This window comes from Coffea arabica, chromosome 8e (assembly GCF_036785885.1).
Source record: "Coffea arabica cultivar ET-39 chromosome 8e, Coffea Arabica ET-39 HiFi, whole genome shotgun sequence".
NCBI classification, from domain to species: Eukaryota; Viridiplantae; Streptophyta; class Magnoliopsida; order Gentianales; family Rubiaceae; genus Coffea; species Coffea arabica.
This window is the reverse complement of record NC_092324.1, coordinates 33483462-33555550: the sequence shown is the minus strand read 5'-3', so window position 1 is coordinate 33555550 and position 72089 is coordinate 33483462. Positions and strand designations below refer to the sequence as shown.

The window sequence follows — 72089 nt, the reverse complement described above, 5'->3', positions numbered from 1 at the left end:
GAAAGTCAATTAAATCTTCTTCCGTTTGCAATTTTACGTTTCCTGGTTATGAGCGTCCTAAAAGCAATGTTTTGAAACTCGGACCGTTAATTGAACTGATGAGGTGTTCGGGTCGAGATTTAATCGATCGGACCGGTTCAACTCTAGTTCAATAAATTTTTTTAAAAATAATTTATATAAATATAAATGCACAAAATAAAACATGCATTGGCTAATTTAAGACTTTATATGATGAAAAAAAGTTAATATTTTCAAAGAACTTGAATTTTCACAAATAAATTTTTTAAATTATAAGTTGAAATAAATAAATTTTATCTCAATCTTAATTGAATTTACCAAAAAATTAATCTTAAATCCAACTCAAAAATACCATAATATTTCGAAATTATACAAAATTCACATCTATGAGAATTAGACATTGTGAGTTTAAATTTTAATTCAAGTTTTTGATATTTAGATATTGCAACTTAAAAAAAAAGTTTAGAATTTGGAGAAAGTCAAGAAAATAGAAAATAAAAATACAAACTTGATAAGAGACAATAAATGAGAAGAAAGTGAGTGAATGTGACATTTAATAATTAGTCTTTAGAATTAAAGAAAATATATTCTGTTTTTTAAAAAAAAATTTCAATTTAATAGACAAAAACAAAAAATCGTAGGTTCAATCCGGTTCACATGGTTCGAACGATTCAATCCGGTTTTTAAGTATAATCAACCCAAAGCATGAATCGGACCGGAGCTAAGGCCGGTCCGGTCCGATTTTTAAAACACCGTCTAAAAGCGGTCGCTTCTAACCTTTTCTTGTTTTTGCTGCATTTTTTAGTCTTTCTTGATGTGAGGGGAGGGACTAAAGTGACCTATCAACTTTTGCCAACACGGATACCTCTACTTGTCAAAGGACGGAGGAGAGAAGTGGGGAAGAAGATGGGGTAAAAGCCATCAAACTCCTTTCAATCTCTTCGCGTTTACTTTCCTCTTTTTTTATTGGAGAAATTTTGAACTTGCAGTAATTACTTGCTTATTCATGATGGTGAGATTCTTGATTCAATCATCAAACTCTGCTTTTGATTCAAAATTTTATATCACTTGCCATAGTATTTCCTTGAATCTTTGTATTTTATAACCAATTTTTCCATGAGATAATTAGAAACTTTTCTTAGAAGTGTGTCCCAATACCTACCAAATAGATTGAAAATACAACCCTCTTAACTCACATTGCGCAACATATCAAAAGGATAAGGGAGGAGCTGTGCTAAAAATGTACAGATTGCCAATTAGATCCTTTATGTTTGCACTCTTGTTCCAAATAGCAATTAATTGTTGAGAGGTATTTTTGTCTTTGGCACTGCTAGATTCGTATTTAGCCCTTAAGGGTTAATAAAAGGTCCAAATAATTCCTTACTTTTTTTTTTCATTACAACGATAACGTTTTTATAACTTAATCTATCTTATTATAGGGAGAAGAGTTTAAAGAGCCTTTATAAGGGATTAATAGATCTACATATTCGACTAAAATAAAAGAGTACTCTAAGACTTTTTTATTTGAATTTTTTTCACTGTATGGTTCAAACTTCCAATCTACAACCAAAGTGGTTAAATAGTTCCTTACTCATGAGGGGTATTTTGTTTTGACGGTTGAATTGTTTTAGGTTCTATTTGATAAAACTGGATCTAAATTCTGAAGTATGAATTCCGAAATGTGAATACTGAAATAATTAATTTACTGAATTTTAAGCACTGAAAAGAAATATATGAATGTTTGAATTTTAATGCTAAACCTAGTTATACTGTTTGATAAATATTTATAACTGAATGCTTAATAAGTTTAATTTGACAATCAATTTTGCCTTTATATCATTTCATTCAAAAAAGAAATAGAACTTATGATTTAATTAGTTTAAAATTATTAGGTATGAAAGCGATAATATTTATTTTTAAATCAAATTAATATAATAGATACAATATATTAGATGAGAAGTATGGAGAAGATGTGAAAGTCATTAAAAATGGAGAAAAAAAAACATAAAACTGTTAGATCGAAAACATCAAATTGTTTAATTAGATAAGAATTTTGAATATAATTAACAAATAATAGTAGTTTTGATAGATAAGATAAGATAGTTGAAGTAATTCTATTGATTCTTATCAGAATTAAATATTTAGTTAGGATTCTTATGCTGAAAAAATACATACAAATTCAGTACTACTTAACATGTTCAGTAGATGAATTTTTATTTATCAAACAATCAAAACATCTAAATGACTGAAAAAGTTCAATTTCAGCACTTTTTTATGTTACCAATAGATTCTTAGTACGGATGGAGTGTGTGTGTCACATTTTTTGTCCTTGGATCTTCGGTGAACTTAGGACCAATTACTCTAGACAGAAGGATTTTTTTAGATTATAACTATAACTAAATGCTTGGATCTTTGGTTAATTTAGGCCGAAGGATCTTTTTAGATTATAACTATAACTAAATGTGTTTCTAAATTGCACAAAACTCATCTGATGATTCATTATGTGGGTTTGAGATGATTTTAGATAAAATAATTTGCTTCACAAATTCCAATCACCTTTTTATCTTTTCAATCACCTTTTTTCCTTACATATATCACATCACAAAAGTGTTACAATAATTATTTCAAATAAACTCCTATCCAAACAAAATGATAGAAAATGCTATTATCTTATGTCAAGATTTCATGTGATGGGAAGTTTCATATTAAGTATGTTGTTAATCTTTTCGATTCTTGCATACGAAAGAACTTTCCTCTATGTAGGAATTAAATCAAGATCATTATTTGTTAGTTTCTTAATTGGAGTTCGTTAGAATTAGTATAGTTGGGGTCTACGTCTAGCTAGTTGGGTTCCAGTCTAACAATGATGCTTGATGTCCTATTCCAATGTGGTCTTTGATTTATTAGATGGTGCGGATCCCTGAGCAATATGGAGACTTGGTACCTATATATATATGTGTAGTACTAGTCTGCCGGTTGTCTAAGCATGTGTAAAAGCTGAGTTCTTATAAATAAATATTGGCATTGCCTCCTGGAGCTTCTTATGCTTCTGTCTCTATTTCGTTTCTGGTACCGTTGCTTTATTCATTGGTTACACTATTCCGCTGCAAGTTCATTGAGAAATTCATTTATTTGTTGTTATCCTGTGGGTTATATTTCTACAAAGTGGCATCAGAGCTTTGTTTGAGATCCTGAGAAATTAAAATATGGATCCAAATTATTTGCACAATTGTCACGTTTTTATCTTCGATGGTAAAAACGATTTTGAGGTTTGGAGGTCGATGATGAAGAATTTTTTCCAAAATATTGGAGTTTGGAATATTGTCGAAACAGGATATACGGAGCCGATAGAAGGTATCGAATTATCAAGCGATGCAGTTAAAGAATTAGAGAGAAATAGACAGTTGGATTGCAAGGCAATGTACTATCTCAACACTCAAGTCCAGTTGCATGTTGCCAAAAAATTTATACATGCAAAGTCGGCAAAAGAGGCTTGGACAATTTTGGTGAACTCAAATCGAGGTGCTGCTAACGTGAGAAAAATCAGATTGCAGGAACTTAGGAGACAATTTGAGTTGGCCCAAATGAAATCCACGGAGTCAGTTAAAGATTTTATTGGCACAATTAAAGAAATTGTCAATGATATGGAGTCCAATGGTGAGAATTTGGAAGAGGTTAGAGTTGTTAAAAAAGTTCTAAGATCTCTAACTACCAAATTTCACACTAAGAAGACGGTCCTTGAAGCCACAAAGGACCTTGACAATTTGTCACTTGCTGAATTGCTGACGTATGAGATGTCCCTGAATCAGCAGCCATCGGATACAGTAGAGGAGGTGTTACAAGCCAAGGTAGATCACCCAAAAGGAAAAGAGGGGGTGAATCGTATGGACACAAATCAAAGGGGCCAGAATTTCAGAGGTAGAGAACGTGGAGGTAGAGGTAACTTTCGTGGTCGTGGAAGAGGTAATTATTCTTACCAACCTAGAAATAATTTTAATGGGGATCAGGAAAATAGTCAACAACAAAGTCAAAGAAATAATTTTCAAAGGCGTGATAGATCTAATGTCCAATGTTATAATTGTGGTAAAATTGGTCATTATCAGAATGAATGTTGGTCCAATGAAGAGGTGTATGCTAAAGTGGCTGAAAATAGTAGTGATAGAGAGGAGACCTTGTTGTTTTCTAGTTCTACATCCGAAGAGTCTATGAAGAATGATTGGTTTATTGATTCTGGTTGTAGTAATCATATGTGTGGTAAAAAGGAGATGTTTTCTGACTTGGATGAATCTTTTCATGCATCTGTGAGATTTGGAAACAATGAAAAAGTGCCTGTTCTTGGCAAAGGAAAAATCAGAATTATCTTGCAAGATGGGTCTTCAAATTATATTTCTGATGTTTTCTATGTGCCAAGTTTATATCATAACTTGTTGAGTTTGGGACAACTGTCTGAGAAAGGTTATGATCTGCATTTTAAATATGGTGATGGCACCATAAGTGATGAGAAATTGGGATTAATTGCCAAGGTAAAAATGAACCGTAGTCGTTTGTGGCCTCTTTCTCTTAACTGTGGTGATTTACCTTGCTTTAATTCTGTGACTTGTGATGATTCTTGGTTATGGCATATGCGGTTTGGGCATTTGAATTTTGGGAGTTTGAAATTTCTTGCAAGGAAAAAATTAGTTGTTGGGTTGCCTTCTGTTGAGTTTCCTGACAAGAAGTGTGAGTCTTGTATTTTGGGAAAGAAACACAGGGATCCTTTTCCAAAAAGCAAGGCTTGGAGGGCTAATCGACCGCTTGAACTGATTCATTCAGATTTATGCTCAGTTGAAGTTCCTTCCAATGGTGGTAGTAAGTATTTTATTACCTTCATTGATGATTTCAGTAGGAAGACATGGGTGTATTTTTTAAAAAATAAATCTGATGCATGTGATGTGTTTAAAAAGTTCAAATATTATGTAGAAAAGCAGAGTGACTACTTTATTAAAATTTTGAGAACTGACAGAGGCACTGAGTATCTTGTTTGTGATGACTATTTGGTGGAAAGTGGTATAAAACATCAAATGACAGCTAGATATACACCTCAGCAAAATGGTGTGGCAGAAAGAAAGAATAGGACTGTGATGAACATGGTGAGATCTATGATGCACTCCAAAGGTATTCCTAAATCCCTTTGGACAGAAGCAGTATCTTGCGCTATTTATGTTTTGAACAGGTGTCCTACTAGATGCAATTTTGGGAAGACCCCACAAGAGGTTTGGACTGGCATGAAACCGGATATCTCTCACTTCAAGGTATTTGCCTGTCTTGCGTATGCACATGTTCCAGATCAGTTGAGAAAGAAATTGGATGACAAAGCAGAGAAGTGTATTTTTATTGGATATAGTCATGAGACAAAGGGGTATAAGTTATTCAATCCAAACACAGGAAATGTGATTGTTAGCAGAGATGTGATTTTTGATGAACATGGAGCTTGGAATTGGTCCAAACAAGATCCCGAGACATCACCAAAGCACCCATCCATTTCTCCCATTATGGGACCAAGTGCTGATAAGCAAGCAGTGGAGCAAGTTGTGCAGCCTCTTGGTGATCCTTCATCTTCCGCTATTTAGGTTGAGACATCCAATCGACCACAGAGAGAACGACGCATGCCAACCCGATTTGATGATTTTGTTGTTGGCAGAGATGATGATTTAACTGATGAAGCAATTGTAAATTTTGCTCTTTTTGCAGATTGTGATCCTGTCTCATTTAAAGAAGCTGTCAAGGATGATCGTTGGGTTCGTGCAATGGATGAAGAAATTCATGCCATTGAGAAAAATAATACATGGGAGTTGACCACTATCCCACCTGAAAAGAAGCCAATTGGAGTGAAATGGGTATATAAGACCAAGTATAAGCCAACAGGAGAGGTGGATCGCTTCAAAGCGAGATTGGTTGTCAAAGGCTATAAGCAGAAGGCAGGTATTGATTATTTTGAAATTTTTGCACCAGTTGCCAGACTTGATACGGTTCGTATGATTGTATCACTTGCTACAAATAATTGCTGGAAAATTCATCAAATGGATGTGAAATCTGCATTTTTAAATGGTTTTCTTGAAGAAGAGGTATATGTTGAGCAGCCTGCAGGTTATGTCAGAAAGGGTCAAGAAGGCAAAGTATATAGATTGAAAAAGGCATTATACGGGTTGAAACAAGCTCCTAGAGCTTGGTATACTCGCATCGATACTTATTTTATTGAGCATGGTTTTCTGAGATGTCCATATGAGCATACTCTGTACATCAAATTCAATCCTGGAGGAGATGTCCTTATTGTATGCTTGTATGTGGATGACTTGATATTTACAGGCAACAATCCCAAACTAATTTCTGAATTTAGGGAGGCCATGATTAGTCAATTTGAGATGACAGATTTGGGATTGATGTCTTATTTTCTTGGTATTGAGGTTCATCAGTTGGATGATGGAATTTTTATCTCACAAAGGAAGTATGCAAGTGATATTCTGAAGAAATTTAAGATGGATGTGGCTAAACCAATGATGACGCCGGTTGAAGAAAAATTGAAAATAACCAAAGATGGTACCGGTGATTTTGTTGATGCTACTTATTTTAGGAGGCTGGTGGGGAGTCTCAGGTATTTAACTTCTACGAGACCTGACATCACTTATGGAGTTGGTTCAAGAGCAAGAAATTGTCATTGACTATTGCAGAAGTGAAGATCAAGTAGCTGATATTTTGACAAAGCCACTCAAGTTGGAGATGTTCATGAAATTGAAGAAGATGCTTGGCATAGTGAAATTTGAAGATCTTGATTTAAGGGAGGCAATGTAGGAATTAAATCAAGATCATTATTTGTTAGTTTCTTAATTGGAGTTGGTTAGAATTAGTATAGTTGGGGTCTACGTCTAGCTAGTTGGGTTCCAGTCTAACAAGGATGCTTGATGTCCTATTCCAATGTGGTCTTTGATTTATTAGATGGTGCGGATCCCTGAGCAATATGGAGACTTGGTACCTATATATATATGTGTAGTACTAGTCTGCCGGTTGTCTAAGCATGTGTAAAAGCTGAGTTCTTATAAATAAATATTGGCATTGCCTCCTGGAGCTTCTTATGCTTCTGTCTTTATTTCGTTTCTGGTACCGTTGCTTTATTCATTGGTTACACTATTCCGCTGCAAGTTCATTGAGAAATTCATTTATTTGTTGTTATCCTGTGGGTTATATTTCTACACTCTATCTTTTATTAGTTCTGCACTTGTTGCAAATAATTTGATCTCATGATTAATAAAATTATTCTATTTTATTATCAAAAGAAAATTGCACAAAACTCTGAGTAGACATTTTTGTGGATGTGGTTAGCTTTTCTTTTCTCTCTCCTATACGAAGAAATGAAAAGAGGCAGAGGGGTCTTCCTCATTTTTGGCTGACAGTCCGAGAAATTTGCTTCTCATTTCTACTTTAGAATTCTTGCATTACTTGGGCCCTGTTTGGTTCTATAAAAGGAACCACAAATGAAAGCCATTCCGGGTAAGTAGCGAGGAAATTGCAGTTCATCATGGCTCAATTACAGCACATTTCGTTGCGAAAATACGAGGAAATGGAAGAAATCATTAATTTGGTTTGTTTGGATAGAGGATTATTTGTCAAAATTTATTTGCTTACATCATCATTACAATTTTCAACACACCTTTTTATCTTCTCAATTACCTTTTTATCTCACATACATCACATTACAAAAAGTGCTACAGTAAAAATATCTCAAATAATTTACAATCCAAACAGATTGAAAACGGGTCAACACAGCGGACTTTATTTGGGTAAAAGTATCAAAGGTTCGGACCAAATATGGATCCTAACTGGGTTATAAGAGAAATCGGGTCAAATTAAATTTTCTCCAACATGGTTTCCAGCAGTCTTCATTGCCAATTTTAGAGCAAGGGTGATGAAAGGCTCTGGGGAAGTGCAAAATCGACATGAATTTCTCTTTTTGGCATAGGTTTGCTCCTTGGAGATTTTCAGCCCTTTTTCCTTTTAATTCTGTTGCTTTTCTTCTGTTTCGATTCGCATAGAAACTGTTTTTTCTATTCATTCAGGAGATTTTATACCTATTATATGTTTGTATTAAGGTTAACTGATTTTTATTTTTTCACATTGGTGTTGCGAGTAGACTATATGTTAGTACCATTCCAAACTATTCAATCCCTCAAACCGTTTGACGATGATGATTTTCATGGCAATACCCGTAATGTAGGTTGGTATGTATAGTATTCCTGATTCATGGCATTAGGACTTTGTATATGGGTCTGCATAAATTTTTATGTATGATACATGCATTGGTTGGATCAAGAAATGACCTTTAACTTGTTCTGTATCTGTTCAAACTAACTTAAGTTACCTACAAATAAGCACTAAAGTCACAGCTAATCTTGATCTTACCAACATTTAATTGATATATTCTTTGAATTTTCTGAATTACAACCTTGCAGGCAAGTTAGAGATTCTTAATAATACATGGCCATCAGGAGTAAAACGGGGATGATCAGAATCCTTTTAGAATATTATTAAATTAGCAGTTTAACCTTAGGAAAATATTTGTCATTATCACTATGATACAGAAAAGAATTGAACTTCATCAGTTTAGCCCAGAAATAGGAACCAACCATATGTGACATGTCATCATATTGTGTAATCTACAAGGAATGATATGTGAAATTCTTGAAACCTCTAACTAACTCATGACATCTATAAAGTTAAGATATTTGTGATGTTAAATAACCAAACTGACAATTATTTACCGTTTATAAGGGTATTGCAGGTTGGATTTTTATAAGTTATTCACGGTTGAATTCTGTCTAGTGGACTCCTGAATTTGCCTTGACTCAATCTCATTTTATGTAATTTCGACCATGGCAAGTGTAAGATATTTGGGTTTCGACAAAAATTCAGCAATGTTACTGCAAAATGAGATTTCTTTCTTAAAATGTGGTTGTACATGCTATTGTTGATCAGATGCCAATGATGAGTTTGTAGAGCATGTGCAAAAAATTGAAAGTGGATGCAGTGTTCCAAGAAGATAGGTACGTGACAGAATCATAATGGAAGACATGGTTCTCTTTCCTTAGTAGAATCTTCTATCCTAAGATAATCGAATGTGCTAAGAAGATGTACTAATCGCAGATGGAGGCTCTGAAGTGTGTACTCCCATGCCATAATGACAAAATGTATCTGTTTAAATGTTGGAGGCATAATTGAGCAGCCAATGTATTAATAAAATGTCTTTTGTGGCCTTGCTGCTTCAGACTAGGATATGGTTATAGATCTGCAATAGCAAATGACTCAGTAATAAAAAGCATTACTATTATGCATAGAAAAGTTGTACCCTTTATCTTTTTTCAACCTTTTAACTTTGAAATAGTTCATATAAACTGCCTTATATGCAGTAATTGCAACTACAAAGTTTACTTTTCATTCTTTTGTTTCTCCAAAAAGCAAATAGACCATTATTCGGTTGATATTTTACCATAAATATATGAGGTAGTGGATTTTGATGTAATTTTAGATTATTAGGCCTTTTTTTGGGAATAAAGAGAGCGATTTTTTTAGGTGAATTTTACAATTTTTTTTATTTCTTTTGAATTCTTTGCATTAAAATATTGTTTATATTTCAGTTTTATGAATACATTACTAGTTTCAATTTTATGGAGTTTGGGGGATTCAAGCTTGCTTTTGAACTTAGTTTCGTAACAATGCAATTCTCTTACTATCTTAGTCACAATAGAATTGTTTATAGAATCAAATGAATTCTGAATGTTGTCCACCATTTAGAACTTAACCATGGTTGTCCACTTTAATTAAAGTAAATTAAAGTACGATACAATTGTTAGGCAAGTTTAAGAGTGAGAATCATCATTCATCCAAGTGCAGGTTCAACAAAATTGATTATGATTGATTTAAGATGAATTTTCTTTTCTTTTCATGTTTTCCAATCCCATTTCTTTCACAAAATCCATGATTCAAAGAAAAGAATTTCTGTGGAATTTTTTCCATTTCCCTACTACTTTATTTTGTTTCCCAAACAAGAGAAAGGATTAGGTTTTCACAAGGAATTTACCTTCCATTTGCTCACTTTACTTTCCTCACTGGTTTCCTAGAACCAAATAGGGCCTTAGTGATTGTACTTGCCGGGATGAAACCCACATTATTGTACAGAGATTAGGTATTACCCCAAACTCAGGGATTTTTTTACCCAAAAAAATGTTTGGCCGTTTGACTTATTGGAGTTGTAACCATCAGATTTTTGCAGAAAACCCATCATTGAAAATTTTGGCTTGCAGTATTTGATTTGATGAGCAGTTCTTTCACTCTTCCTTTCCTCCTGTTTGTTGAGAAATTCTCACCATCTTTTCTTTTTTTCATTTTGTCCAGTATATCTGTAAAAATAGAGGTTCACAATGACCAAACAAAAGAGGAGAAACATAGATACAGAGCTTCTTACCGAAGGAGAAAAGGTTTAAGAAAGGATTTTGCCTGGAGATTAGTTTTTCTTGCTCTGGATCATTAATGTGCTAGATCTTTGGTATTATGTATTAGAGGAGATTCAAAATTTCCGTTTCTTAGCCTCATGTGTCTATAATTTTCTCTACTTTTTATGATAAACTATTGGTGATGTTTCTTAGTATTAACTGCAACTTTCGTTGGTGGTCTCCAGTGTTCTAAGGCATCCAGATGTCAATAAGGCCATTTTTCTAGTTATTATTTTGTTTTCTGCCAACTAAGTGATTTTGGGATGGGTTTAAACTTGGTATGTATGTGAACTTCTTGCTTGCTATTTTATTTACTAATTATCGCGAACGTGATTTGGGGATGAAGATTGGAGTTGATCATCATTTCTTAATGAATTTTTCCCTTAACGAATAATTTTAAGGATAAGAGATCCAGGGAGGAAACATATAGATTCCTCCCACCCTGTTGTCTGGTTTCTCTAGAAAAACAAAACACAAGTAGAGGCTTTCTCTCTATTTTCAGCTACTTTGTTAAGAATTTAGTTTTCAAATTTTTTACATTTTCTATTCCTTTTCCTTCTGCAGAACCATTCTCTGACAAAGATAGCTATTTCTTGTTTGTCTACATGGCTTTATAGGGTTGGAGAATCAACTGAAAAGGAAAAGTAGTTCAAGCATCTCTGTGTTAAGGTCACCCATTAATTTTTGCAAAAGTTGCTTGCTTTCTGCTTGATCATTTGCCTGTGAATACATCTTAACCTTGAAATTAGATTATAGTTGTGTGTCAGTGGCAAGCGGATAATTATACTTGCAAAATTTCTCTACCACTTGATTCATTTACAAAAGAATGATTTTATTAGATTAGAGAAAAATGATGGGACTTGATGGCAGCTTTTGTATGTTTATTTTCTCTTTTTTTTTTTGTTTTAAATAAGAATGAGAAAGTAGTTGTCTCCTCCTTCCCCTATCCTACCTCTTTCTATGGCTTCCTAGCTTCCTTTCAAAAAGGAAAAGGAAGGCTTCTCTCTATGATAAGTCTTTTTGGTAAGTATTTGCTTTTCAATTTTTCCTCTCAGTTTTCCATTCTTTTTCAGAATCATCTTTTAACAATATTTGTTTTTTTTTGTGGGTTTTGATGCTCAAATGTTGGAAATGTCAGCAAAAAGCAAAGTAAGCATCTCTTGTTTCAGGTGTGAGATCATCTTTTTCCAGTGAATTTTTGCTTTGTATTGAGTGGATTGCTTCTAAAAATATCTTTAGCATTATCTTAGTTTTCTTATCTATATCTTTACTCATGGACCATTTGAAGTAATGTAGACTGAAAAAGTTTATCCACATGATATAATGTAGATTTCGTCAGGAATATTGCTTGGCTTGCCTTTTAGCATAAACAATAGGAAAAAGAACTTTGGGTTTTGTCTTTCTCTTCTCTGCTCACTGCTCAGTAGTTGTTGCATATTAGTGCTGTGACTTTATATTTTCATGACTTCTCTTTCAGTTACTCTGGTGTTTTGAGTATGGCTTAGTGTTAGACAGCAGTTGGGCGAAGATAAAAAGAAAAAATGGAGTATAATGCTAAAACTAATATCTATGATCAATTATTTCATGAGGTTATGGTGGTGGTTAACTAATAGATTATTCTTTTGTCCCTCACAGAAATAGTGTTGTTGCAATTTCTTTCTTATGCGCCGTCTGAATATGTTGAAAATCAGGAAAGAAGGAAAGTTTATTCTTATATGTAGTGCATCGGAGAATTATTGTCCAATATGGTTCCTCTATTAATGAGCAATTCCTCAGAGAATTTTGATTTAAGATATCAAATTGGGGGCAACTACTTTGTTGCTATTTAGAGGGAAAACAAAAATTTTTGCTCTCTTATGCAAACTGTTGGAGTACTTGCATCTACTATATTGCCTCTGCATACTAGAGGGAAGTGCCCGCGCATCGCGCGGGTGTTTAGTGCCTGTGATTAAAGAGAATTTTTTAGTGGTTGAAATGAATATTATTTCCATATTAACCAAGAAGTTATTTTTTATCAAGAACCTATCGGTACATATCATCCATATTGTTGCAAGGTGAGCAAGTGAATAAAGATAAGAGTAGGATAACAACGCATATTAAGTAATATTAATAAAATTATTGTAGAGAATAATGCATATTAACCGAATCCTACTTAATATGAGTAGAAGGAAATGCATGGATAATGGAGTAGTTTAGAGGGCATTAAACCTAATCCTGGAAGCCAAAAAGGGAACAAACGGAAGAATGTGAAAGAAGAGACATCAGAACAACCATAATCGATACTTGGACATTAAATCATCAACATACCTATGTTTTTGGTTGTTTAATTGAGATGTAAATAGTGGTGTATTGCTGGTGTGGAAGCTGTTTCAAAGACAGGGGCTTCAAACATAGGAACTCATGCATTGGTATTATTATGAGTTGTTTCACATAATTGAATGATTAGCTGCAAGTCTCCTTATTTTAATTGCACTATGACACCATTTCAGTAAATTACACCAATACATATGCTTATATAAGTTGTACCCAATGCACTAACGATTGCAAAATAATCCCTCAGTCCAAAAATACCCAGATGTCCTTATGCTATATAAGAATAAGTTTTGGTCAAATTTGTCAAATGCTACTGTATGATAACATCTAACAATCATTTCATTTGGTGCAATCGCTAATAAATTAAGTAGGCAAAGATTTTACAAATTATTAGAAATTGAAGTTATTAACTTGTATAAATTAAGATCCATTTTTATCTACTTTGGGAGCTTTGTTTTTGTTAAAATTGTAATAAAGTATTTACAAGGATCTTCAAAAGATAAGAATATGTTTGTCCGTATAATTTTTCGGTAGTACTAAATTTGCTATAGTTTCAGTCAATTGGTGATAAAACAACTCCAACTTCAATCGAATTTTGGAACTATTTATCTGGCATAATTTGTGGTGTAATACTAATAAAGTATGTATCTAAATTTAGGTTGAATTCTAATGCTTTGTGAAGGAAGTCAGGAATGAAAGCTTTAATGAATTCTATTCAACCAGTATGGACTACTCAATTACCATAAGTTTAGCAAAATATAAGAGAAAATAAACATATTATCAAACATAAGTTTAAGACAAGTCATAAGTTTTATAGCAGAAGATCAAACTACCAAAATCAATTATCACATGATCACATAGATGAATCAACTTTATCACCATAGCAAATCAGCATTACAAAGGTCAAACTACCCACCAAATGAATCAAGTATTCCCAGAAATCAGACAATCATATATATAACCAAATACATAAATGAACGAGCTCTGTCACCAAACTAAATTAGTATCACTAAGTATACACTCACACCAAAATCAATTCCAGAACTAACTACATGTATATCAAAAAAATTTAAAAGATTCAGCAGAAGGATAAAATTTTGGTTACCTTATTCTAAATATTCCCTACAAAACTTTTCCTCACACACATGAGGCTGACATTGTTAATGCATTAGTATGACCTAATTAAATATATTAACCTGTGCATAGAAAGCAGTTATACATATATCACAAGTTATTTGCAAATTATGACAAATTTCAATGTAAAAAAATGCCGCTTCAACATACCTTGGCTTGGAGATTCTGATTAGGAGATGTAAGTATGTAACACTTTTCCTATGAATCCTGTTCCTACCACAAATACAAGCAACGCAAAAAAATGCAATTCAAAAAACTAAAAGTCAATTGATTGTTATGATTTGTCTTCAAATGGATGAAAGATGGTTGCAAACAACAATACCTTTGTTGAGCAAACCCAAAAACTGAGAAAAGGGGATGAACAGATGTCCAACACTTGATACTTTAAATTTTTCAATAATTAGCATTTTCTTAACCATCCTGGTCCTAAAATGGTTGGAAACGGTAAAGACCAAAAGCCAAATACATGAAGTTGAAGCAGCAGAATTTGAATAGTAACACCTATCTAGCCAACTTCTGCCAATTATCCATAATGATTGTGTCTAATAAATCATTTGCAATAAACCCATGCAATGAATGAAATTTAGCCAGCCGAGAAGTCTAATTAGTTACATCAAACCATCATGTTCTCCAACCTTTAATTTGCAACTCACCACCTTTATGTAAATACACCAAGACAAAAGCTATTATGAGTTGTACCAACTGTTAAAAAGAGCAGTACAACAAACTCGTATTCCCAAAATACCCTTCCCTCATTAATTCCTTTCACTAATTACCTACTAAACCACATTCTCCCCAATTTAATTAGAGACTAAGGACGTTTAACTAATTACAGCCACATAAAGGCTATTATCACTTGTACCCACCGATAAAAAGATAACCAAAATAATCATACATTCCCAAAATACCCATAAAAAGACACAACCCCATTTTTGGAAATGTATGACAAAAGAATTCACCATAAATTGTACTCTACCTACAATACAAAATTTAAATATATAACATGAGGGCATCTCTGTAAACATACCCAAACACATGCTGCCATGAGTTGTACAAAACACTTTTAAAAAGCAACACATTATTTCACATTTCCAAAATACCCCCACCCATGCGGTTGAAATTCAAAGCCCCTTTGACCAAAACTCATTCTTATATAGTATAAGGAATTGCTACCTGCAGTAATACCTCCATTCATGATAGTATATGCTTAGGACTCACGCTTATAGTACAAAACCGGAAAATAACATCTTCTTACAACTGATGTATTATGGTGACATCTGCCTCTGGTCTTCAAAACTAGAATTGTTAATCACAACCCAATTATGTTAATTCGCTGAAATCCGGCCACCAATAATCAGCCCAAACCTGCCCATTAATTTTGAGTGAGTCTAAATGGGTACCTAATTAAACTCATTTAATTGGTGGATAGTGGATTTACCCGGTTCACCCATTTATAATTATTTAAAAATAATTATACATTTAAACTCAATTTTTAATGAGTGTTAAGCAAATAAATTTGAATTTCTTACTAATTAAATAACAATAAAATACCATTATTTCTTGTCAAACAACAGGCGAAAAAATAAAAAGAATAAGTAGAATTTTAAGTGACTCATAAATGGGTAATTAGGTATACTCATACCCATTTATTAAATGGGTATAAATGGACATCCATTTATACTCATTTATTTAAATGGGTATAAATGAATTGACCTAATTATATTCATTATCCAATTATAACCGCTCAAACCCCTCCAAATCACCCATTTTGACATCTCTATTTAAAACATTGGTTTTGCTAATATTATTTAAGACTTTTCTCATGAATGCTACTTTAGTGCATTTATTTTTGCCCAACACAATATGCACGTAAGTATTGTTTGATAATTCAATTTAATACTTAAAGTTAATGGATTCAAATCTTAGCATGTTCAGATGCATTTGATATTCAAAATTAAACAGTTGAATTAATTAAGTGGTACTGGAATTTTCGAGACAAAACTTTTTCTTAAAAATAAGCGATAACCAATTCATTTATCATTTAATGTGATATACAATTAAATGTATTAGATTTAGTACTTAATAATTCAATAATCGATGATTCCACGTTGCACATATCATGCTGGAAGTTTGTTCATTGGAAACAATTACTAAATGAAGCCTTGTGTAACTTCGCATACTCTGTCAATAAATCAGTTGTACTCTGTAATGATGTATAACTCTCTGCATACACTTATTCTACACTCAGTGCAAGTTCTGGAAGCATCTCAAGTCTCTTGCAGCCAACTAATTCAAGGATTCGAAGGCGACTGAGGTTCTTGATACTTGCGGCAGAGATACTAGTAAAATTGTTCTTGGCAAGATTTAATTCTACCAGGGAAGATAAGCTCCCTAAATGGCAAGGGAATCCTTCGTCTGACAGATTTCAATCACTAAGTGTAGACAAAGAAAATTTATTTAATTTATTTTAGTCAAGATTTATTTAAACTAAATCGATCTTGATTAAATTAAATTAAATTATAGAAGTCCATCATGTTTTGGACTGGCAAATCGGGCCAATATTATATGGGCTATTAAATCAAATTAAATCCATAATGTCCGTTTAAGTTGGAATGAATTAATTGATTCATTAATTCACAATGGACTATTTGGATTGGCCCAATATTTAAGCCCAAGTTAAATGGATTTCTTGGGTAACAAGTGATCCAAAATGCAGGAAGATTCTGAGGGTTTTCTTGAAGACCTAACCTACATATTTTGGCTATAAATAGAGGTCTTCCCCCAAGGCAAAGACACATAAAAAAAAAATTCCTAACATTCGGAGAAATTCTGTCAAATTCCCTCAAGAGCTTTCTTCCTCAAATCCAAGTCCAAGTCAAGTCAAACAAATCCTCCTGCTGTCGGTGTTGAAGACTCGAAGTTCCAAGTGTTTGACGCCATCATCAAATCAATCGTTTTCTACGCCGAAATTGTAGGAAACACCCTTTCGATTGGAGAACAAGTCTTTTCGGCCCTTCAATTGAAGCTATTCGAAGAAAAGAATCAGGGGATTAATTTCTTTGATTCAAGAATTTTCAGAAATTGTAACCCGCTTATTATTTGATTTAATCAATTTGATATTTGTGCAAGTTTTCTTGTCTTTTATTTCAGGCAACAAAATTTGTGCTTACAAATTTCTGGCACGCCCAGTGGGACAATCTCTGCCTCTCATCTCTTTTCTTCCAACAACTTACCAGTTTCAAAATTCAATGGAGTTCAAGAAGGTAAACTTTTCTCTTGAAGGCTTAGTTGCTGATGTCTCAACCACTCAAGAGACGCAGTATACTGCACTTCTGACAAGGAGTAAGGCCAAGAAGTTAGCAGAGAAGGCCAAGGCGAACGTTGTGACTGAAGAAGCAAACCTCAAGATCCTTCCCAACAAGAAAGGAGCCCATGATGAATCCATTGATAGCCCCAGTGATTCGGCTGCCTCCGTGGTGATGCCCGTCATGATGACTAACACCACCACGGTGGAAGATCAGATTTCAAATCTAGCCAAAATTGTCGAAGGGCTAGTAGTGCATGCTCAAAGTCAAGATGCCAAAATAGTCAAATTAATGGCTATGGTGGAAAATATAGGCGAAAATAGCCTTAGTATGTCCAAACGGAAATCTAAGGTGCAAGATGAAGACGATTCATCATCAAGGGAGGAGGAGAAAGAGGATGAGAAGGCACAAGCCACGAAGGAATTTTCAATCTCCCCTGATGGCACTATTCATGTTGATAATTTGAAGGAGTTTATCGAAGGCACCATCAAGGACAAGATTGGTGGAAGTGCCAAGTCATATAGCGGTTACACCAAACCTTATACCGCCAGAGTGGAAAGTTTGAAGATGCCTGTGGGATATCAACCTCCAAAATTTCAGCAATTTGATGGCAAGGGCAACCCTAAGCAGCATATTGCACATTTCGTGGAAACCTGTAACAATGCTGGCACTGATGGTGACTTGCTCGTTAAGCAGTTTGTTCGCTCGCTGAAGGGTAATGCCTTTGATTGGTACACGGATCTGGAGTCTGGAACCATTGACAGTTGGGAGCAACTAGAGCATGAATTTCTTAGTCGCTTCTATAGCACCAAGAGAACTGTCAGCATGACTGAACTCTCTAATACACGTCAATGGAAGAATGAACCTGTATTGATTTTATCGACCGTTGGAGGAATCTAAGCTTAAACTGTAAAGATCGAATTTCTGAATCTTCCGCGATCGAGATGTGCATTCAAGGTATGCACTGGGGACTTAGATACATCTTACAAGGTGTACAACCAGAAACGTTTGATGAATTGTCCACAAAAGCCCATAAGTTGGAGATTAATCTTGATGGGCAAGAACCGCCAGTTCCTGATCCCCACAAGGCTAAGGAGAGACAAGAAGCGAGAAAAGGGGGCAAGCCACCATTCAAAAATGAAAAGAAGGAGGCTATGGCTACAAGTGTAACGCCTTTTAAGGTTGTTCCCAAAACTGTCAGGAGAGAAGACAGAAAGATCAATGCACATCAAGAACAAGGAAAGAGAAAACCGACTCTCAAGGAGATGCAGGATAAGGAGTACCCTTTCCTTGATTCTGATGTCCCTGGCATGTTTGACGATCTGTTAAATATAAACTTGATTACGCTTCCTGAGATGAAGCGACCTGATGAGGCCAGGAATACTGACGATCCAAATTACTGTAAGTATCATCGATTGGTTGGGCATCCCATTCAAAAATGCTTTGTCTTCAAAGACAAAGTAATGGAGTTGGCAAGACAAGGAAAAATTCTCCTTGAAGAAGACAAAGCGAGTGTGAATCAAACGTCCATTGGTTCCCTGCAGTCCATGGAAGATAAAAAGGTCATGGTACCTGTATTGCCAATAATTCAATTTGGATCACTTGACCCTATAGAAATCAAACAAGAAGGTGCTCCTTCAACTCTTCAGGAACATGTATATGAAGACGAAAAGGCACTACAGCCCGATGTGGATGATGAAGGGTGGACTCTAGTCACGCGAAGAAGGAGACGAAAGTCTTGTCCATCTAGTAAGGCGAGCAAGGTCTTAACAAGAAGTATGGTGATCTGGAAGAAAAAAGAGAAGGGCGTAAAGAAAACTAATGACTGTCGTAATCTTCAAGGAGGTCGAATCCTCAAGCAAAAGTCTCGAACTCCCATCACTTTAAAAGAATTTTTGCCAAAAGAATTCTTTGATGTTGATGTGGTCGCAAGCCACACAACGCGAGTAGATCTTATCGAGGAACAAAAAAGTAATACTCGCGAACCTCTCTGTGAGACAGCCCATGCATCCACCGGCAATGAAGAAGGTCGTGTGCCTACTAGCAATGAAGAGGTGAATGTCACAAGTATCACTTTTACCAGTGAAGACTTGTTGCTTGGGTCAACACCGCATAACCGTCCTTTGTTTGTGACTGGTTATGCAAAGGAGCAAAAAGTGAATAGAATGTTGATAGATGGAGGTTCCGCAGTCAATATTCTCCCTTTAAAAACTCTGAAAGAGCTCAGTATTCCGGTTGATGAACTCTCCAATAGCCGACTGATGATTCAAGGCTTCAATCAAGGAGGGCAAAGAGCTCTTGGATCACTAAATTTGGAGATAGTCATTGATGACATGACGTCCAGAGCACTGTTGTATGTGATAGATGCTAAAACAACATACAATGTGTTGTTGGGAAGGCCATGGATTCATGAAAATGGAGTTGTACCTTCAACTCTTCATCAATGCTTCAAGTACTGTCAAAACGGGGTGGCAAGAAGTGTGAAAGCTGATGATAATCCTTTCACTGAGGCGGAAGCATATATCGCCGATGCCAAATTTTACATCAAAAGGCACAATGTGAAGGATAAGTCTGACCAACCTTTATCTGCGGATAAAATCCAAAACTCCGAATCTCCAAGTGCAAAAGAGGAAAAAGTGATATTTTCGAAGTCAAAAGAGGAAATTCATGAAGAAGCTGATGTTTCATTGTTAAACAATGAATCAGTTGTTTTTTGTTGTCCTCTCAAGTCAAGAATGGAACATGGACAGTCACCTGCAATTCAGCATGGAGTTCTAAAAGGTTTGACTCTTCCGGTAGTTCATCTTGATACAAAGAGGACATCATCTCCTCCACTTAAAAAGTCTAACCTTTTAAGCAAAGAATCTGAAGACAACCAAGACACCATGCCAAAGTCAAGAACCAAAGAAGGTTTTGATCCCATTGCCTATAAGCTTCTCGCTAAGGCTGGATACGATCTCAAAGGATCCGCGGTGTTAAATGCTCCATCCTCTCAGTCTACTAGTGGCATGATGCATGGGTTGAATCCTACCCAAAAGATGCTGAAGGAGAAAGGATATGCCGTTGAAAATTCCAAATTTGGTCTTGGCTATTCCTCTCCTACACCAATCCGCATCAAGATCAACAGAGCTAGCAGCCAATATATTGCTGTGGAGGATGAGTCTTCTCAAATAACCGGTAAATTTCAAGATTTTCATGAAAAGGAGAATAAAACTCCACGGGTATCTGTTTTTAAGAGATTAGGACCACAAAGAAGACAAAAGTCTCAAAACTCTCATAAGAGTAAAGGAAAACTGGTAAAGTCATTGCAAAATCTTGATGAACCTTCCAATTGTCCTCATAAATTTGGTAGCGTCATTCCTTCGAGAATGAGAAGATGCACAGACCTTGTAATAAGGTATGGGAGTGAATTGAGGGTCAGGGAGCATACCGTGGTGTACACAAGACCAAAAGAGGATGATGAAGAGAGCGTTGCTTCATGCAATCATATAACCATAATCGACGGTGACTCGCCTGAAGAAGAAGAAGATGCTGAAGACGCTCCACCTGAATTGGAGGAAGGTGTTAAGGCCACTGTGGATGACCTAAAGGAGATCAATTTTGGTACTTCAGAGGACCCACGTCCAATATATATAAGTGCTTCACTGAGTCCTGACGAAGAGAAGGCATATATTGAACTCTTGCGGGAGTATCAAGATGTTTTTGTATGGACTTATAAAGAAATGTCGGGTTTAGACCCAAAAGTGGCTGTCCACCATTTGGCTGTTAAAAAGGGAGTTCGACCTGTGAAGCAAGCACAACGGCGATTTAGACCCGATTTGATTCCATTGATCGAAATTGAAGTCAATAAACTCATTGAAGCTGGGTTTATTCGTGAAGTTAAATATCCCACATGGATTTCGAGTATCGTGCCTGTGCGAAAGAAGAATGGACAAATCCGCATCTGCGTCGATTTCAGGGATGTTAACAATGCTTGTCCCAAAGACGACTTTCCTTTACCAATCACTGAGCTCATGATTGATGCAACTACAGGGCATGAAGTGCTATCATTTATGGATGGCTCCTCTGGATATAATCAAATTCGATTGGCACCTGAGGATGAGGAGCTCACTGCATTTCGTACTCCTAAGGGTATTTATTGTTATAAAGTGATGCCCTTTGGTCTCAAAAATGCTGGAGCCACATATCAAAGAGCAATGCAAAATATCTTTGATGACATGCTTCATAAAAACATCGAGTGTTATGTGGATGATTTAGTTGTTAAATCAAAGAAAAGAAGTAGTTACTTGGAGGACTTGAGACAAGTATTTGATCGGTTGAGAAGGTATCAACTTAAAATGAACCCTCTCAAATGTGCATTTGGAGTCACGTCGGGAAAATTTCTTGGTTTTGTGGTTCGCCATCGAGGTATTGAAATTGATCAAGCCAAAATTGATGCTATATTGAGGATGCCTGAACCTCGTAACATTCATGAATTGAAAAGTCTTCAAGGGCGATTAGCTTATCTAAGGAGATTTATCTCAAATTTAGCAGGAAGGTGTCAACCATTTAGTCGCTTGATGAAGTAAGATATGCCATTTCAATGGGATGAGGCATGTAGTAATGCATTCAATAGCATTAAGTCTTATCTTATGAAAGCACCTGTGTTGGCTGCACCTATTCATGGAAAGCCATTACTGCTTTATATTGTTGCCCAAGAACGGTCAGTGGGGGCATTGCTCGCTCAAGAAAATAATGAAGGAAAGGAGGTTGCCCTTTATTATTTAAGCAGAATGATGACCCCCAACGAACTGAATTACTCGCCAATTGAAAAGTTGTGTTTAGCCCTTATTTTTGCAATACAGAAGTTAAAACACTACTTTCAAGCGCATAGTATGAGGCTCATTTCTAAGGCGAATCCCATAAAATATGTGATGAGCAGGCCAGTGCTGTCCGACTGTCTAGCTAGATGGTATCTTCAACTACAACAGTTTGAAATTATTTATGTGCCTCAAAAAGCTGTGAAAGGACAAGTTTTAGCAGATTTTCTTGCTGATCACCCGATACCTGCTGAATGGGAACTAAGTGATGACCTACCAGATGAGGATGTACTCCTTATTGAGATTCGTCCACCATGGAAGATGTATTTTGATGGTGCGGCTCATCGTCATGGAGCTGGAGCAGGGATTGTATTCATAACTCCTGATGGAGGGATATTGCTATACTCCTTTACTCTAAGTCAACATTGTTCGAACAATGTCGCTGAGTACCAAGCTCTCATACTCGGATTTGAAATAGCTGTCGACATGGAACAGTTGGACATTTAAATCTATGGTGATTCTCTATTGGTGGTCAACCAACTCTTGGGGAGTTATGAAGTCAAAAAGCCCGAGTTAATTCCGTATCACAAATATGCAACGCGACTTATGAAGCGGCTTGAAGGTGCAAGTATTAAGCATGTTCCTAGAAGGGAAAATAAGCAAGCTGATGCATTAGCTGTGCTAGCCTCTTCACTTGCCATGCCGGATCATGAGATACAAGTTCGTGTATGCCAAAAGTGGGTAGTCCCATCATTAATTGATGATGAAGGTATTGAAGGAGGCGACGCTCATGTGGTCTCAACCTATGAAATTGACAAAGAAGATTGGAGACAACCCTTCGTTGATTATCTCAAGTATCAAAAATTACCTGAGGAGCAACGTAGGAGAACTGACATCCGTCGCCGTGCCCCTCGTTTTATCTTGTACAAGGACACACTGTACCGAAGATCATTTGAAGGTGTACTGTTGCGCTGTCTAAGCGAAGACGAGGCATGTCGGGCGATGCACGAGGCACATTCTGGAATATGTGGAGCTCACCAATCCGGTCCCAAATTACATTTTCGGATTAAAAGGATGGGCTACTATTGGCCTACTATGGTCAAAGATTGCATAGAATATGCTCAAAGATGTCAAGCTTGCCAGTTTCATGCAAATTACATTCATCAACCACCTGAGCCGTTACACCCGACCGTTGCTTCTTGGCCTTTCGATGCTTGGGGTCTTGATGTTGTGGGGCCATTACCAAAGTCGTCCGGTCAACATTTATATATATTGGCTGCAACCGACTACTTTTCTAAATGGGCTGAAGCCATACCGCTCAAGCAAGTTAGAAAAGAAGATGTGGTGAATTTTATTCGTGTGAATATTATTTACCGTTATGGAGTTCCCCGGTACATTATAACTGATAACGGGAAATCCTTCTCCAATAGCTTGATGGATAAGTTGTGTGAGAAGTTTCATCTCAAACAACGCAAGTCATCCATGTATAATGCCCCCGCCAATGGTCTCGCCGAGGCATTCAACAAAACTTTGTGCAACTTGTTGAAGAAAGTGGTGGCCAAATCAAAGAAAGATTGGCACGAAAAGATAGGCGAAACTCTTTGGGCTTACCGCACCACATTTCGAACTCCAACGCAAGCCACACCATATGCCTTAGTCTATGGTGTAGAAGCTGTTCTGCCCCTTGAGCAACAAATTCCTTCTTTGAGAATTGCTATTCAAGAAGGGCTCACGGAGGAAGAAAATGTTCGCCTGCGCCTTGAAGAATTGGAAGCTTTGGATGAAAAGAGATTGGAGGCCCAACAGAATTTGGAATGCTATCAAGCCCGTCTCTCTAGAGCTTTCAATAAGAAAGTTCGGCGTCGCTCCTTTCAAGTCGGGGACATGGTACTTGCCGTTCGAAGGCCAATAGTTATGACTCATCGCACTAAAGACAAATTCGTCTCTAAATGGGATGGGCCGTACATTGTTCGAGAAGTCTACACGAATGGCGCGTACAAATTGGTGGACAAAGATGGCGTAAAAGTTGGTCCTATAAATGGGAAATTCGTGAAGCTATACATGCCATAAAAAAAAAAGAAAAAAAATGAAGCACTCCATAACGCATGAGTCTAAACTGCATGTTGCTCCAGACCTGCATGAGCTAAAACTGTGGATAACAACCACCAATAGTGTAGCACGTGGTTAAACTGCTGAAACACTCCACCAAATCTAAGGTGGTAAACAAAAGGATGCTCCAGACCCGCATGAGTTAAAACTGTGGATAACAACCACCAATAGTGTAGCACGTGGTTAAACTGCTGAAACACTCCACAAATCTAAGGTGGTAAACAAAAGGATACTCCTGACCCGCAAGAGTTTAAACTGTGAATGGTAGGAACTACGTGTGACTTGATTCCCTTTTGGGATACGTAGGCAGCTTAGAAGGTATTTTCTAAGTTCAGTTACAACCCTATAAAACTAAAGTTTTTGTCCGGATGATTCTTTTGATAAAAAAAGAACGTTTATCTTTAAGACAATTCGAATTATTTTGTGACATATACTTGAAAGTATATTATTCAGATTACCAAATTATTTGAATAATTACCTTTTTCAAGTGTGATCAAGATTATGCAAAGATGGAATTGTTCATAGCTTAAAAGTGGTGGCTATCGAAAGAACAAGTAAAGACGAGAACGTTTGCAAGAATGTGATGGAAAGAAAAAAAAATCAAGTTTCATTATGAAGTGCTTGTACTCATAGCTACACGCTTTGAGCAATTAGCAAAAGATGAAATTTGAAGTAAAGTAAAAGATGGCAACTATTCCTAGAATTCAAATGATGACAGCTCCTTTTGGTTGTTTTCAAGTAATGCTTGCATCTTGTCCAAAGTTTGACTTTCCTCAGCAAGTAGAGGCGGGGAATTCTCAATCTTTCGAACTTCATTTTGTAAGTCGACCATCGCGCCTTGCACTCGGGTAAGCTCATCTTGCTCTTCTCGTAGCAGTGAAAGCGTCTCCTTCCTGTGAGTATCTAAGAACTCAAGTCGCTTCCTCAACTCTACTTCCTCGCGATCAATCTCCTTAAGTTTCAGCATGTGCGTTGAGATCTTCTCCGCTTGTTGTTTCTCCTTGCTCTGAGCATCTCTAAGATGTTGGGTGGCCGTAGAAAGCAACTCATCATATGATTCAGCTGAAATTTTATTTGAGAGAGAAGATTTCACTACAACATAACAAGCTGCATTTGCAAAGAAAGCCTTTAAAAGGCCTTGCAAATTTGAGATATCCGTGGCATTGAAGCTTTGCATTTCCTCCATGATTTCGTTGGCTTTCATTTCAAGAGCTGGCATTCGCTCCAAGACTGTTTGAGATATCATCACCCTCAAGTTATTCCACAGCATTTGGATATAGTCTCGACGGCATGTTGAGATCACGCTTTGGGGGCAAAATTCAGACACTCGAGGTGCCCTTGGCCACGATGGTGGATCAAAAATTTTGAGTTTTCTTGTGGCCGATGCAGTTGTATGCTGAATCACATTTCCATCCTCTACTGCCTTTTTGGAATTCTCACTTGCACCCTTTTGTTGGGTAGAACCGACCACTTGTTTGGCCAAAAGTTCAAATGCAGTAGGTCCTTCAACTGATACTTGACTTGGCTCTTCATCATCAATAAAGATCAAGTTTTGATCATCCAACTGTAGGGAAAAATGCTGTGAGACAAATCATGAATATAAAATTAACAAGCAACTTTCAGATGTTAGATTAAAGAAGGCAAGGGGGTCCTTACAATATTGGCACGGCTTATACCATGCACGGATATATCCGGAATGTCTTTAAAGAGTTCTTTAGGATCTAAACCATCCAAGGGGAGAGTCATTACCTTGGACTTCTTGCGCTTCCAATGTTGGTCCGTGCTAGTGGATTGCTCATCCTCCTCATTAAAAGGCTCGCTCCTCTTCTTCTCATGTGAACTGCAAGAATCATGATCAACAGCTTTCACAATGTTTGAAGGAAGATGAAATGAAGTATCCTTCAAAAATCCTTCATTAGGAGCAAGGTCCTCAGGGGAAGTAGCCTTGTTGTTCGAACTCTTCAAAATTTCCTTCTCGCTTCTCATAGTCTTTTGCTTCATCTCAAGACTATTGCCAACCTTGGAAGGATTGTTCAGGTTTGCAAGTTCCTTCCCTTTCGACTTCTTCTGCTCCCCATTTGATTGAACACTCTTAATCAAAGCATCACGCCCTTTGAGGAGATGATCATCATGCACCATAGCCCACCATGTTTGAAAGCCTGAAGATGTGTGTTTGCTAGCATTCAAGGGATAGCTAGGGAAAAGTACACTTGACTCTGTTTTACTGCGAATGGCAGTGCGCCAGAGTATTCGACTCAAGTCATAACTTGTGGAACGAACATCTGCCCCGAGTTCCTGTGGAGGAACTTGATAAAATCCGAATTGCCGCGCGAATCTGTATGGACTGTATGGCTCAACAAGGAAATCCCCTTCAGCATGCAAAACTAAGTAATTTGAGCAGGCGCTCACAAAATAACTTAGTTCGAGATTCGCTAATTTGCCATTGTCAATAAAAAGTTCATTGCGGTTCTTCACAAGAGAAGTGACCCCCCAAGTTGCTTTGTCTCCCTGATGAATGAGGTCACGAGCACTATTTTCATCAAAGTATCGTGCGCCACCTTCTCCTGAATAGTTGGTCATGATGGGTCCAGGCATGGTATTTGGAGTCGAGTAATGGGTAGAGAAATAACTCGCTAACCAAGCAGATACATAGTGCACCGGAAAAGCCGCGTGTGCACACCCTGGGGTAGTTGAGTTTGAAATTTTATCAAGCCCACGGTATATGTTTAGCAGGACAGGAACAGCAAGGCAAGTCTTACGACCGGCCGCCATCATACTAGCCATTTTGAAAGTAGATGGTCTAATATAGTGGAGGTCCTCATCTGGTAAAGCAAAGACACAGAGCCAGCAAGATATAAATGCGGCAAGATAGGTCTCTTCCCGCAAGTGAAGTTTAACTCCGATGGTATCAAATACGCCATCGTCTTGACTTGAAAATTTGCGTGGTTGTCCAATTTCGCCATCCGGATTTTGGGTCGCTTGAGCACGAGATGCCCTCTTTATCCTTCTCTGCTTTGGTTTTGAGTACCTGGTTTTGCCTTTAAACCAGAACTTAATCCATTGGGCAGCAGAAACTCCAGCTTTGTTGGATTCCCCATGTTGAAGATGATGTAAGGCTGCGAACAAATACTCACAGCTTTGTGGAATATGTCTTAATTTCTTTTCATTTACTCCAGTTAGCTCCTCTGCGCATGGGATTACCTCTTCATAAATACCCCCGATGATTGGAAGTCCGCCTAACTTGTGCAAATCCCAAAGTGAGAGAGAGAATTCCCCAACAGATGTATGTAAGGTATTAGTGTCCGCACACCATGCCTCGCAGAATGCTCTAAGTACATGGGGATTCCTATCATATGTGAAAAGCGAAGCATATAAGGCGTCAAACAAGTAATTTTCACGGAGTACTTGTTTACTCCTGCCGAGGATATCCTCCAACCACTCCCAATAATTCTCAATGTAACCGAACGCACCACTGAGTCTCAAGGAAGGACCCCAGTGTGCATCTCCGTCTATGATCCGCCTGCCAAGGGTTTGAAAAGGAGTTGTCCTTGGTTCCTTATCATGAATAAGGGATTTCAAGAAGTAAACCTTCGTGCCATCATCTTGAGGAAGTTCAAGTGACCAATCCCTCAACTCTGGGTACTGGTGAGAAGGCCACTTGCCCGAGTAACTTCCTTGTATAGGGGGATGCACCAATAATTTCGTTCCTTTATCACCAGAGTCACCATCGCTGTCGGCGATAAGGAGATACTTTTCGTCTGAAGACATGACTTCCTTGAAGATCACCATCGTATCAAGATCAACCTGCAACGAAAGCAAGAAAAGGAAAATTTGGTTAAAATAGCAGGAGTGAAAGTAGTAAAAAGGTTTCTTGAATTTTGGTGAGTTTTCATTGAATTAGGTAATCATGTCTCATTCTTCATGTACTCCTCAAGCCATAATATGACTCTCGTGGGAGTTTGCGGTTGCGCCTTCTTCAAATTTTGGTTGCACCATCTCCTTTGTACTCCTCAAGCCATAATATGACTCTCGTGGGAGTTTGCGGTTGCGCCTTCTTCAAATTTTGGTTGCACCATCTCCTTTGTACTCCTCAAGCCATAATATGACTCTCGTGGGAGTTTGCGGTTGCGCCTTCTTCAAAATTTTGGTTGCGCCATCTCCTTTGTACTCCTCAAGCCATAATATGGCTCTCGTGGGAGTTTGCGGTTGCGCCTTCTTCAAATTTTGGCTGCGCCATCTCCTTCATGTACTCCTCAAGCCATGATATGGCTCTCGTGGGAGTTTGCGGTTGCGCCTTCTTCAAATTTTGGTTGCGCCATCTCCTTTGTACTCCTCAAGCAATAATATGGCTCTCGTGGGAGTTTGCGGTTGCGCCTTCTTCAAATTAAATGTCCACCATACAGGATGTGTCGGGGATCCTTCTCTCATATCACAAAAAAAAAAAAAAAAAAATTGGCATTGACAAGAAATAAAAGCCATAAGGTATGTGAATTACCTTAGCTTTTTGAACTCCAAGAGCTATGGTCCTAAAATTGTGGACACAATTGGAACGTCAATTTGCTTCAAACAAGCTATGCCAACGCCAGCTGCAAAAAAAAAAAAAAAAAAAAATCATCATCATCAACGACAAATCTTGCCTTGCTTCGCAAGAATAGACATTCAAGAAAAATACGTGGCGCGGGCATGTGTTGCTCTAGTCAATTACCATCAGCAAAATTGCATGCAAACTACTTGAATTGCAATTTGAATAAAGAAGCAGTATGGACCTGGCCGTGAATCAAGAAGGCCATGGTATGCAGCAATGGAAAGAAAACACGTGCACTTTGCATGCAAGAGAGCAATCAGATGCTTAAAGTTTCTTGGCCCCGAATTCAATTGTTAATCTATACCCATTAAATTTCAAAAGAGCATTCAGATGTCAACAATTTGGGGACACTAATAAAACCCGAGTTTGAAAATTTCAATCCTACAAGCATAGCAACCACTGATTATTTCATGAAAGTTTGCCCGTTCAATTTGAGATAACAAACCATCACCTAGTTTGACCGGGAGGCAAATTTTCAGTTTGGTTCATGACTTAATCCAGTGAGTTTTGATTCGACAAAGTGGGTTATTAATCCAGTCAACAGCGACAAGTACAAGAAAAAAATTAAAATTTCAGCGGCAGCACCCGCAAGAAAATTGAATTCCTTAGCTTGAAAGTTTCCAGATGAGATTGTGAGTTACCTGGAGTGAAGTTCGCAAATTGCAAATCTCCAAGAAAGCTGAATAATTTCGGTGTGATTGAAATAGTAGCAAGACGAAAGCTGGAAAGCTTCACAAGCAAGAAAACTTTGCAAATTGTAAATCCCCAAGAAAGCTGGATCGCAAATTGTTTTGTGCAGGTTGTGTCTCTTCGTATAGAAGCAAGGGAACCAAGGGATTCAATATCTTATTCAGAGTGGCATGGAAAACTTTGGCAGTATTCGAATTGGGAAGCCGTTAAAATTTGGAGAGTGCCACGTTGCCGTAAAACTCGTTTAGGCCATGAGTTGGTCTCGGCACTTTCTATTTTCAATATTGTGCTTGATGCTTGAGGAGAAAGTGGAACAATGCATGTTTGATTGGGCAATTGTCTAGAAACTTGGTTTCCAAATATTTGTGACCGGTTTCTCACAGCATTTGGAAATATAAAATTCAATAGGTCACTTTCGGACAGTGCAATCAGTTTTGGCAATTGCCAAACCACCGAGGTGATGCAATTTCCAGTTGAGTAGCTTTGGTTCAATTTCCAAAAGCACCTCTGCTTAAAATACCAGGAAGTTTGTGCGTATGACTATTTGTTGCAATTGCAATGATAAACTTCCTACTGATGCTTCATTTTTGGCAACTTCAATATTGGGACCATTTATGATTCGGCAATTTCAATATTGGGTTTGGTATCAATAGGGAATCCGAGTTTGGTATCATGGAATATGGAAATGATTGAAGGTGGTATATTTCTAATTCTCTTGGAATCAATTGCAAGTCAAAAGGGAAGTGGTCTTATGATTCCTTAAAAGTTGAAGCCACGGGAATCATTATTCTATGCCCAAATCAACTTGAATACAAAGCCACACCTCGAGAATTTTAGCAACTTGGATCCAATTTTCAAAAGGAACAATGCCAAAGGAATTCCAAATTGCTCAGCTTCAAGACAAAAAAAAAAAAAAAAAAAAAAAGGAAGAAGAGAGAAAAGAATGTCTTGTGGAGCTCTACAAGGCGCTTAAATGAATCAGTTTAGGAAGTTTTAAGTTTTGGGCAGCTACTAAATTCAGTGATTATCATTTAACTTTTGAAATCACATGAATTTGGTTCCCAAGAATAATTTCAAAAGCTGGAAGTCAATTAGGGAAGCTTTCGAAATTTGGTGTTCAGAAGTTACCAACATTGGTTTTGGGAATACATTTGCGATTTAGGAAGTGTTAAAACTTAGCAAATTCTATATTGCTAAGTGCCACAAACAAGATTTGGTAGTCAGCAGCTTAAGATGCAAATTGGAAATTATCAATTCGACTTAGCAAGTCTGCCGCATGCAATTTTGAGTGCCGAAGTGTGAAGACATTTCCTAATCTTTGCACCACATCTCGGCTCTCTAAAGTGGAAGTTTCATGATAAGTATTCCACCGAATGATTTGGTGGCCATGTTTGATTGTTGAAGATGTTCAAGCGGTGCCGTGGTCATAGAAAATTTTCAAAGTGCAAGCTTGAAACCAAGTTGCAATGGAAGTGGTGATACCCAATTGGATGTTTCCATTTCTTGCTTCAACATATTGCCGGTTACCATAAGCATTTGAGTGATTCTGGAAAGTGGAGCATTACTTATTGTTTTTGGTATCATTTCCGTGAGTCGTTCAACAACTTTTGATTTCCAATGTCTGTGGTTAGTGCCTTGGACATTTGGAATCCCAAAGATCAATGAGATAGCCATTGGGATAATGGAATAGGTTTTGGCAATTGCCAAGCCACTGAGGGCCGAGACTAATTGCAATTGAAGCAACAAATTCATTGTGATGGTATAGGGAATGTTCCTATGCATTGCACCTCGCCATAGACCTCATATGACACATGGACCGTGGGGACTCTTGATCATAAATATGATCTTGTATTGCATGTATTCATCCCAGCTCAAATTGGCAAATGAATTGGCTTTCTTTTATATGCAAAAAAAAAAAAAAAAAATCAATTACTTCAAGTCTCAATTACAATCCTTGACAAGCAAGCCTCAATTGAGCCTTGAAGTGGGGGCATTTGTAGACAAAGAAAATTTATTTAATTTATTTTAGTCAAGATTTATTTAAACTAAATCGATCTTGATTAAATTAAATTAAATTATAGAAGTCCATCATGTTTTGGACTGGCAAATCGGGCCAATATTATATGGGCTATTAAATCAAATTAAATCCATAATGTCCGTTTAAGTTGGAATGAATTAATTGATTCATTAATTCACAATGGACTATTTGGATTGGCCCAATATTTAAGCCCAAGTTAAATGGATTTCTTGGGTAACAAGTGATCCAAAATGCAGGAAGATTCTGAGGGTTTTCTTGAAGACCTAACCTACATATTTTGGCTATAAATAGAGGTCTTCCCCCAAGGCAAAGACACATAAAAAAAAATCCCTAACATTCGGAGAAACTCTGTCAAATTCCCTCAAGAGCTTTCTTCCTCAAATCCAAGTCCAAGTCAAGTCAAACAAATCCTCCTGCTGTCGGTGTTGAAGACTCGAAGTTCCAAGTGTTTGACGCCATCATCAAATCAATCGTTTTCTACGCCGAAATTGTAGGAAACACCCTTTCGACTGGAGAACAAGTCTTTTCGGCCCTTCAATTGAAGCTATTCGAAGAAAAGAATCAGGGGATTAATTTCTTTGATTCAAGAATTTTCAGAAATTGTAACCCGCTTATTATTTGATTTAATCAATTTGATATTTGTGCAAGTTTTCTTGTCTTTTATTTCAGGCAACAAAATTTGTGCTTACACTAAGATCTAGTTTTGCTAGGGAATTTAATCCTGAAACAGATGGAAAAACCAAGCCCACTGAATGTTCGACTTTTTTGACCCAGCAACCAAGAAGGCAAGAATGCTCTCCATATACAAGATGCCATTCCTTTACATCCTCTGAAAGACAATGTTTTCAGGTTTTTCAAATGTACGATAGCTCAGTGCATAAAGCTCTTCTGGCAGTTCCATCAACATAAAGCTCTTTTAAGCTCAGTGCATGTCCTAGCTCTTCTGGTAACTCATCAAGTTTTGAGCAGCCAGAAAGAATAAGAGATTTAAGACATTTCAATCTGCAAAGGCTACTTGGCAGACTTGTGAGACTTTTACAGTAGCTTAGATTCAACAAAACAAGGCTTGTAAGGTGCTCAATTGATGGTGGTAGTTCTTTTATGGCAGTAGCTTCCAAATACACAGCTTTTGAATGATCCATAGCACCCAAGATTTTCGGAAATTCCCCAACTTTTGAACATCCTGAGAGAACCATTACTTCGAGACTTTCTAAGATAATTTGTTTTGGAAGGCTCCTTAGACTTGTGCAGTTCCTCAGATTGAATAGTTGGAGCCTTTTCAGATAGCCAGCTGACGGATGTATCTCAGTAAGACTTGAACAATCTTCAAGGATCAATCTCTCAAGATTAGGTATCCCTGTGAAATCTGGGGTCCTTATTAACTTCTGGGAATAGCTAAGGTTGATGTATTTCAATTTGTCCAGCAACTGTCAGAAGGTTTTTGGCAAAATGAAGAAATGGCAGGAAAAAGGGAAAAAGAAAAGACATCATATGGGTTCAAGCAAGATTCACTAGGAAACAACAGTAAATCCGAGTTCAATATGGTACCTTTATCCCCTTCCATAATTGAATGACGTGGCTATACTGTAGCTTGAGTCCTACAAGTTTTTCATGTTGGAAACTCTCTGAAGGGATTTTGAAGGGTATCCATGCCAGTTAAGCCACTGTATCTCATTCGGTATGCAATTTGGGCTGCGAGAAACACAAGCATTATTGATTTTGAGTAGCCTTAGTTTCTTCACCTTTTCAAAGGCTTCATTCTTAATTCTTTTGGGGTAGAAAAGTCCAACCACATGCCCACAACAATCTCTGTCGCCTGCCAGGAAACATGTTAGATGGAGGAGAAACATATTCGAGATATATAATTGAAACGTTCTTCTTGGTGGAATGAGATTAACTTAGAAGTGGAAGATCATTTACCTGCTGTGTTTTCCTGGCTCTTCTGGAGCCTTGCTATGGTTGTTTTACCTACTCCACTCATTCCCCAAATCCCCAGGAAGTGTACCCCATCAAATTCAGCAATGCATTTACTTTATGAACTCGAGAATTAATGCCGACTTGGTTTTTTTCTTCAATTGCTACGATTCTTCCCAATTTAGCCATCACATCTTCGAGAATTTCTTGGATGCATTTAGACTCATGCCAATGCATGAAAAGGGAAAATAAAAGGTGACAAAAAATCATGCAAGAGGAGATGCATTTATCAACCATATTCTCAAAATAGATACATCTAACAAATGCTCATTTGGAAGAAACACTAATAAATGCTCCTACAGAGCAGATACCCCAACATGATAGATAGATACTTCAATGTAATGTATGCTGGAGTACTAAGCAACATCATTGTTTGTCATCATTTATACGTTATCAATATTTATTTTTGATACAATACTTATGGTGGCCTCGGAATCACAAGGATTGAGGATGCTACTAGTAAAATACCAGTACATGGAAAGCAGAAAAACATGTTCCTTGGAAAATTGATAAATGGATGAACAGATATCAACGAGACAAAGACTACTAAGGGTGGTAAATAAAGTAACAGGACTGTAATAAATGAAACACAGTTTTTATTTGTTTTTGTGGGAAAAATCATTGCGGAGAAGAGGTGACAATAAGAAAATTTATAAAGGAAGACAAACAAAAAAAAATTGTCGGAAACATGTCAAATGCAGAAGAGAAGATAGCATGGATGAAACCTTCCCAAAATTGAAATGAAAGTGAGAACTCATGGGAAAGAAACGTTCACAAAGACAACAATTGTATACTGATAAAGATCAAGGATGACAGATGATAGTGTTTGACCTGTTGAAGAATACAGAAGAACAGTTTTTGACTTACTCATTATGCACTGGTTTAGGGGTCAAATATGGTCTTATTGCTCATTACGCGTGACTTACTAAGTTCTTAAAACAATTTCATGTAGTAAAATGAGAAGGATTCGATTTTTTGGCAGCCTAAGTTTGACATGATATGACAATCGGACTTGAGTCACCTGGTTGCTACTTATCTTCTTTTGTGTACAATTACAATTAATTAACTCCTAATAGGAATGCAGACATCAATGAAAGTACAGAAAATGTTTAGGTCAGAATTAGTTATTTCTTCATTTCTGTTTCATAACCTTATACCTATCTAATTAGAAAGAAATGAAAGGCAAGGATCCTTCTAAAACTAAAATGAAAAGTTGAACAGAACACTAGCCAAATTCTGCCAGAGTGAAAGCATGAATATATTCACATGATACTAATTTTGATTATATGCAGAGCTAAAGTTTGGAACAACATGTCAGCTTAAAATGCAAGCTAAAAAAGAGATACGTTTAATTTTTTTAAAAAAAATGATGATAAAACAATAATTTTGCTCGGTTCATTGAGAATGTTAAAACTCATGGCAATTTTATTGACATACATCCCACAAAACACAAAATGGACCAGGGGCAGTAACGGTTGCAACCGTTCCTAGCAATTATGTACATTTTACGCACGGCGTAACTTTGTTTGCATATGGTATAACTTACTTTCAACAACGTGTAACTTTAGAATAAAATTTTGTAAGTCCCACATATGTTGTTAAAATCGAGATTCAAGGTGAAATTTGGATCGTACAATATTTTTTGGCCAAATCTTAGCCGTGAACCGCTAGGAACCGTTCCCGCCCCTCTTCCACACAAAATGAGGTGCTACAGAAATTCAGGTGTGACAAGCAAGTATAGAGTACGTTCTCTGAAAACGTGCCAATGCATGTAACAAAAATTCAACCAAAAAAAAAAACAAATGTGTTTGGATTGAGAAAATTTGAAATAAAATAATTTGCTTTATAAATTCCAATCACCTTTTTATCTTTCCAATCATCTTTTTATCTCACATACGTCACATCACAAAAAATGTTACAGTAATTATCTCAAATAAATTATTCAAATAAACTCCTGTCCAAACACTTTACTGCTTTGGGAAAATTTCAGGCGTTAGACACTTCATGGTAATAGATTATACTTCTGACGAAAACTAGAAACAATTATCCATGCCTCTGAGCTCCATTACCAGTAGTTTGCATGAAAACAGGTGATCAATTTCAAGTTGGAACTAGCACCAATCGAAAAGACAAGATACCAAACATTTTTGTGGTTGTCACTATTCTTTATTGCTGAACCCTGTGTACAATTTTGTCTTTTTCTGAGACACACATTATTGGTTTCATAGAAAAATCGATGTAGTTATTTATCAGTTAATGGTACAGAACTTTTATTTTTTTCTGCTTTCCCAACCACATTGAGAAAATTGAATACTTGGAGGAAAAATGTGTGTGTATGTGAGAGTCTATATATATATATATATATATGTATCCTCTGCGGTGCTTGATTTATGGATCAGTAGCAGTATCGGAATCATGGGATTGGTCAAGTCAAACTCAGATCTAATTTCTTTTAACCAAGATCATTAACACTTCACCTAAAACCACCAAATTGAGAGAGGAGTGAACCAGGAAAAGTTCACCAACAAAAGGATCGATGACCTAGAGGAAAAAAATACCAAACAAAAAAAAAATCTAACACCTTATTGCAATTAAAAAATCATAACCAAATAGCGAGCTATTGGCCCAAAAAGAAGGGATGCTAGTTCAAATTTTTAAAGAAGAAAGCTAGTGACTTTACCCATTGGCAGTTTTGGGAACATCCCAGCCAGAAGTAGAAGAAGCTTCAGCAAGAGCTGCCCTCCACTTTTGAACCCTTTCCTTGTCCTCTGCTTCATCTTCATGTTTGACAAAAGCTTTACCAAAACTGCCTTTCTGTTTTCTCTCTACAAATGGATCCACATAGTAAAATACCGGCGGAATAATTTGTCCTAACTTGTGGTTGCAATCAATGATCTCTGCAAGCTCATCCAGACACCATGAAGAAGCAGGTTGGCGTAAATGATAACTGCAATTCTTGACTCTTTAATAGGTTGGCCTAATGCAGGTGAAATGGGTCTTCCTCTTTCAAGCTTTACATCGTCTTTGAAGGTGTAAATTCCCTTTTGTTGCAGAGCACTGTAGAGGAAGTAGACAAAGCTCTTTCGGACATCTTCACCCCAAAAGCACAAGAAAGCATCATAAGTCCATTTAGGAGCGGAAGGAGAAGAAGAAGAAGAAGAAGAGGCAATTAATGTTTCTCATTTCTTGCTCAAGAAAACTTCCCACGTCTATCTAGGAAAGTCCATTTAGGAGTGTTCGAAGTTGTTTGGATAGGAATGATTTGAAAAAAATAATAATTTACTTACATTATACACACAAATACATTATAAACACAAATTCTAACGTATTTTTTTATTTTTTAATTATTTTTTTATCTCATATACGTTGTATTACAAAAAATACTATCATAATTATTTTAAATAATCTCCTATCCAACAGAAGCAAAAACACCACCATCACCACCACAGCCACCGGAGCTCCACCACCGTTGCCGCCACACAAGAAGCCATCAACCGCGGATCCTTAAAGCACGTAGATCTCCACACTGGATCCAACGGCTGGGCTTCACCTCCAGGTGATTTATTCTCTCTCCGTGGACCCAACTACGTGACTAAAAGGACAAAATTTCCCTCCAGACCGTGGCTTCTCCAACCTGCCAGCGTCGATTGGCTCCGATCCAACGCCAAGCTGGACCATGTCCTCGCACGACAGGATAACCGAGTCATGAACTTACTCAAATCCTCCAATCTTCAAGGAAAGAGTCTGAAAACTTTCCTCGTAGCTGTCAATCTCCAAGTCCCCGGCCGGGACCACCACAGCGCAATATTCTATGTGACGCCCCGAAAGAATGAGTGCGAGAACTCGAAAATTTTTATATATTTTCGAGACTTTCTTTTGTTTCCTTGTCTATAATTTTATACCTTTCTTCAATATATTAATTTCTTATACATTTTTATAAGGGAATATAGTTTTCAAATCATTTCCTTGATACAAGTTAGTCCACGTTAAGTTTGAAGTGTATTATGGACGTGGGACCCGCTAGTGCGGTAAATGCGATAAATTTTTGACAACTTGTTGGAGTTTTGTATTAAGTGATATTATTTTACAAGGTGCTAAGAGATAATTAGAAGTTACCTATATGGATTAGTATTAGAGAGACAAAGAGATAAGCTTTAAGCAAAAGGTGACAAGTGTCACCATTCAATTCACCCTTGGACTTTTGAACAAGATATTTTTACCTTCTTAAAGCTAATTTTGATCAAAATATTTCTTCATTTTTAGCTCCTTTGGCCGGCCCTCTCAACAAGAAAAGAAAAGAAAGCTCTCAACTTATTTCCTCCATTTCTTGCCTTGGTCTCACAAACCAACCGTTAAAACTTTGATTTGCTCCATAAAAACCTTTCTCTTGGTAGGATTAAGGTGAGTGGTGAAGTGGTTTGAGAAGCAAAGGTGCTAAGTTGCTTGTTGTCTTGAGGTTACAAGGTGAGTTGTTAAGAATTATTCCTTTTGGCTTTGATAATGTTCAATTGGTGGCTTTAGTGGTTTAATATGATGACATATGGTGTGATTATGGTTTGCTTATGGTTGGAAGTGAAGGTTTGATGGATTTTGATTTATTATTGTTATTTTTCTGTTTTATATGATGATTATGGTTTAATCATGGTGTGATGGCTTGTAATGGTGTAAAATGAATCTTGTATATGTTAGTTACGATTGGTTGCAGAAAATTTCACTTTTGTGCGGAAATTCCAGGTTTAGGGTTTACATTTGCCCTGTTCTGACCGGATTTATTCGAGCATGTTAGAGGCCGAATAAGGCTTAGGTTAAAACATGAAAGTTGTAGAAAATGGTGTTAACTAGCTTCCTACAAAATTTCAGCTCGATCCGAGTACTGTATCATGTAAAATGACCAAAATACCCTTGACTGCCCATGAACCCTGTTCCGCGCCCAGATTTCTGTTTTCGTGGAAATTTCCATTTTTTATCATGAAAATGCATGATTTGGCCTTGGAGGTCTTCATAAGGAATGTAGGTATATGTCTTGGCTTCGAAATGCCATAAGATTTGTTTCAATCCGATAAGGGTAGCTTCAGTTATGGATATTGTGCCGAAAGGTGTTAAACGAAATTTTTATACGTTAACTGCGATCGTTGCGGAAAATTTACGCTTGAGGGAATGAATTCCGGTTTCTAGAGTTTAATTGGGGGTTTTTCTAATGGTGGCTCTTAAGCTTCTAATTAGCTTTGATTGAGGGATATTGTGGCCTAATTGGATATATTTTATTGCTTATTAATCGTATGTGTGATTGGTAAAATTTGTAGGTTGGAAATGAAGCATTTATGGGGAAATGCTATCTGAACTTTGAGAATGTATGATTGCTTTGAGTTTGTGATTTAGGGCTTGGACTCGGGTAAGGTAATGATATATGATTGATGGTTTCTGAGCCATGGAGGTGAGTGACCCTAAACTGTTTCCAAAGTACTTTTGAAATGTTTCTTGCATTATTTACTCGACTGCATATCATGTGTGCGCGCATGTGAGTTCATGACATGATTTGGTTTAAATGAGTTCTTGAAGAGTCTTGTGCTGAACACCAACGTCTCCACTCCTGTTTATTGTTCATGACATGATCTAGAGCACCAACGTTGCTCCCCCTTATTGTTTAACGTTAAGTAATCTATTTGAGCGTTGGGTGTTTAAGTACAATGATTTCACTGGCTCATGAGAGCAATAAACGTACATTTGATTACTGATTCATGACATCATTGAAATGAACGATTGTAAAATATATTTGATTACTGATTTTATTGGTTACTCACTGAGTTTCTAGCTCACCCCAAAACTATTTTATTCCCCTCCACAGGGCTCGTGGTGAAGGAAAGGCTTGTAGTACTTATTCACTTGGCTGGATGGCTTATATCTTGTACAGTTTAGATTTGGAATTAAAGTGGATGTTTGTGTACTTTGAATTTTGAATTTCCTCCTGTATAATAGTTGATATTAAGGATCGCATGGATGTATGAAGCGGAAACTAATTCTAAGCGTGGATACTTCGCTTATGATATGTAAATTTGTGGAACATCTGATATATATTTGAGACTTATATTGTAATTTATTTGAGAACTGTAGTGAACGACTGAGTCCCGGCGAGAGCTGAACAGGCGGTCTGCCGAACCCTTTGGTTCGCCTTAGTGGGGTGAGGTGGGGCTGTCACATTCTACTTCGCCACTAAGGAAGACGAAGGCCTCCAACCGGGCTCTCTCCTCTACGGGTTCGTCCACGGTGACGATTATTTCCGGAACAGCCGGTTCAAGATCGTGAATCGGATGGTCAAGGGCCCATGGATTGTGAAAGCCACCGTCGGGAATTATGCCACCTGTTTACTGGGAAAAGCGCTCAAGTGCAATTATTTTGTGGGCAATAATTACCTCCAAATCGACGTGGATACCGGAAGCTCGGCAATCGCAAGCACGATTTTGCACTTGGCATTGGGGTACGTCACGGCGGTCACGATTGACATGGGGTTTTTGGTGGAGGCACAGTCGGAAGATGAGCTGCCGGAAAAGCTGTTCGGGGCGGTGAGGATTTGTCAAATGGAGATGTCGTCAGCTACTCACGTGGAGAATAGTAGCAGTGCGGTGTCGTTTAAGAGGGGGAATCATAGTGGGCACCCGAATGGTAGTAGCTGTAATAGTAACTGTAGTAAAGTAAAGTCCAGGCTGAAGAACGCAGCAATAATGGAAATTTGTGCTGCGTACGCTGTTTGGGCTGCGAACACTTCCCAAGATAGAAGAGAGTTTATTTTATAAAACAGTTTGATTACAATAGCCCAAATGCTATGCATATTTATACACCACAAATGTTTAAACAAAAAATGGAAATAAATAACATTATTGGAAACTTCTAAACAATGTTTAAACTACTCCCTCCGTCCCACTTTGATAGTCTTGCATTCCTTTTTCAGTTCTGAATCAATGTTTTCAGTTCCTAAATAACCTAGTTTGAATAGGTGGCGATAGCGCTTCATCTCCTGATCTACGGGAGTAAACCAGAAAGAAAAACCTTTAACTTTCTGTAGAAGATCACGCCATGTTGTTCTCAAAAAATATGGGGTCGTTATCAAATCAAAAACACCACAAACTGCGAATCCCATGAACTCATCGTTGTACCAATTTGGAGGAAGTTTAACTGTTATTGAAGGCCCTGAATTCTGGTAGGTGAACCAGGATGGAATGCTCCCTCCAGGAAGACAGATGCTAATGCTACAACCTACCACGCCATTTTCTACAGGTGGAAATTCCTACACAGCAAGAAATTAGGCCTCTCTCTCAGTAACATAACAAAAAGTTTTAGTTTGTGAAGCACATCTAAACTAGTAGTCCCTCTGTCTCAAAAAGTTTTTTGTGGACGCCGAGAGTTGGTATGTATATTGTAAAAAAGAAAATACCTTCCGCATGTGATTCCAGGTTGCATATATCATGCTGGAAGTTTGTTCATCCTGAAGCAGCTTGAAACAATTATAGAATGAAACCCTGCATAACCTCCCATGGTTTGTCAGATCAGTTGCACTCTGCAATGATGTACAATCATCTGCATACACTTGTTCTATACAAAGTGGAAGCTCTGGAAGTTTCTCAAGTCTCTTGCAGCCAACTAATTCAAGGATTCGAAGGTGACTGAGGTTCTTGATACCTGCAGCAGAGATACTAGTAAAGTTGTTCTTGCCAAGATTTAATTCTACTAGGGAGGATAAGCTCCCTAAATCGCAAGGTAATCCTTCGTCTGACAGATTGTAGTAACTAAGATCTAGTTTTGCTAGGGAATTTAATCCTGAAACAGATGGAAAAACCAAGCCAGTTGAATCTTGACTTTTTTGACCCAGAAACCAAGAGGGCAAGGATGCTCTACATTTACGAGATGTCATTGCTTGAGTTTGTTTGGATTGGCTTGATTTCAAATAAAAAAATTTACTTCACAAATTTCAACTACGTTTTTATCTCATATACATCACATCACAAAAAGTGCTACAGTAATTATCTCAAATAAATCATGCAAATAAACTCTTATCCAAACATACATCACTTCACAAATGTTTTCACGTTTTTCAAAAGTACGATTGAGGATGGTGGATTGGAGATGGCAGTTCCATCAACATAAAGCTCTTCTAAGCTCATTACATGCCCTAGCTCTTCTGGTAACTTGGCAAGTTTTGAGCAGCCAGAAAGAATAAGAGTTTCAAGACATTTCAATCTGCAGAGGCCACTTGGCAGACTTGCGAGACTTTCACAGCCCCTTAGATTCAACAAAACAAGGCTTGTAAGGTGCTCAATTGAAGGGTGTATCTCAGCAAGACTTGAACAACCTTCAAGGATCAATCTCTCGAGATTAGGTATCCCTGTGAAATCTGGCGTCCTTATTAACTTCTGGGAATAGCTCAGGTCGATGTATTTCAATTTGTCCAGCGACTGTCAAAAGTTTTTTGGCAAAATGAAGAAAATGACAGAAAAAAAGGGGAAGAAAAAGACATCATATAGGTTCAAGCAAGATACATTAGGAAACAACAATAAATCGGAGTTCAAGATGGTACCTTTATCCCTTTCCACAGTTGTATGATGCGGCTATATTGTAGCTTGAGTCCTACCAGTTTTTCGGCTTGGAAACTCTCTGGAAGGGATTTTGAAGGGTATCCATGCCAGTCAAGCCAGCGTATCTCATTCGGTATGCAATTCGAGCAGAGAGAAACACAAGCATTATTGACTTTGAGTAGCCTTAGTTTCTTCATCTTTTCAAAGGCTTCATTCTTAATTACAACGTCTTTTGGGGTAGACAAGTCCAGCCACATGCCCACAATATTTTCTGTCGCCTGCCAAAAAACAGGTTAAAAGGAGGCGAAGAAAGGGAGAAATTGCATAAACACATATTCGAGAAAATATAATTGAAATATTCTTCTAGGTGGACTGAAATTTAACTTAGAAGCAGAAGATTGCTAACCTTGTCTCTAGCCAAAACGTCACAAATTTCCTCTGCTACCCACAGCCTGCTGTGCTTTCCTGGCTCATCTGGAGCCTTTTCGCGAACAATATTCCAACCCATTTCTTGTATTAAACAATGCATCAGAATCCTTCCTCTGGAAAGAGTTATCAGAGATTTCTGGATGAGAACATTTATGTGTATATCAGGACAGAAATTGAAACTATCAAGTACTCTTCTGATGTAGTCTTTCTTCTTCCCTTCAAAGAAACATGCAATATCCAAGAAAATTTCTTTTTCAACTTCTTTGAGTCCATTAAAACTTACTTTGAGCTTTTCCATAATTTCATCTTCTGGAATTCTTTTTAACCTTTCCACTTCACTTCTCCATTCAGCCATCTCTCTGCCATACAGAAAGCTACCTAAAACTTTTAGAGCTAAGGGAAGGCAACCAGCATAATGCACTATGTTTTTCGAGAGCTCCTCATAACCTTTTGCAGGATAGTCCTTCTTAAAAGCATGCCAACTAAACAACTGAATAGCTTCATATTCATTCAACACCTCCATTTTGTGCATTTTATCTACTCCATGTGTAACAAGCAAATGCTTATTTTTTGTGGTTATGATAATTCTACTACCATCACCGACCCATTCATGTATTCCAGCTAAAGCATCTAATTGACTTAGGTGGTCAACATCATCAAGGACAATAAGGACTTTTTTACGGCATAGTCTTGTTTGAATCATCTTTGACCCTTCAAGAACACTGCTGAATCTCACATCTTTCAAGCAAAGGGTTTTTGAAAGAATCTCCTCTTGCAAATTTTTCAGACTTTCTGATTGTTTTCTGACATCTTCGAGAAAGATGGCACCTTCGAAATGAGTGGATATTCGGTTAAAAACAGCCCATGCTATGGTTGTTTTACCAATTCCACTCATTCCCCAAATCCTGAACCTTACCAGACCCCAAATTCAGCAATGCATTTACTTTATGAACTCGAGAATCAATACCAACTTGGTTTTTTTCTTCAACTGCAATAACTCTTCCCAATTTAGCTATAACATCTCCAACAATTTCTTGGATGCATTTAGACTCATGCCTATGCATGAAAAAAGAAAATAAAAGGTAAGAAAAGATCATGCACGAGAGATGCATAACCATATTCTCAAAATAGATAGATCTAACAAATGCTAATTTGGAAAAAAAACACTAATAAATGCTCCTACAGAGCAGATAGATAGATACTTCAATCTAATGTATGCTTCAGTGCTAAGCAACAAAAAAGAAATTGCCGGAAACATGTCAAATGCATAAGAGAAGATAGCGTTTCCAAAATTGAAATGAAAGTGAAAACTCATGGTAAAGAAACGTTGACAAAGACAACATATGTATACTGAGAGAGACCAAGGATGACAGATGATAGCGTTTGACCTGTTAAAGTATACGTTTTTGACTTACTCAAATATCGTCTTATTACTCATTACGCGCGTGCTAAGTTCTTAAAAATAATTTCATGTAGTAAAATGATATGACACTCGGACTTGTGTCACCTGGTTGCTACTTATCTTCTTTTGTGTACAATTAACTCCTAATAGGAATGCAGACATCAATGAAGTACAGAAAAAGTGTAGGCCGGAATTAGTTTTTTCTTCATTTCTGTTTCATAACCTTATACGCATCTAATTAGAAAGAAATGACATAACTCAATAATTCGATTTAAAGCATGAAATGAAGTATACTTCTTAGAATAAACTCGAGAATGAAGGCAAGGATCCTTCTAAAACTAAAATGAAAATTTGAAAAGAGCACTAGCCAAATTCTGCCAGAGTGAAAGCATGAATACATTCACATGATACATATCTAATTTTGATTATATGCAAAGCTAAAGCTTGGAACAACATGTCAGCTTAAAATGCAAGCTAAAAAAGAGATACATTTAATTTTTTTAAATTTTTTTTTAAAAAAATGATGATAAAACAATAATTTTGCTCGGTTCACGGAGAAGTTAAAACTGATGGCAATTTTATTGACACACATCCCACAGAATACAAAATGACCAGCTGCAGAAATTCAGGTGTGACAAGCAAGTACGTTCTCTGAAAATGTGCTAATGCATGTAACAAAATTTCAACCAAAAAAAAAACACTGCCTTGGCGAAATTTCAGGCGTTAGACACTTCATGATAATAGATTATACTTTTGACGAAAACGAGAAACAAGGGTGGTCACATGAAAACAGGTGACCAATTTCAAGTTGAACCCTCAAAATTGATCTAGCACCAGTTGAAAAGAAAAGATACCAAACATTTTTGTGTGGTCGTCACTATTCTTTATTACTGAATTCTCTGTATGATTTTGTCTTTTTTTTTTTAAATAACACATTGATTTGATAGAGAAATCGATGTAGTTATTTATTGTAGAAATTAAACCAAGCAAATATTAATTGGTTAGTTTAGTTAGCCGCGTGGTGTTAGTTTATTGGTTAGTAATGTTGGTTTCATTGTTAGGACATAAGGGTGGTCACATGGGATAAAATCCCATATTAGTTGTACTAATAAGTGTACATGTCCGTAGGGTACGATAGGAGAATGATAGCCTCTGTGTCATTGGGTTTTATTTTTTCGTTTTGCATGTTGTCCTCCTTGTACCGTCAGCAGCGCAGCTTTTTGAATAGTTGAGGAAATTCCTTTGCCTCTGTATCATTTTTCTTGATTCTTTCTATAGATTTATGTGTGTTTCTTTATTTGGCTTCATCATTTATCAGTTAATGGTCCAGAATCCTGTTTTCTCCCCTTCCCAAACCCCTCCAAGAAAACTGAGTGCTAGAGGAAAACAGTCAAGAAATAAATTATAAATAACCTCAGAGGTGCTTGATTGGTACTTCAGTATCAGGATTGGTGTCATGGAAGTGGTCAAGTCAACTTCAGATCTAATTTCTTTTAGCCAAGATCATTAACAATCCTCCTTAAACCGCCAAATTGATAAAGTAGTGAACGACAGAAAAAGAGCACCAAGAAAAGGATCAATGACCCATAGGAAAACAAATACCCGAGAGAGAGAGAGAGAAGCTAACAGCTTATTAGTTATTACAATTCAAAAATGATACTTAACCGAATAGCCAACTATTTGCCCAAAAAGAAGGGATGCTAGTTCATATTTTTAAAGATCAGAGTCAGTGAATTTACCCATTAGCAGTGTTGGGAACATCCCAGCCAGAGATAGAAGCAGCTTCAGTAAGAGCTGCTCTCCACTTTTGAATCCTTTCCTTGCCCTCTATTTCGTCTTCATGTTTGACAAAAGCTCGATCAAAGCTGCCTTTCTGTCTCCGTACCACAGATGTAGGTGTTGCAACCGTTCCTAGCAATTATGTACATTTTGCAAACGACGTAACTTTGTTTTTATATGGTGTGGCTTACTTTCAACAATCTCTAACTTTAGAATAAAATTTTGTGGGTTCCACACATGTTATTAAAATCGAGATACTAGATGAAATCTAGACCGTACAATTTTTTTTTGGCCAAATCTTGGCCGTGAATTGCCAGGAACCTTTCCTGCCCCTCTTTCACACAAAATGACGTGCTACAGAAATTCAGGTGTGACAAGCAAGTATAGAGTACGTTCTATGAAAACGTGCTAATGCATGTAACAAAAATTCAACCAAAAAGAAAAAAAAAGTGTTTGGATTGAGAAGATTTGAAATAAAATAATTTACTTCACAAATTTCAATTACCTTTTTATCTTTCCAATCACCTTTTTATCTCATATACATCATATCATAAAAAGTGTTATAGTAATTATTTCAAATAAATCATACAAATAAACTCCTGTCCAAACACTTACAGCTGCTTTGGGAAAATTTCAGGCGTTAGACACTTCATGTTAATAGATTATACTTTTGACAAAAACTAGCACAATCATCCACGCCTCTGGGCTGCATTACCGGTAGTTTGCATGAAAACAGGTGATCAATTTCAAGTTGGAACTAGCACCAATCGAAAAGACAAGATACCAAACATTTTTGTGGTTGTCACTATTCTTTATTGCTGAACCCTGTGTACAATTTTGTCTTTTTCTGAGACACACATTATTGGTTTCATACAAAAATCGATGTAATTATTTATCAGTTAAATTTTTTTTTCATAGACAGAAGAAACACACACATAATTAGATTAGAAACGCTCAGAGAGTCATCGTCAAATTGAGTCAGAGACTAATCTAAGGGAGACCCACAAACCAACACCATCCAGCCAGTTATTTATCAGTTAATGGTACAGAACTTTTATTTTTTTCTGCTTTCCCAACCACACTGAGAAAATTGAATACTTGGAGGAAAAATATGTGTATGTGTGTCTATATATATATATATATATATATATATATATATCCTCTGTGGTGCTTGATTTATGGATCAGTAGCAGTTTCGCAATCATGGGATTGGTCAAGTCAAACTCAGATCTAATTTCTTTTAACCAAGATCATTAACACTTCACCTAAAACCACCAAATTGAGAGAGGAGTGAACCAGGAAAAAGTTCACCAACAAAAGGATCGATGACCTTGAGGAAAAAAATACCAAACAAAAAAAAAAATCTAACGCCTTATTGCAATTAAAAAATCATAACCAAATAGCCAGCTATTGGCCCAAAAAGAAGGGATGCTAGTTCAAATTTTTAAAGAAGAAAGCTAGTGACTTTACCCATTGGCAGTTTTGGGAACATCCCAGCCAGAAGTAGAAGAAGCTTCGGCAATAATGGAAATTTGGGCTCCGAACACTTCCCAAGATAGAAGAGAGTTTATTTTATAAAATATAGAAGAGAATTTACTTTATAAAACAGTTTTTGATTACAGTAGCCCTAATGCTATGCATATTTATACACCACAAATGTTTAAACTAAAAATGGAAATAAATAACATTATTATTGCAAACTTCTAAACAATGTTTAAACTATATGTTTTCTAGACACAATGATGATCTTATTGACATAATTAATACTAATGATAACTATCAAGTGGAATTCCTCAATCAGGCCGTGCAGATGGCCTTTCCACTTCCGGAAGAAAAAAGAGAGAAAGAGGGAAGAAAGGGAAGGAGAGAGATTAGAGTGAGGAAATATAGAGAGAGAATGTAATGAACAAAATCTATTATTGTCAAATGTGGGTCCTACCACTGTTTCTAACAAACCATAACAGTTCTCGCAGCTGATCATTAATCGACTTAACCATCCCAACTAAAGCTACTACTAAAACTACATCGTTTTGGCTCCAATTACATTTCGATTAGTTTAGCTCCTAATTCTTTTTTATCGAAAAGTTTAGCTCCTAATTCTTTTTTATCGAAATCGATAAATGACCCACACACACCCACCTAATTTAAGATTGGCTGTAAAGCAATTTAAAGGGGACCGACCAAGAACCTGCGACGACAGAAAGATCAGCATCGACGACGTGTATTCTGTCAAGAATACACACTACTGTGGGAAATACACGGAGAGCGAAGACGTGTGTCCGAACTGCGGGTTTCTCGATCCATAAAAATTTTGATGGAAAATCTTCAAGATCTCGTCTTCTCCTTCCGCTGGATTTGTTTCTCCCAACTCAGAGCTTTGGGGGATCATCAAAAGTTCGGAATTCTGCCTAACATCGTTCTCGTATATACAAGACTGATTCCCCATGCTTTGAAAACATCAACATAAGCAGACACTTCAATGGAAGTCCAATCATTTGGGCTGCGTACCCGATGTCCATTCATAGACCAAATAGTATCAAATGAAAGATATCTTAGCCAAGTATGTTCTGAATCAATGTTGTTTTCAGTTCCCACATAACCTATGTTGAATAAATCCCCTTGGCTATAGCCAAGTATGTTGTTTTCAGTTCCCTGTTGGCTATAGCGCTTCATCTCCTGCTCTATGAGAGTAAACTTGAAACCAAAACCTGCTCTCGTCGTTATCAAATCAGAAACACCACAAACTACGAATCCCATGAACTCATCGTTGTACCAATTTGGAGGAAGTTTAACTGTTATTGAAGGCCCTGAATTCTGGTAGGTGAACCAGGATGGAATGCTCCCTCCAGGAAGACAGATGCTAAAGTTACCACCATCTACAAGTGAAAATTCCTGCACAGCAAGAAATTAGGCCTCTCTCTCAGTAACATAACAAAAAGTTTTGGTTTGTGGAGCACATCTAAACTAGTAGTCCCTCTGTCTCAAAAAGTTTTATGTGGACGCCGAGAGTTGGTATGTATATTGTAAAAAAGAAAATACCTTCAGCATTTGATTCCAGGTTGCATATATCATGCTGGAAGTTTGTTCATCCTGAAGCAGCTTGAAACAATTACTGAATGAAACCGTGCGTAACTTCCCATGGTTTGTCAGATCAGTTGCACTCTGCAATGATGTACAATCATCTGCATACACTTCTTCTATACAAAGTGGAAGCTCTGGAAGTTTCTCAAGTCTCTTGCAGCCAACTAATTCAAGGATTCGAAGGTGACTGAGGTTCTTGATACCTGCAGCAGAGATACTAGTAAAGTTGTTCTTGCCAAGATTTAATTCTAATAGGGAGGATAAGCTCCCTAAATCGCAAGGTAATCCTTCGTCTGACAGATTGCAGTAACTAAGATCTAGTCTTGCTAGGGAATTTAATCCTGAAACAGATGGAAAAACCAAGCCAGTTGAATCTTGATTTTTTTGACCCAGCAACCAAAAGGGGAAGGATGCTTTACGTTTACGAGATGCCACTGCTTTACATCCTCCGAAAGACAATTTTTTTAGGTTTTTCAAAAGTACGATTGTGGATGGTGGATTGGAGATGGCAGTTCCATCAGCATAAAGCTCTTCTAAGCTCAGTACATGCCCTAGCTCTTCTGGTAACTTGTCAAGTTTTGAGCAGCCAGAAAGAATAAGAGCTTTAAGACTTTTCAATCTGCAAAGGCTACTTGGCAGACTTGCGAGACTTTCACAGTAGCTTAGATTCAACAAACCAAGGCTTGTAAGGTGCTCAATTGATGGTGGTAGTTCTTTTATGGCTGTAGCGTCCAAATACACCGCTTTTAAATGCTCCGTAGTACCCAAGATTTCTGGAAATTCTCCAACTTTTGAACATCCTGAGAGAATCATTACTTCGAGACTTTCCAAGACAATTTTTTTTGGAAGGCTCCTAAGATTTGTGCAATTCCTCAGATTGAATTTTTGAAGCCTTTTCAGAAACCCAGCTGACGGGTGTATCTCAGCAAGACTTGAACAACCTTCAAGGATCAATCTCTCGAGATTTGGTATCCCTGTGAAATCTGGTGTCCTTATTAGCTTCTGGGAATAGCTCAGGTTCATGTATTTCAATTTGTCTAGCGACTGTCAAAAGTTTTTTGGCAAAATGAAGAAAATGACAGAAAAAAAGGGGAAGAAAAAGACATCATATAGGTTCAAGCAAGATACATTAGGAAATGTTGAGATATGCCAGCTTTTCCTACAGATTTTATCAAATTGAGTTTGATATCAAAAATTAGTTATAAGAAAAATAAGGATATTTGTTAACAAAAGATCATGTTGGTTTGTTAACAGATATTTTAGATAAGATTTGCTAGTAGAAGGAGATTATATTTTGTTGAGATTTCTAGGATAATTATTAGTTGGATATTTTGCTAGTTTGTTTCATGTAATCACTATAAATAGTGAGTTGATGAATGTAGAAAAAAGAAGCTCATTTTCCACCTTCAACACAAGTCTCTTATAAGCCTTTTTGCAACACTAAGGTGTTGTTTCTTAGTTCATGCCCCAAAAACCAACAAAGTGGTATCAAGAGCCTATATCTTAAGGGCCTGAGTTTTGTTTTTGAGAGTGAACTTGGTGAGAAACCCTTTTCACTATAAAATTATACACTTAAGCCTTCAACATCAAAATGCCAGGAAACAACTTCTTGTCCAATCCTCCAAATTTCACTGGTGAAAACTACCAAATCTGGGCTGTCAAAATGAAGTCCTATTTGGATGCTAATGATCTTTGGGATGTAATAGAGACAGATCCTGTTCCTGAATTGTCAGAAGATCCAACTATTGCAGAGATGAGAGCCCATAGGGATGCAGTCAAAAGGAGATCAAAAGTCATGACTTGCATTCATTCAGCAGTTTCCGATGCAGTATTCACAAAAATTATGACTTGTGAAACTGCAAAAGAAGCTTGGGATACTCTCAAAGTGGCTTTTCAAGGCAATGACAGAACAAGACAGATGCAAGTTTTGAACCTTAGGAAAGAATTTGAACTCCTTAGGATGAAAGACAAAGAAAACATTAAAGAGTACTCTGACAGACTCTTAAATGTTGTGAACAAAATCAGATTGATTGGAGAACAACTTCCAGATAGCAGAGTTGTGGAGAAAGTCTTGGTGAGTTTACCAGAAAGGTTTGAAGCCAAGATTTCCTCTCTTGAAGATTCAAGGGATCTATCTCAGATGACCTTGCCAGAATTGATCAATGCTTTAGAGGCACAAGAACAAAGACGAGCCATAAGAACTGAAGAAGTCATTGAAGGTGCTTTTCAAGCAACAAATGAGGATCAAATTCGACAAGGTGAGAGAAATGATCAAAAAAAATTTAGCAAAGATGAGAAGAAAAATGGCAGAAATCCTCCGTGTTCACACTGTAAGAAAACCTCACATCTTTCAATATATTGTTGGTTTAGACCTGACGTTCAATGTAGGTTTTGTAAGCAAATGGGACATATGGAGAGAGTTTGCAAAAATAAAGGAAAAAGAGAACATCATGCTCAGATGGTTGATGAACAAGATGAGGAGCAACTTTTCGTAGCCACTTGTTTTGCAAGCAATAATTTTAGTACTGAAACTTGGCTAATAGACAGTGGATGCACTCATCACATGGCTTATGATGAATCTATATTTAGGAAACTTGATAAATCGCAAATCTCCAAAGTCAGAATTGGAAATGGAGATTATATTGAGGTGAAAGGCAAAGGTAGTGTTGCTATTGATTATGGTTCAGGTACCAAAATTATTTCTGATGTTTTGTATGTGCCTGAAATTAATCAAAATCTATTAAGTGTTGGACAGTTATTGGAGAAGAATTATTCTGTCATCTTCAAAAACAGGACTTGTGTTATACATGATCCAGTTGGGAATGAACTTTTCTCAGTGAAAATGAGAGGCAAAAATTTGCTTTGAATTTGTCAGAAATTGACAATTCTAAGGTGCAGTATTATGAACCAAAAAATTTAGATGATGCTAAAATTCAGGAGGAGATCATTGAAGGAGGCTACATTGTGAAAATTCATGAAAAGTTACCCAAGGATGATGGTAGTGACAAAGCTGATGAAAGGCCATACAAAAATTTGAATGATTGTTTTATGGCTCTCATAGCAATCTTTTTTTGTATTGCGAATTTCTTTTTCAGGTTCATCTATTGCGTACGGGAGTTTCACTTTCAAGTTGCAAAGAAATCATTTGAATACATCAGAAAATTTGATATTGGTTTTGAAGGTTGTTTCAAGAAACATTGCAAGACTGAAGACCAGATTGCAGACATTTTTATGAAAGCCTTGTCCAAAACAAGGTTCAAAGATTTGAGAAGAAAATTAAAAATCTGCAGCAAAAGTGGCAAGGAGGAGTGTTGAAATATGCCAGCTTTTCCTACAGATTTTATCAAATTGAGTTTGATATCAAAAATTAGTTATAAGAAAAATAAGGATATTTGTTAACAAAAGATCATGTTGGTTTGTTAACAGATATTTTAGATAAGATTTGCTAGTAGAAGGAGATTATATTTTGTTGAGATTTCTAGGATAATTGTTAGTTGGATATTTTGCTAGTTTGTTTCATGTAATCACTATAAATAGTGAGTTGATGAATGTAGAAAAAAGAATCTCATTTTCCACCTTCAACACAAGTCTCTTATAAGCCTTTTTGCAACACTAAGGTGTTGTTTCTTAGTTCATGCCCCAAAAACCAACAAGAAACAACAATAAATCGGAGTTCAAGATGGTACCTTTATCCCTTTCCACAGTTGTATGATGCGGCTATATTGTAGCTTCAGTCCTACGAGTTTTTCAGCTTGGAAACTCTCTGGAAGGGATTTTGAAGGGTATCCATGCCAGTTAAGCCACCGAACCTCATTTGGTATGCAATTTGGGCAACAAGAAACACAAGCATTATTGATTTTGAGTAGCCTTAGTTTCTTCATCTTTTCAAAGGCTTCATTCTTAATTACAACATCTTTTGGGGTAGACAAGTCCAGCCACATGCCCACAATATTTTCTGTCGCCTGCCAAAAAACAGGTTAAAAGGAGGCGAAGAAAAGGAGAAATTGCATAAACACATATTCGAGAAAATATAATTGAAATATTCTTCTAGGTGGACTGAAATTTAACTTAGAAGCAGAAGATTGCTAACCTTGTCTCTAGCCAAAACGTCACAAATTTCCCCTGCTACCCAGAGCCTGCTGTGCTTTCCTGGCTCATCCGGAGCCTTTTCGCGAACAATATTCCAACCCATTTCTTATAGTAAACAATGCATCAGAATCCTTCCTCCAGAAACGGTTACCAGAGATTTCTCGATGAGAACCTTTATGCCTATATCAGGATAGAAATCGAAACTATCAAGTACTCTTCTTATGTATTCTTTCTTCTTCCCTTTAAAGAAACACGCAATGTCCAAGAAAATTTCTTTTTCAACTTCTCTGAGTCCATTAAAACTTACTTTGAGCTTTTCCATAATTTCATCTTCTGGAATTCTTTTTAATCTCTCCAGTTCACTTCTCCATTCAACCATGTCTCTACCATACAGAAAGCTACCTAAAACTTTTAGAGCTAAGGGAAGCCAACCAGCATAATGCACTATTTCATTTGAAAGCTCCTCATAATCTTTTGCAGGATAGTCCTTCTTAAAAGCATGCCGACTAAACAGCTGAATAGCTTCAGATTGATTCAACAACTCCGCCTCGTAAATTCCATGTACTTCATGTGTAACAAGCAAATGCTTATCTTTTGTGGTTATGATAATTCGACTACCAGCACCGAACCAATGATGTTTTCCAGCTAAAGCTTCTAATTGATCTAGGCAGTCAACATCATCAAGAACAATGAGGACTTTTTTATAGCATAGTCTTGTCTGAATCATATTTGACCATTCAACAACACTGCTGATTCTCCAATCTTTTGAGCAAAGAATTTTTGAAAGAATCTTCCCTTGCAAAATTTCCAGACTTTTTGATTGTTCTCTAACTTCATAGAGAAAGATGGCACCTTCAAAATGAATCGATATTCGGTCAAAAACAGCCCTTGCTAAGGTTGTTTTACCAATTCCACTCATTCCCCAAATCCCTATAAAGTGAACCTCATCAGACCCCAAATTCAGCAATGCATTTACTTTATGAACTCGAGAATGGATACCAACTTGGTTTTTTTCTTCAACTGCAATAACTCTTCCCAATTTAGCTATAACATCTCCAACAATTTCTTGGATGCATTTAGACTCATGCCTACGCATGAAAAAAGAAAATAAAAGGTAAGAAAAGATCATGCACGAGAGATGCATAACCATATTCTCAAAATAGATAGATCTAACAAATGCTAATTTGGAAAAAAACACTAATAAATGCTCCTACAGAGCAGATAGATAGATACTTCAATCTAATGTATGCTTCAGTGCTAAGCAACATCATTGTTTGTCATCATGTATACGTTGTCAATATTATTTTTGATACAATACTTATGTTGGCCTCAGAATCACAAGTATTGAGGATGCTACTAGTAAAATAACAGTGCAGGGAAAGCAGAAAAATATGTTCCTTGGAAAATTGATAAATAGATGAACAGATATCAACGAGACAAAGACTACTAAGGGCGGTAAATAAAGTAACAGAACTGTAACAACTGAATTACAGAGTTTGTGTTTTGTTTGTGGTGGGGGGGCAGAGGAAAAACCATTGCCAAATGAGAAGAGGTGACAAGAAGAAAATTTAGAAAGAAAGACTAACAAAAAAGAAATTGCCGGAAACATGTCAAATGCATAAGAGAAGATAGCATGGATGAAACCTTTCCAAAATTGAAATGAAAGTGAAAACTCATGGTAAAGAAACGTTGACAAAGACAACATATGTATACTGAGAGAGACCAAGGATGACAGATGATAGCGTTTGACCTGTTAAAGTATAAGTTTTTGACTTACTCAAATATCGTCTTATTACACATTACGCGCGTGCTATGTTCTTAAAAACAATTTCATGTAGTAAAATGAGAGGGATTCGATTTTTTGACATGATATGACAATCGGACTTGAGTCACCTGGTTGCTACTTATCTTCTTTTGTGTACAATTAACTCCTAATAGGAATGCAGACATCAATGAAAGTACCGAAAATGTTTAGGTCAGAATTAGTTATTTCTTCAGTTCTGTTTCATAACCTTATACTTATCTAATTAGAAAGAAATGACATGAAGTCAATAATTAGATTTAAAGCATGAAATGATCCGCTCAAGAATGAAGGCAAGGATCCTTCTAAAACTAAAATGAAAAGTTGAAAAGAGCACCAGCCAAATTCAGCCAGAGTGAAACCATGAATACATTCACATGATACTAATTTTGATTATATGCAGAGCTAAAGCTTGGAACAACATGCCAACTTAAAATGCAAGCAAGAAAAGAGATACATTTAGATTCTAAAGAAAGTGAAAGGAAAAATGTTTTAAAAAGAACTGATGATAAACCAATAATTTACTCAGTTCATTGAGAAGTTAAAACTGATGGTAATTTTATTGACACACATCCCACAAAATTTAAAATGACGTGCTGCAGAAATTCGGGTGTGACAAGCAAGTATATGGTACGTTCTCTGAATAAGTGCTAATTCAGGCGTTAGACACTTCATGATAATAGATTATACTTTGACGAAAACTAGGACCAATTATCCACGCCTCTGAGCTCCATTACCAGTAGTTTGCATGAAAACAGGTGATCAATTTCAAGTTGAACCCTCAAAATTGATCTAGTGCCAATTGAAAAGACAAGATACTAAACATTTTTGTGTGGTCGTCACTATTCTTTATTACTGAATTCTCTGTATAATTTTGTCCTTTTCTGAATAACACATTGCTTTGATAGAGAAATCGATGCAGTTATATATCAGTTAATGGTTCAGAATCCTGTTTTCTCCCGTTCCCCAACCCCACCAAGAAAACTGAGTGCTAGAGGAAAACAGTCAAGAAATAAATTATAAATAACCTCAGAGGTGCTTGATTGGTACTTCAGTATCAGGATTGGTGTCATGGGATTGGTCAAGTCAACCACAGATCTAATTTCTTTTAACCAAGATCATTAACAATCCACCTAAAACCGCCAAATTGATAGAGTAGTTAACCACAAAAAAAGAGCACCAAGAAAAGGATCGATGACCCATAGGAAAACAAATAACTCTAAGTTCGATGAAATGAGCCAGAAAGTCAATACCCACGTCGGAAGATTGTGGGATTTTCACTATGAGTTTAAGGTTCACGCGGCTTCGTTCTGTCACCCATTGATTGAACGTTGATTCTTTATGAGTCTCTTTAAATTGCTTTCGAGCCGATTTAGCCGGTAACTTCTGTCTGTTAATCTAATTTGTGTGTGTGCGTGTTTATTTCTACTTCTGGAAAAAAAACCAGAAAGTCAATAAATCTGCTTCCGTTTTCAATTTTGCTTTTCCTGGTTATGAGAAACCTAAAAGCAATTGCTCCTAACCTTTTCTTGTTTTTGCTGCATTTTCTAGAGTCATTCTTGATGTAAGGGGAGTGACTATATCCAAATAATATATCAAAAATAACTCTAAATATACATATTTATTCGGAATTTTTGATTTCGAATTATGAGAATTTGGTTCGAATTCGGTAATAGATTTTTTGAAATCGGAAATAGAAATCAGATTTTTCGATTTCAATTTCGTTTTATAATATATATATTAATATTTATTTATTTATATATAATATTTTTTATTTCAATTTTGTTTTATAATATGTATATTAATATATATATTAATGTACATATTTCAATTTGTATATTTCAATTATGTATATTATATTATATATATTATATTAATATTAATATGTATATTTCAATTATGTATATTAATATGTATATTATATATATTATATCAATTGAAATAAATATTATATATTTATATATAAATATAAATATTTTGTTTAAAATATATTTTTATATATTTATAAATATATTTATTTATATATATTTATATAAATTTATAAATATATTTATTTCAATTTTTTTATAATATGTATATTTCAATTATGTGTATTATATTATATATATAAATTATATTAATATTAATATGTATATTATATATATTATATCAATTGAAATATATGTATATTATATATTATGTGTATTTACATATATTTATATAAATATATAAATATATATATTTCAAATTTGTTTTATAATATGTATATTAATATATATTTATATATGTATATTAAATATATATTAATATACATATTATATTTACAAATTATATTTATATTATATATATAACTATATATTAATTTACATATTATAAAACAAAATTGAAATAAAAAAATATTATATATATAAATAAATAAATATAAATATATAGAAACAGAGCCAGTATATATTTAAAAAAATCCCAAAAAAATTATAAATTATAAAAATACTGATAAATATATTTTTAAAATACCTCTAAAAACAATCCAAAAAACATCTACAGTAAAAGTTTTTCATATACACAGTTACAATAAAGTTTTTAAAAAACACCTCAAAAAACAACTAATCCAAACAGAGTCTAAAGTGCCTCGTCAACTTTTGCCAACACCGATACCTCCACTTATAGAGTATACAATGTAAAAGGATAAAATAAGTTATAATAATATTATCATTATATAAAAAAAAGTACAAATCATCCTAAATTTTAATTCCTTCCAATCTTTTTTGTTTACTTTCCTTTTTTTTATTGGAGAAATTTGAAATTTGCAATAAATCTTATATTGCTTGCTTATTCATGATGGTTCTTGATTCCACCATCAAACTCTGTTCTTGATTCAAAATTTAATATTACTTGCCCTTTTTTTTCCTTGAATGTTTGTAATTTATAACCAATTTTTCCATGAGACAATTAGAAACTTTTCTTAAAAGTGTGTCCCAAAATCTATCAAATAGATAAATATACTACCCTCTTAACTAACATCGCGCCATATTTCAAAGGGATAATTGCAGAAACCTCCCCTGAGGTTGTTAACATTTGCACTGACCTCCCCTGTGGTTTGAAAAATTACACTGACCTCCCCTGAGGTTACTAATCCTTTGCAAATTTAGTCCAAACGATTAAAATATTATTTTAGGGAGTGAAATTAGAATTTTGTACCAGATTTGCCCTTTGTGCTACATGTCTAATGAATGATAAAGTACTATAAATCAATTAAAAATTAATAAACTTTAAGGAGTATAATTTATGGGCAAACATGCATTACTCATTTAAAATACTGGCTCTTTACGGGTATTTTATTTTCAAACATTTAATTTGTGATAAATATATCAATATTTGTAAGTAAAATTAAAAAAGTGTTACCGTAATATTCTTGCAAAAAGGAAATCGGTAGGTTATTTATTTAATATAAATTAAATATTTTTTAAACAAAGAAATGACCCATAAAGTATTAATTTTTTATGACTTTCATCCATTACATGAGTAAAGTATTCGTTCTTTATGTGCATTTTATTCATTTAATTTATGTTAAATATATAAATGTTTGTAACTAAAATTGGAAAAATATTATATTAATATTTTTACGGAAGTGAGGTTGGTAGGTTTTGTATTTAACAAAAATTAAATATTTGAAAGTAAATACAAATCTGTATTTGAGCGTAAATATTTGTATTAAATTAAATATTTGAAAGTGAAATACCCGTAAAGAACCGGTACTTTAAATAGTTACCGGCTCTTTATGGGCAAACACGCATTATTCATTTAAAGTACCGGCTTTTTACGGATATTTTACTTTCAAACATTTAATTTATGATAAATATATCAATGTTTGTAAGTAAAATTTAAAAAGTGTTACAGTAATATTCTTGCAAAAAGGAAATCGGTAGGTTATTTATTTAATATAAATTAAATATTTAAAAAAAAGAAATGGCCCATAAAGTATTAATTCTTTATGACTTTCATCTATTACATGAGTAAAATATTGGCTCTTTATGGATATTTTATTTTGAATCATTTAATATATGTTAAATACATAAATGTTTGTAACTAAAATTAAAAAAGTGTTATATTAATATTTTTACGGAAGAGAGATTGGTAGTTTTTGTATTTAACAAAAATTAAATATTTGAAAGTAAATACAAATCTGTATTTGAGCGTAAATATTTGTATTAAATTAAATGTTTGAAAGTAAAATACCCATAAAGAGCCGGTACTTTAAATAGGTAATGTGTATTTGCCTATAAACTATACTCCTTAAAGTTTATTAATTGTTAATTGATTTGTAGTACTTTGTCATTCATTGAACATGTAGTACAAAGGACAAATTTGGTAAAAAATTCTAATTTCACTCTCTAAAATAATATTTTAATAGTTTGGACTGAATTTGTAAAGGATTAGTAACCTCAGGGGAGGTCAGTGTAATTTTTCAAACCACAAGGGAGGTCAGTGCAAATGTCAGAAACCTCAGGGGAGGTTTCTGCAATTATCCCTATTTCAAAAGGAAAAGGGAGAAGCTGTGCTAAAAATGTATTGATTGCCAATTAGGTCCTTTAGGTTTGCACTCTTGCTCCAAATAAGTAATTGTTGAGGGGTATTTTTGTCTTTAGAACTGCTAAGCTCATTTTCAACCCTTGAGCGTTAACAAAAGGTCCAAATACTTCCTTGCTTTTTTTTTGTCACAACAATAACATTCATGTAACCTAATTTATCTTATTACAAGGAAGGGAGTCTAAATATACAGTATAAGGAACTAACAAGTAAACTAAAAGGGTGTTCTGACACCTCATTTGAATTTTATTCACTGCAACCATGGTTTGAACCTACGATCTACAACTAAAACTTAGTGGTTAAATAGTTCCTTACTCATGAGGGATATTTTGTTTTGACGGTTAAATTGTTTTAGTGTGGATGGAGTTTGTGTGTCACATTTTTCGTCCTTGGATCTTCGGTTAACTTAGGACCAATTATAGACAGATGGATCTTTTTAGATTATAACTATAACTAAATGCTTGGATCTTTGGTTAATTTAGGACCAATTACTCAAGACAGAAGGATCTCTTTATATTATAACTATATGTGTTTCTAAATTGCACAAAACTCTAAATAGACTTTTTGTGGAGAGACATTCATTTGGAAATGCCTGCACAATGTTTTACCAGCAAGGGAACTCATCTACAGGAGAACTAAAGAAGGGAATCCTATTTGCTTAGGATGTGGAGAGACTAAAGAAACAATTGAACATGTGCTTCTCCAGTGTAAAAACGCTAAGGACATTTGGAAGATGGCACCATGGTTCGAAGACTCGGCCGAGACCGAGACGTCTCGGCCGAGTCGTAACCGTCTCGGCCTAGGCCGAGACGAGATCGAGACGAATCGATACCGAGATACTCGTCTCGCCGAAAAATCGGCCGAGACGTCACCGCGACGGGTTATCACGGTCGAGTCACACCGAGTCATCCCGAGCACCAGGCTGATCCATCAGCGTTCCTGCAGAGCAATTTCCGGCTTGATTTCTGGTTTTTGGAGCGACTTTTTATTTTCTGCATCATATCTGTATATCCATGAGCGATTATTGTCAAAGAATCATCCAAAGAAAACGTCTTTAACCCTCTTAAATTGGAGCTCGAATTTGCAAGATCGTCATCGCTGGAAATTTTCTGCAACGACTTCTCTTGAGCTGCATTTCCAGATTTGCTTGATTTCTTGGAGGGTTTCGACGTTCACTCTACTTTAAAAGGGTTCAAGGCAACCTCAGTTTCTCCCTTGGGTGTTTTAATACCGTTTCTTTTCATGAGAATCCAAATCTGTGGGACATGAATCTTGAGATATTTTTGCTGCTGGTTTGGCTTCAGGATTTTATTATGTTTTGCTTCCTGATGTTTCCTTGGTTGCTGTTTTTTGTATTTGTGCAATCTTGATGTTGGGTTTTAGCGATAAGAGGTGTAAGTTCCACATTCTGCTAGCTTGGGGTTTGATTGGTATGATTTAATAGCTTGATGATGAAACCCAGCAATAAATAAGAAGAAACCAGCGACGAAGAAGAAGAAAGCTTCGTACCTTGCAGGTTGAATTTTAACCCCTCAAGTTACTAGTAATTCCGTTATGGCCCAGAAACTTTGGAAAATCAATCCATTTGGGCCCTTTTAAATGTCAATTTCCTTTGGTATGTTTTAATGTGTTTATTGGACAGAATATGTATGAATTTTGGGATGAAATTTGAAGATTTAATAAGTTTTTTTTTTTTATAGATTTAGTTTTGATTGGGATTTTGGTAAAAATAATTAGAAATTTTGGGTAATTTATTTGTTTAATCTGCACAAATTGGTTTTTCATTTATTTGTGTGAATTGTATCATTTGATTGGTAGGTTTTACCTTAAGCCCTTGATTTTAATTTATTTCCTTCTAGACCCTTAATATTTGTAATAATAATAAATTGATCTCTCAAACTTCTTTAATTCTTTCAAATGGGTCTGGTTTTATTTTATTTTATTTTTGTTAAAAATATTTTTGGGTGACTTGGTATACCAAAACTCAACACCAAATGGCGACTCCTAATTTTTCTTAAAAACCCTTTTTAGACTAAATTTTGGACTCAAATTGTCGCATTTTTTAAAGTCTCATTCTAGGTCCTTTTAACTTATTATTTTTATAAAATCACATCTTTTGCAAATACTTATTTTTCATTTTTCAAAAAATGGGGCGCGAGGTCCTGACTATTACAGTGGATATCGGCCATTTGACAGATCTGGACAGGTCGAAAGGTCTACTAACATTCATGGTAGTGGATACTATGAAAAAGAAATAGATAAGTCTCATGATGGTTCTTCTTTTGATTCCAATAACATTGGATTTTATAGTCATGATTCTATTGCATCATATGGTACCAGCGATAGTGTTAACTATATCGAGGGTTTGGATACTACCATCAGCAAATCATCTCCAATCCAAAAGTTCTTCCGTCCAATGATTATGGAACATCTAGTCAATCCTCACATCCAGTAAATACACCAGATAGCTCGTGTACACTACCTACTCAAGGTCCTATGTCACTTCCACATCTGTTTTATCATTCATCGACAAATGAGGATGATTTTGAACCGCATCGTCATTCTACTTGGTATTAGCAGGTACGAAAATATAAAGTATTAGTATATCTTTTTACATATTTACCTTTTATCTAATATGATTTCTTTTTATTTTTGGCAGGAGATTGATCAAAATATTCCAACTTTATGCTATAAATAAATCTTTAGTTTGTATTGTTAATGGTTGATATTACTTTTGCAATTATTAGTTTTAAAATTGTGGTCTATGTTATTTTGATTTTATTTGTGATGCCATTGTTTTAAATAATTAAAAGTTCTTATCGTGTTTAATATGTATAAAAATAGTACATTTTACAAATTTTCTTTTCCTTTTTTTTATTATTTTTGTTTAGCATACTTTTTTTATATTATTAACAATTTTTAGAATATTAAATGCTTTAAAATTTGCGTCTCACCGAGACCGTGACCGATATATCGAGACCGATGTGGAACGTTCAGGGCCGCGACCGCGACCGTGACCGCGACTTTGAACCATGGATGGCACCAATTCACTAGGATGGAATCGAGCAATTAACAGATTGTTTTGTAAAATGGTGGACAACAGTTATTGAATCTCAAGAAATCAGAGCAACTGAGGATCATGTCTCCCTGACCATCAACATTCTCTGGCAATTTTGGAAGGCCAGAATGACAGGGAATTCAATAAAAAGGAAAAAGAACCTCACAGAACTTTTGAGAAAGCACAACCAGAATGGGTGGAATATAATGAAGCTAACATGAAGACAAGAATAAGGAAGAACACTCAGGAAACATCAGCACAGCTCAGGACTAATCAAAGTCATCATGAAGCACAAAGGATAATGCAGCTCAAACTCCACACCTAGCAAAACAAAAATCAACTAAGTGCTGGGATAGAAATCACGGCAACTGACAGCTCAGGAGTCAGGACATCTTCAAGTAGCTTGGATGTGCAGGGAAAGGATATCAGGAGATTCACGTCAAGATCAGGCCGAAGCAGTGAAGTTGGCCATGATAAAGGCAGTTAACCAAGGATGGAGACACGTCCAGATTGTTGTGGACAACAAAAAACTGTTAGACTACTTCCAGAAATCAAGCCACGGGAGTAGTCAAGTTTTGACTCTAATAGGTAATATACAGTCCCTTGGTTGTTTTCTAGGTGCTCTTTCTCTTTTGCTGACATAAGGAAGACTAATAGTATTACTACATTGAGCTAGATCTTTGGTTGGACGAGGAATGAATGAATCCCAATCTTCGGTGCTAGTGCACCAAAATAACTTGTAGGACAGTTGTCCTTTTTGATTGAACCTTTGTTTAAATACTGTATAGTTTACAGCTATATAAATGAAGCTATCGTTTCGATCCAAAAAAAAAGAGACATTTTTGTGCACCTGGTTAGCTTTTCTCTTCCCTCTCCCATACGAAGAAAACAAAAGAAATGAAAAGAGGCAGAGAAGTCTTTCCTATTTTTGGCTGACAATCCGAGAAATTTGCTTCTCATTTCTACTTCAGAATTCTTGCTTTACTTAGGCCCTGTTTGGTTATATAAAAGGAACTACAAAGGAATACAATTTCGGGAAAATAGCGAGGAAATTGCGGTTCATCTTGGCTCAATTACAACACATTTCCTTGCGAAAATATGAGGAAATGGAAGAAATCACTGAAAACAGGGTCAACACAGCAGACTTTATTTGGGTAAAAATATCAAAGGGCTGGACCAATTGTGGATCCTAGCTGGGTTATGAGAGAGATCGGGTCAAATTAAATCTCCTCCAACATGGTTTCCGACAATCATCGTTGCCAATTTTAGAGCAAGGGTGATGAAAGGCTCTGAGGAAGTGCAAAATTAACACGAATTTCTCTATTTTGCATAGGTTTGCTCACTTGGAGAATTTCAGCCCTTTTTTCTTTTAATTCTGTTGCTTTTGTTCTGTTTCGATTCGCATAGAAACTGGTTTTTCTGTTCATTCTGGAGATTTTATACCTATTATATGTTTGTATTAAGGTTAACTGATTTTTATTTTTTCGCATTGGTGTTGCGAGTAGACTATGTTGGTACCATTCCAAACTATTCAATCCCTCAAACCGTTTGACAATGATGATTTTCGCGGCAATACCCGTAATGTAGGTTGGTATGTATAGTATTCCTGATTCATGGCATTAGGAATTTGTATATGGGTTGCATAAATTTTTATGTATGATACATGCATTGGTTCGATCAAGAGATGAACTTTAAATTGTTCTGTATCTGTTCAAACTAACTTAAGTTACCTACAAATAAGCACAAAAGTCACAGCTAATCTTGATCTTACCAACATTTAATTGATATATTCTTTGAATTTTCTGAATTACAACCTTGCAGGCAAGTTAGAGATTATTAATAATACATTGCCATCAGGAGTAAAACGGGGGTGATCATAATCCTTTTAGAATATTATTAAATTAGCAGTTTAACCTTAGGAAAATATTTGTCATTATCACTAAGAAACAGAAAGGAACTGAACTACATAAGTTTAGCCCAGAAATAGGAACCAACCATATGTGACATGTCATCATATTGTTAATCTGCAAGGAATGATATGTGAAATTCTTGAAACCTCTAACTAACTCATGACATCTATAAAGTTAAGATATTTGTGATGTTAATAACCAAACTGGCAATTATTTATCGTTTATAAGGGTATTGCAGGTTGGATTTCTATAAGTTATTCATGGTTGAATCCTGTCCAGTGGAGTCCTGAATTTGCCTTGACTCAATCTCATTTTATGTAATTTCGACCATGACAAGTGTAAGATATTTGAGTTTCAACAAAAATTCAGCAATGTTACTGCAAAATGAGATTTCTTTGTTAAAATGTGGTTGTACATGCTATTGTTGATCAGATGCCAATGATGAGTTTCTAGAGCATGTGCAAAAAATTGAAAGTGAATGCAGTGTTCCAAGAAGATAGGTATGTGACAGAATCATAATGGAAGACATGGTTCTCTTTCCTTAGTAGAATCTTCTATCCTAAGATAATCGAATGTGCTAAAAAGATGTACTAATCGCAGATAGAGGCTCTGAAGTGTACTTCCATGCTATAATGACCAAAAGTATCTGTTTAAATGTTGGAGGCATAATTGAGCAGCCGATGTATTAAAAAAATTTCTTTTGTGGCCTTGCTGCTTTAGACTAGGATATGGTTATAGATCTGCAATAGCAAATAATTAAGTAATAAAAAGCATTATTATTATGCATAGAAGGGTTGTACCCTTTATCTTTTTTCAACCTTTTAACTTTTAAATAGTTCATATAAACTGCCTTATATGGAGTCTGGGTGCTGGTTGGGATCTAAGAGAAGTCTTTTCCTCTTTAGGGCGGGGTTTGGAAAGGCTCAACTGGAGTAGAAATAGTTTGTGGAAGTTTTTAGGGCTACTATATAGGATTTAGATAATATTATGAGGAATTTTGTACTAACAGAGGAGCATGAAGGCATAATGCTAAACATGGATGATGTGAAGGAATGTAGAGAGGAGTGTCGCAGAAGTTTGATTGGAAAGATCTATGGGGATGAAGTAGCAAATGTGATGGGGTTAAAAGCTTCACAAATACCCTGTGGGAATTTGTCAAAAATGTAAAAGTTATGGAGATGGGCATCAACATGTTTCAGTTTACATTTGCAGGAAAAGGTACTGAGTGGAAGATCGTGGATCTTTGATGGATAGCCTTTAATCCTCTAGCCATGGAGGGAGGGGGTAGAACAAGATCAAGAGGCTTTCAGCAAAACATTTGCATAGGTTCAAATTTGGAATTTAACAATTCATTTGCTTGCCAAGGAGGTAGGTAGGCAAATAGGTAGGATTTTTTTTTGTAGTTAAAGATGTTGTTAATTGTTATCCCTAATTTTGGAAGTAGAGATGGTAGACATATGAAAATTTTGGCTTAAATCGACTTGACTCAACCGATTATCAGAGGCACTATGGTTAAAATGGATGGAATGACTAAATGGCTTGCTTTTAGATATGAAAAATATCCTAATTTCTGTTTTAATTGTGATATCATTGGACATAATAAAAAAAACTACAAGTGGAAAGGGGAAAATCAAGATAAAGCACCACAGGATGGCAATTGGCTTAGAGCTAGCTTTCCTAGAAGCCCCAAAAAAAAAAAATACAATATGAAAGACATAATAACAGCCCTCTAAGGGATGAAGAGAATATGCAACAAGAGAAGGGGTGAGAAGAGTGAATGAAAAGCTACTCCTAACATACTATAATGTTTTTGACAACATAAATAAGGAAAGTAATGGAAAAGAAAGAGGGAAAAAAACAAAGAGAAAGTGGAAGTTAATCACAAGAGAGGTAAACAATCTAAAAATAACAAAGTAAGTGGGGGGACAAGGAAAATAGACCTAGGAAGAGGGAAAAAGGAAAAAACTGATGAAGGTAAGCTGGACTTAATGGACACTGATAAGAGTAAAACCTAGGTATAATGGAATAGAGGGGAAAGGGGAAAGATCAGGCATAAAAGAAGGAATTAAGATTATGGAAATTGAGGAGCACATTGGGGATGGGGGGATGGGAAGGAACTTGAAATTCAAGAGATACATCAAAATATTGATAGTATGTGGATAGATGGTATAGAGGGCACTAAAAATGAAAACAAACTAAGAATTTGGATACTAAAGAGGATAAGAGGAAAATGAAAATGATATTAGCAACTCTAGGAGCCACCATTTTGGTGTCCAAATTTAAGTTTAGGTTGGCTAACAAGATATTTATATTTGTAAGAGTTGATATAAAGGTTATTTTTATTTGTAAGGTGTATTCAAGATGTGTTATATTTATTGATAAAGTACTACATAAGTTTGACATATATATTCCATAAATTTTTCAAGAGAATGGAGTGCATATCATATTTAGATAGGGATGGCAATGGGGGCGGGTGACCGCGGGGGGCTAATGGGGAGGGGGTTGGGGCGGGGGGAAGGCGGGGGGAATAAAGAAATGGGGCGGGGGGCGGGGGAGTGTACCCCCGCCCCATCCCCCACCCCGCCACCCGCTTTAAAAAAATAAATATATAAAATATATATGTATATAATTATATATAATATATAATTTAATTAGTTACAAACTTATGATAATGATATTATTAGTTATATGTATTACATAATGTCTATTAGTATATCTAATATAATTGATATTATTAATTATACTAATAATTATATATGTGTACTAATACAAATTATTAATTGGTTATACTAAATTTACTAATACATTTATACTAAATCCCTAATTACACTTAATACAATAACATTTTTTCTTAAAAAAAGCACAAGCATAATAATGAATTAGTAATTGTATTTGTGCCAAAAGTGAAAACTTGACTACTTTAGTTATATTTATTTCATCATGTTGGATTGTATTCAAATAATTTTTATTTGATTGTTTTTATAAGTTTCAATTATAAAATTACAATGAATAATAATTTAATGATGTGTTGATATTTTAGTACTTAATTATTTGCTAAAATTTAACCATAATAAAATTATATAACAAATTTTTATTAGCCCCGCGGGGGAAGTGGGGCGGGCGGATGGAGCGGGGGACGGGGGATGGGGCGGGGGCGGGGGATGGGGGAAGGGTCCCCAGCCCCGTTGCCATCCCTATATTTATACTAACAATTTCTTATTAGTGAAGAAAAAGGTCCATCACGCTTTCATACCTTATCTCTGGCTTTTGACTAGCAAAACTCCAGCTACTTCCTTGAGAACTTAATTACTTGGGCATTGAACCCTCTACCCATCAAGGTGACTTCCGTTAAATGCCACTTCAGAACTTAGCAACACAGTTTAGTTTCATTTCTTACCTCTAAGTGTACTCAAATGTAAAGAAATAAAACCTATGAAAAACTTTTATTTTTATTAATGAGGAAATTGTAGTACAAGATAAAATAGTGCACATTACTCTCTCTTCTTAACTATATAGGAGAGATCTATTTCGTTGGTCTAATGGCACTCTTCATAAGCCGTCTCCTTATTTATAGAGGTTGCAGACTTTATTTTTGGATTTTAAATGATATTTTTCACGGATGTTAACTTACTTGAATTCCGCAGGTTTGAACAAAATATTTTGGATTATGGGAGTGTATTCTGATATAAGTGCTTACGTCTTATTCTGTACTTTGACTGCTTGATGAGGTGTCCTTGTCTTCTTTTTTCTCCTTAGTACAAGCCAGACACTTCTCATTTTTATCACCGGAGCATCCTGCATAAAGTCTTGATAGTTTTATTGTTTGACTTGATTCGATAGCTGTCAAGTAAATGTATTTTTCAATTTCAATAATTCATTGTTGCTTGTGGGGTCGCTTCTACATAGGTGGTCATTATTGAAGAAAATATTTCATTTCCTCCGCATGTCTGAAAACCTTGTTTGGGTGTATTTTCAAGATTTTGTCGAACAATTCTTATTCCCGGAGTCCTTCGATGATGTATTTTGTCTTCAAATAAGTATTTATATTCCTTTCATTGAGGATAAACCTTGTGTTTAACTCATCAAATTTTATAATTTTGATATGATGAAAGGCATCATATCTATTTGAATGTTTAAAATCTGGTTTAGCTTAAATCATTTTGAGTATTAAAATATCTTTTAAGATCATAAATAGGATTATTTTGATAAATATGCTTTGCCCCATCCTAAATTCATTTAGAAAGTTTGGAAATTTTAAAAAAATTAGTAGTAATATATATAACATTGATTATTCCAAAATTATACCATTATTGAATGAAATTGCTATTATGTTCCTGCATGCAATTTATCTGAGATTAGATTCCTGTGAAATTCATATATAGGTATCCGTATTTTATAAACTATAGAATTTTCTCATAAGAAAATTGTATTTAGGAACGAGCGGATGCTCATTATTTATATTATAGAATATCGGTATCCTTTGAAATGTTTGTTTCCGACTAAAATCATTGTTGCTTCTTGGGTCTCTTCTACGTAGGTGGTCATTATTGAAGAAAATATTTCATTTCCTCCATATGTCCGAAAACCTTGTTTGGGTGTATTTTCAAGATTTTGTCGAACAATTCTTATTCCAAGAGTCCTTCGATGATGTATTTTGTCTTCAAATAAGTATTTATATTCCTTTCGTTGAGGATAAACCTTATGTTTAACTCATCAAATTTTATAATTTTGATATGATGAAAGGCATCATATCTATTTGAATGTTTAAAATCTGGTTTAGCCGAAATAATTTTGAGTATTAAAATATCTTTTAAGATCATAAGTAGGATTATTTTGATAAATATGCTTTACCCCATCCTAAATTCATTTAGAAAGTTTGGAAATTTTAGAAAAATTAGCAGTAATATATATAACATTGATTATTCCAAAATTATACCATTATTGAATGAAATTGCTATTATGTTCCTGCATGCAATTTATCTGATAATAGATTCCTGTGAAATCATATATAGGTATCCGTATTTTATAAACTACATAATTTTCTCATAAGAAAATTGTATTTAGGAACGAGTGGATGCTCATTATTTATATTATCGAATATCGGTATCCTTTGAGATGTTTGTTTCTGACTAAAATCCGATTTCAAGGATATTCCACCATTGAGAGAATTTATTCCAAATCTTTAAGTCTATTGACAATCTTCTTGTTTCTTTGAAGAGGGAAGATTTTTTATTTCATCCCTTTTGAATAGATCATATAATAATGCTTCAACCTTATCTTAAAGGTTAACTGTATTCTTGGCCTTGTTTGGCATGTTTGATAAGAAGTTCAGAAACTTCCTTATTCATATTTTGATAATTCACAATATTTATTATATCATTGAATGACATCTGCAATTGAGAAATTTGCTCAAATAACTCTGAAATTTTATTCAAGAGGATTTTTTGCTTATTCATTAGGCCTTCCATCTCTAGTGAAAAAATTTGCAAGACAATTCCATCAGATTTTATTAGTTTAATTTCAATCATGAATTCAAATAATACCACAACCATGTAATTAATTTTTATTTTGAGGCAGAGGTTTGATGTTATTTTTAATAAATGCTCTTACTTGAGAATTATCTGTTCATAATTTAAATTTTTTAGGTAGTAAAAAGTAGTAAAATTTTTGACATCCTTTTATTATGACAAGCAGTTCTTTTTCATTTATGTGGTATTTTTTTTCCCATTTGTGAATACAATCCTAATGCATATCTACATAATAGATTATTTTTTGTTTTTAAAACCGCACTCCAGATTTCTTTGGAGGCATCAGTTTCTAGTGTGAGATTATATTCATCAGAAGGTAAGATTAAAAATGGTAAATTTTTACATTGCTTTTTATTTTCTTTACTAGAGCTATATGATCTTTAAAGAATTCATATTTATTATTTTTCTTTAGCAATTTTTGTAGTTTTTTTTTTCTTTTGTCTGCTAAGTTGCAGATAAAATTTGATAGTAAATTTAATTTTCCTAAATTTTTGCAATTGTTTTTGTTATCTATTTTATCAGGAAATGCTTGTATTTTTTCTAAAATATGTGGTTGCATTTTTATACTTTCACCATTTGTTTCTAGATCTCAAAATTTAATTTCTTTTAATCTTATTTTTGCTTTCTTCTTTGATAACCCTATTTTATATTTTAGACATAGATCAAAAACTATATTTGAATACTCTAAATATTCTTCTAATCAAATATGATGTTATTAAAAATTATCAACATATACATATCAGAAAGAATGTGAGAACCCGAAAATTTTCTTATTTTTATAGAATATTACTGGAATATTTAAATGATTATTCACCCATTTTCTTCGAATTATTTATTTCGACCATTTTAAATCCATTTATATGGAACGATGCCTCTTTATATTTTAAAAGCGTTTTGTTGAAAAATTTGCTTTTCGAAAATTTGTTTAGTCCGGAACGACGGGTGCACGTTTTTCTAGGCTATCTTGAATTGGGAGTATATTAATATTGGAGAATTAAGAACGATCAATAATAGATTAAGAAAGGTTAATTGAGAAATTAATACTCAATTCACGTGAGGGCTCGTAAAATTATTATTTTTAAAACCCCTAATTTTGGCTCAATTAATTATTTATTTGGATTTTTGCCACGAATAATATTTTCTAGCCTTATTAGACCTAAGTACATGGTTTTATAGTTTCGTTATATTTTTAAAGTGTCTCGTTTCAAAAATTATTTTCTTATAAGCTTGTTTAGTGAAAAGGTGAACGTGTCCAAACACTTTAGCCAATTGGGAATACAATAATCTCGAAAATTTGAGACAGATACAATGGTCCTAAAATAGGTAAATTTAGGTTTAAATACTCAAGTGATAGCCCTCAGGGGCTTGGTCTGGTGGTTGAGGTTGCTGAAGATGGAGCTTCAGGTCCCTGGTTCGAACCTTGCTGCCAGCAAGTTGTTGAGGGTGGTGAATAGTCTGCGGGGTCCACTCCCTGCGGGACACACCTAAAAAAAAAAAAAAAAAAAAAAAAAAAAAGTACTCAAGTGATAGTTAGTGGTACGATCGTTATAAGAATTTCTCGAAGGTTTCATTTTATTGCGCCTAAATTGGAAATACGTGTTTTCACGTGCGCGCTTAATTGAGAGACTTTGGACCATTATTTTGGGACAATTAAGAACGAATAATATTTATATGAATGTAAGTGCCCTAGAGGTTTAGTGCACTAGTGCAACAAATTTAAGAGGAATCGAGCACAAAACGCGCGCGTATACACACCTTTTGCGGTTGATTTTTGTGCCCTTAAAATATTAGACGTCAAACTTCATTTGTATGCAAAGGAATCAGATCAAAACATCCCTCTTTTCCTCCCATTCTGGCCGAGCAACAGCTGAAGCAAAACACCTGCAAATTTTGCAAATTTCACCTCCAAATCTTGCTCAAACCTACACCAAATTCAACCAAAATTTAACTACACTTAACTCAACACTTGGGAAGTCCATCTAGCTGCAAAAGAAAGGAGCTCTCCACGGTTTTCTTCAGGCTTCAAAGGGCCGAAAATTCTGACTTGACCAACCATCAAAGTAGGTAATGATCCAATACCTTAAACTTGTCCTATGGAGGTTAAATTATACATATGAGCTTGAATCTTCACATGGGTAGCTAGTATTGTTGGAAAATTTTGATGGTGGACTCTATGAACTCCCACCTCTGTGTTGATGGCTGATTTCATGCTTGATGATGTCTATAATGTTAGATTAGTGCTTAAACTAGTGGATTATTGGTGGAAAATTGATGGAAACTCATGACGGGTGCAAAGGCCAAATCTGACCATTTTGCCCCTGTTTTGTTCGGCCACTTTAATGCAGAAATTTGAGGATTTAATGGCTTGATTGGGTTGTTTACATGTTGTAGTAG

At 35.6% G+C, this 72089-nt stretch overlaps 1 protein-coding gene and 3 pseudogenes across 1 annotated transcript; 1 reads left to right on the top strand and 3 right to left on the bottom strand.

The window, feature by feature from the left end:
* Positions 1-32365: 32365 nt before the first annotated feature.
* On the bottom strand, positions 32366-36606 carry LOC140012734 (disease resistance protein TAO1-like; annotated as a pseudogene).
* Positions 36607-36657: 51 nt separating this feature from the next.
* On the top strand, positions 36658-40276 carry LOC113704680 (protein ENHANCED DISEASE RESISTANCE 2-like). Its single transcript, XM_072061024.1, has 3 exons — positions 36658-36692; positions 36935-37291; positions 39682-40276. The coding sequence occupies exons 1-3, from the start codon at positions 36658-36660 to the stop codon at positions 40274-40276; spliced, it is 987 nt and encodes a 328-aa protein (XP_071917125.1).
* Positions 40277-40386: 110 nt separating this feature from the next.
* On the bottom strand, positions 40387-47136 carry LOC113704679 (TMV resistance protein N-like; annotated as a pseudogene).
* A 914-nt stretch (positions 47137-48050) lies between these two features.
* Positions 48051-53928, bottom strand: LOC113704678 (disease resistance protein Roq1-like; annotated as a pseudogene).
* Between the last annotated feature and the right edge of the window lie 18161 nt (positions 53929-72089).

Bases quoted from the DNA above. Each gene is read 5' to 3' on its own strand.
- LOC113704680 (XM_072061024.1), top strand. From the start codon at position 36,658: ATGTTTCTCATTTCTTGCTCAAGAAAACTTCCCAC. The intron at 36,693-36,934 runs GTCTATCTAGGA...TCACCACCACAG, and splicing joins TGCTCAAGAAAACTTCCCAC to CCACCGGAGCTCCACCACCG. The intron at 37,292-39,681 runs ATTCTATGTGAC...TGGGGCTGTCAC, and splicing joins CGGGACCACCACAGCGCAAT to ATTCTACTTCGCCACTAAGG.